A 72,089-nucleotide genomic window follows, 5' to 3' on the forward strand; every position below is an offset into this window, starting at 1 on the left:
GCCCAGTACTGAGCCTGAAAAGCGTTTCCAACCCCACTTACAAGTAAAATTAGCTAAAATGTGCCTGGCTTCTCTTCACTAAAAAGCTCATTCTGTGTACATTTTTGGCATACGTTTGCTCCTACCGGGTCAGCTGAGCAGCGAATTTCTATTTAACCACCTGCTTTCATGAGAGACCTCAGGGCTGCATGTTTTGAGCCCAGTACTGAGCCTGAAAAGCATTTCCAACCCCACTTACAAGTAAAACTAGCTAAAATGTGCCTGGCTGCTATTCACTGAAAAGCTCATTCTGTGTACATTTTTGGCATACGTTTGCTCCTACCGGGTCAGCTGAGCAGCAAATTTCTATTTAACCACCTGCTTTCATGAGAGACCTCAGGGCTGCATGTTTTGAGCCCAGTACTGAGCCTGAAAAGCATTTCCAACCCCACTTACAAGTAAAACTAGCTAAAATGTGCCCGGCTTCCCTTCACTGAAAAGCTCATTCTGAGTACATTTTTAGCATACGTTTGCTCCTGCCGGGTCAGCTGAGCAGCGAATTTCTATTTAACCACCTGCTATCATCAGAGACCTCAGGGCTGCATGTTTTGAGCCCAGTACTGAGCCTGAAAAGCATTTCCAACCCCACTTACAAGAAAACTAGCTAAAATGTGCGTGGCTTCTCTTTACTGAAAAGCTCATTCTGAGTACATTTTTAGCATACGTTTGCTCCTGCCGGGTCAGCTGAGCAGCAAATTTCTATGTAACCACCTGCTAGCATGAGAGACCTCAGGGCTGCATGTTTTGAGCTCAGTACTGATCCTGAAAAGCGTTTCCAACCCCACTTACAAGTAAAACTAGCTAAAATGTGCCTGGCTGCTATTCACTGAAAAGCTCATTCTGTGTACATTTTTGGCATACGTTTGCTCCTACCGGGCCAGCTGAGCAGCGAATTTCTATTTAACCACCTGCTTTCATGAGAGACCTCAGGGCTGCATGTTTTGAGCCCAGTACTGAGCCTAAAAAGCATTTCCAACCCCACTTACAAGTAAAACTAACTAAAATGTGCCTGGCTTCTCTTCACTGAAAAGCTCATTCTGAGTACATTTTTAGCATACGTTTGCTCCTGCCGGGTCAGCTGAGCAGCGAATTTCTATTTAACCACATGCTTTCATGAGAGACCTCAGGGCTGCATGTTTTGAGCCCAGTACTGAGCCTGAAAAGCGTTTCCAACCCCACTTACAAGTAAAATTAGCTAAAATGTGCCTGGCTTCTCTTCACTGAAACGCTCATTCTGAGTACATTTTTAGCATACGTTTGCTCCTGCTGGGTCAGCTGAGCAGCGAATTTCTATTTAACCACCTGCTATCATGAGAGACCTCAGGGCTGCATGTTTTGAGCCCAGTACTGATCCTGAAAAGCGTTTCCAACCCCACTTACAAGTAAAACTAGCTAAAATGTGCCTGGCTGCTATTCACTAAAAAGCTCATTCTGTGTACATTTTTGGCATACGTTTGCTCCTACCGGGTCAGCTGAGCAGCGAATTTCTATTTAACCACCTGCTTTCATGAATGACCTCGGGGCTGCATGTTTTGAGCCCAGTACTGAGCCTGAAAAGCATTTCCAACCCCACTTACAAGTAAAACTAGCTAAAATGTGCCTGGCTTCTCTTCACTGAAAAGCTCATTCTGAGTACATTTTTAGCATACGTTTGCTCCTGCCGGGTCAGCTGAGCGGCGAATTTCTATTTAACCACCTGCTATCATGAGAGACCTCAGGGCTGCATGTTTTGAGCCCAGTACTGATCCTGAAAAGCGTTTCCAACCCCACTTACAAGTAAAACTAGCTAAAATGTGCCTGGCTGCTATTCACTGAAAAGCTCATTCTCTGTACATTTTTGGCATACGTTTGCTCCTACCGGATCAGCTGAGCAGCGAATTTCTATTTAACCACCTGCTTTCATGAGAGACCTCAGGGCTGCATGTTTTGAGCCCAGTACTGAGCCTGAAAAGCATTTCCAACCCCACTTACAAGTAAAACTAGCTAAAATGTGCCTGGCTTCTCTTCACTGAAAAGCTCATTCTGAGTTTATTTTTAGCATACGTTTGCTCCTGCCGGGTCAGCTGAGCAGCGAATTTCTATTTAACCACCTGCTTTCATGAGAGACCTCAGGGCTGCATGTTTTGAGCCCAGTACTGAGCCTGAAAAGCATTTCCAACCCCACTTACAAGTAAAACTAGCTGAAATGCGCCTGGCTTCTCTTCACTGAAAAGCTCATTCTGAGTACATTTTTAGCATACGTTTGCTCCTGTCGGGTCAGCTGAGCAGCGAATTTCTATTTAACCACCTGCTATCATGAGAGACCTCAGGGCTGCATGTTTTGAGCCCAGTACTGATCCTGAAAAGCGTTTCCAACCCCACTTACAAGTAAAACTAGCTAAAATGTGCCTGGCTGCTATTCACTGAAAAGCTCATTCTGTGTACATTTTTGGAATACGTTAGCTCCTACCGGGTCAGCTGAGCAGCGAATTTCTATTTAACCACCTGCTTTCATGAGAGACCTCAGGGCTGCATGTTTTGAGCCCAGTACTGATCCTGAAAAGCGTTTCCAACCCTACTTACAAGTAAAACTAGCTAAAATGTGCCTTGCTGCTATTCACTGAAAAGCTCATTCTGTGTACATTTTTGGAATACGTTAGCTCCTACCGGGTCAGCTGAGCAGCGAATTTCTATTTAACCACCTGCTTTCATGAGAGACCTCAGGGCTGCATGTTTTGAGCCCAGTACTGAGCCTGAAAAGCATTTCCAACCCCACTTACAAGTAAAACTAGCTAAAATGTGCCTGGCTTCTCTTCACTGAAAAGCTCATTCTGAGTACATTTTTAGCATACGTTTGCTCCTGCCGGGTCAGCTGAGCAGTGAATTTCTATTTAACCACCTGCTATCATGAGAGACCTCAGGGCTGCATGTTTTGAGCCCAGTACTGAGCCTGAAAAGCATTTCCAACCCCAGTTACAAGTAAAACTAGCTAAAATGTGCCTGGCTTCTCTTCACTGAAAAGCTCATTCTGAGTACATTTTTAGCATACGTTTGCTCCTGCCGGGTCAGCTGAGCAGCGAATTTCTATTTAACCACCTGCTATCATGAGAGACCTCAGGGCTGCATGTTTTGAGCCCAGTACGGATCCTGAAAAGCGTTTCCAACCCCACTTACAAGTAAAACTAACTAAAATGTGCCTGGCTGCTATTCACTGAAAAGGTCATTCTGTGTACATTTTTGGAATACGTTTGCTCCTACCGGGTCAGCTGAGCAGTGAATTTCTATTTAACCACCTGCTTTCATGAGAGACCTCAGGGCTGCATGTTTTGAGCCCAGTACTGAGCCTGAAAAGCATTCCCAACCCCACTTACAAGTAAAACTAGCTAAAATGTGCCTGGCTTCTCTTCACTGAAAAGCTCATTCTGAGTACATTTTTAGCATATGTTTGCTCCTGCCGGGTCAGCTGAGCAGCGAATTTCTATTTAACCACCTGCTATCATGAGAGACCTCAGGGCTGCATGTTTTAAGCCCACTACTGATCCTGAAAAGCGTTTCCAACCCCACTTACAAGTAAAACTAGCTAAAATGTGCCTGGCTTCTCTTCACTGAAAAGCTCATTCTGAGTACATTTTTAGCATACGTTTGCTCCTGCCGGGTCAGCTGAGCAGCGAATTTCTATTTAACCACCTGCTATCATGAGAGACCTCAGGGCTGCATGTTTTGAGCCCAGTACTGATCCTGAAAAGCGTTTCCAACCCCACTTACAAGTAAAACTAACTAAAATGTGCCTGGCTGCTATTCACTGAAAAGGTCATTCTGTGTACATTTTTGGAATACGTTTGCTCCTACCGGGTCAGCTGAGCAGTGAATTTCTATTTAACCACCTGCTTTCATGAGAGACCTCAGGGCTGCATGTTTTGAGCCCAGTACTGAGCCTGAAAAGCATTTCCAACCCCACTTACAAGTAAAACTAGCTAAAATGTGCCTGGCTTCTCTTCACTAAAAAGCTCATTCTGAGTACATTTTTAGCATATGTTTGCTCCTGCCGGGTCAGCTGAGCAGCGAATTTCTATTTAACCACCTGCTATCATGAGAGACCTCAGGGCTGCATGTTTTGAGCCCAGTTCTGATCCTGAAAAGCGTTTCCAACCCCACTTACAAGTAAAACTAGCTAAAATGTGCCTGGCTGCTATTCACTAAAAAGCTCATTCTGTGTACATTTTTGGCATACGTTTGCTCCTACCGGGTCAGCTGAGCAGCGAATTTCTATTTAACCACCTGCTTTCATGAGAGACCTCGGGGCTGCATGTTTTGAGCCCAGTACTGAGCCTGAAAAGCATTTTCAACCCCACTTACAAGTAAAACTAGCTAAAATGTGCCTGGCTTCTCTTCACTGAAAAGCTCATTCTGAGTACATTTTTAGCATACGTTTGCTCCTGCCGGGTCAGCTGAGCAGCGAATTTCTATTTAACCACCTGCTATCATGAGAGACCTCAGGGCTGCATGTTTTAAGCCCAGTACTGATCCTGAAAAGCGTTTCCAACCCCACTTACAAGTAAAACTAGCTAAAATGTGCCTGGCTTCTCTTCACTGAAAAGCTCATTCTGAGTACATTTTTAGCATACGTTTGCTCCTACCGGGTCAGCTGAGCAGTGAATTTCTATTTAACCACCTGCTTTCATGAGAGACCTCAGGGCTGCATGTTTTGAGCCCAGTACTGAGCCTGAAAAGCATTTCCAACCCCACTTACAAGTAAAACTAGCTAAAATGTGCCTGGCTTCTCTTCACTGAAAAGCTCATTCTGAGTACATTTTTAGCATATGTTTGCTCCTGCCGGGTCAGCTGAGCAGCAAATTTCTATTTAACCACCTGCTATCATGAGAGACCTCAGGGCTGCATGTTTTGAGCCCAGTACTGAGCCTGAAAAGCATTTCCAACCCCACTTACAAGTAAAACTAGCTAAAATGTGCCTGGCTTCTCTTCACTGAAAAGCTCATTCTGAGTACATTTTTAGCATACGTTTGCTCCTGCCGGGTCAGCTGAGCAGCGAATTTCTATTTAACCACCTGCTATCATGAGAGACCTCAGGGCTGCATGTTTTGAGCCCAGTACTGAGCCTGAAAAGCATTTCCAACCCCAGTTACAAGTAAAACTAGCTAAAATGTGCCTGGCTTCTCTTCACTGAAAAGCTCATTCTGAGTACATTTTTAGCATACGTTTGCTCCTGCCGGGTCAGCTGAGCAGCGAATTTCTATTTAACCACCTGCTATCATGAGAGACCTCAGGGCTGCATGTTTTGAGCCCAGTACTGATCCTGAAAAGCGTTTCCAACCCCACTTACAAGTAAAACTAACTAAAATGTGCCTGGCTGCTATTCACTGAAAAGGTCATTCTGTGTACATTTTTGGAATACGTTTGCTCCTACCGGGTCAGCTGAGCAGCGAATTTCTATTTAACCACCTGCTTTCATGAGAGACCTCAGGGCTGCATGTTTTGAGCCCAGTACTGAGCCTGAAAAGCATTTCCAACCCCACTTACAAGTAAAACTAGCTAAAATGTGCCTGGCTTCTCTTCACTGAAAAGCTCATTCTGAGTACATTTTTAGCATATGTTTGCTCCTGCCGGGTCAGCTGAGCAGCGAATTTCTATTTAACCACCTGCTATCATGAGAGACCTCAGGGCTGCATGTTTTAAGCCCAGTACTGATCCTGAAAAGCGTTTCCAACCCCACTTACAAGTAAAACTAGCTAAAATGTGCCTGGCTTCTCTTCACTGAAAAGGTCATTCTGAGTACATTTTTAGCATACGTTTGCTCCTACCCGGTCAGCTGAGCAGCGAATTTCTATTTAACCACCTGCTTTCATGAGAGACCTCAGGACTGCATGTTTTGAGCCCAGTACTGAGCCTGAAAAGCATTTCCAACCCCACTTACAAGTAAAACTAACTAAAATGTGCCTGGCTTCTCTTCACTGAAAAGCTCATTCTGAGTACATTTTTAGCATATGTTTGCTCCTGCCGGGTCAGCTGAGCAGCGAATTTCTATTTAACCACCTGCTATCATGAGAGACCTCAGGGCTGCATGTTTTAAGCCCAGTACTGATCCTGAAAAGCGTTTCCAACCCCACTTACAAGTAAAACTAGCTAAAATGTGCCTGGCTGCTATTCACTGAAAAGCTCATTCTGTGTACATTTTTGGCATACGTTTGCTCCTACCGGGTCAGCTGAGCAGCGAATTTCTATTTAACCACCTGCTTTCATGAGAGACCTCAGGGCTGCATGTTTTGAGCCCAGTACTGAGCCTGAAAAGCATTTCCAACCCCACTTACAAGTAAAACTAGCTAAAATGTGCCTGGCTTCTCTTCACTGAAAAGCTCATTCTGAGTACATTTTTAGCATACGTTTGCTCCTGCCGGGTCAGCTGAGCAGCAAATTTCTATTTAACCACCTGCTATCATGAGAGACCTCAGGGCTGCATGTTTTGAGCCCAGTACTGAGCCTGAAAAGCATTTCCAACCCCAGTTACAAGTAAAACTAGCTAAAATGTGCCTGGCTTCTCTTCACTGAAAAGCTCATTCTGAGTACATTTTTAGCATACGTTTGCTCCTGCCGGGTCAGCTGAGCAGCGAATTTCTATTTAACCACCTGCTATCATGAGAGACCTCAGGGCTGCATGTTTTGAGCCCAGTACTGATCCTGAAAAGCGTTTCCAACCCCACTTACAAGTAAAACTAACTAAAATGTGCCTGGCTGCTATTCACTGAAAAGGTCATTCTGTGTACATTTTTGGAATACGTTTGCTCCTACCGGGTCAGCTGAGCAGTGAATTTCTATTTAACCACCTGCTTTCATGAGAGACCTCAGGGCTGCATGTTTTGAGCCCAGTACTGAGCCTGAAAAGCATTTCCAACCCCACTTACAAGTAAAACTAGCTAAAATGTGCCTGGCTTCTCTTCACTGAAAAGCTCATTCTGAGTACATTTTTAGCATATGTTTGCTCCTGCCGGGTCAGCTGAGCAGCGAATTTCTATTTAACCACCTGCTATCATGAGAGACCTCAGGGCTGCATGTTTTGAGCCCAGTTCTGATCCTGAAAAGCGTTTCCAACCCCACTTACAAGTAAAACTAGCTAAAATGTGCCTGGCTGCTATTCACTAAAAAGCTCATTCTGTGTACATTTTTGGCATACGTTTGCTCCTACCGGGTCAGCTGAGCAGCGAATTTCTATTTAACCACCTGCTTTCATGAGAGACCTCGGGGCTGCATGTTTTGAGCCCAGTACTGAGCCTGAAAAGCATTTTCAACCCCACTTACAAGTAAAACTAGCTAAAATGTGCCTGGCTTCTCTTCACTGAAAAGCTCATTCTGAGTACATTTTTAGCATACGTTTGCTCCTGCCGGGTCAGCTGAGCAGCGAATTTCTATTTAACCACCTGCTATCATGAGAGACCTCAGGGCTGCATGTTTTAAGCCCAGTACTGATCCTGAAAAGCGTTTCCAACCCCACTTACAAGTAAAACTAGCTAAAATGTGCCTGGCTTCTCTTCACTGAAAAGCTCATTCTGAGTACATTTTTAGCATACGTTTGCTCCTACCGGGTCAGCTGAGCAGTGAATTTCTATTTAACCACCTGCTTTCATGAGAGACCTCAGGGCTGCATGTTTTGAGCCCAGTACTGAGCCTGAAAAGCATTTCCAACCCCACTTACAAGTAAAACTAGCTAAAATGTGCCTGGCTTCTCTTCACTGAAAAGCTCATTCTGAGTACATTTTTAGCATATGTTTGCTCCTGCCGGGTCAGCTGAGCAGCAAATTTCTATTTAACTACCTGCTATCATGAGAGACCTCAGGGCTGCATGTTTTGAGCCCAGTACTGAGCCTGAAAAGCATTTCCAACCCCACTTACAAGTAAAACTAGCTAAAATGTGCCTGGCTTCTCTTCACTGAAAAGCTCATTCTGAGTACATTTTTAGCATACGTTTGCTCCTGCCGGGTCAGCTGAGCAGCGAATTTCTATTTAACCACCTGCTATCATGAGAGACCTCAGGGCTGCATGTTTTGAGCCCAGTACTGAGCCTGAAAAGCATTTCCAACCCCAGTTACAAGTAAAACTAGCTAAAATGTGCCTGGCTTCTCTTCACTGAAAAGCTCATTCTGAGTACATTTTTAGCATACGTTTGCTCCTGCCGGGTCAGCTGAGCAGCGAATTTCTATTTAACCACCTGCTATCATGAGAGACCTCAGGGCTGCATGTTTTGAGCCCAGTACTGATCCTGAAAAGCGTTTCCAACCCCACTTACAAGTAAAACTAACTAAAATGTGCCTGGCTGCTATTCACTGAAAAGGTCATTCTGTGTACATTTTTGGAATACGTTTGCTCCTACCGGGTCAGCTGAGCAGCGAATTTCTATTTAACCACCTGCTTTCATGAGAGACCTCAGGGCTGCATGTTTTGAGCCCAGTACTGAGCCTGAAAAGCATTTCCAACCCCACTTACAAGTAAAACTAGCTAAAATGTGCCTGGCTTCTCTTCACTGAAAAGCTCATTCTGAGTACATTTTTAGCATATGTTTGCTCCTGCCGGGTCAGCTGAGCAGCAAATTTCTATTTAACCACCTGCTATCATGAGAGACCTCAGGGCTGCATGTTTTAAGCCCAGTACTGATCCTGAAAAGCGTTTCCAACCCCACTTACAAGTAAAACTAGCTAAAATGTGCCTGGCTTCTCTTCACTGAAAAGGTCATTCTGAGTACATTTTTAGCATACGTTTGCTCCTACCGGGTCAGCTGAGCAGCGAATTTCTATTTAACCACCTGCTTTCATGAGAGACCTCAGGGCTGCATGTTTTGAGCCCAGTACTGAGCCTGAAAAGCATTTCCAACCCCACTTACAAGTAAAACTAACTAAAATGTGCCTGGCTTCTCTTCACTGAAAAGCTCATTCTGAGTACATTTTTAGCATATGTTTGCTCCTGCCGGGTCAGCTGAGCAGCGAATTTCTATTTAACCACCTGCTATCATGAGAGACCTCAGGGCTGCATGTTTTAAGCCCAGTACTGATCCTGAAAAGCGTTTCCAACCCCACTTACAAGTAAAACTAGCTAAAATGTGCCTGGCTGCTATTCACTGAAAAGCTCATTCTGTGTACATTTTTGGCATACGTTTGCTCCTACCGGGTCAGCTGAGCAGCGAATTTCTATTTAACCACCTGCTTTCATGAGAGACCTCAGGGCTGCATGTTTTGAGCCCAGTACTGAGCCTGAAAAGCATTTCCAACCCCACTTACAAGTAAAACTAGCTAAAATGTGCCTGGCTTCTCTTCACTGAAAAGCTCATTCTGAGTACATTTTTAGCATACGTTTGCTCCTGCCGGGTCAGCTGAGCAGCAAATTTCTATTTAACCACCTGCTATCATGAGAGACCTCGGGGCTGCATGTTTTGAGCCCAGTACTGATCCTGAAAAGCGTTTCCAACCCCACTTACAAGTAAAACTAGCTAAAATGTGCCTGGCTGCTATTCACTGAAAAACTCATTCTGTGTACATTTTTGGCATACGTTTGCTCCTACCGGGTCAGCTGAGCAGCGAATTTCTATTTAACCACCTGCTTTCATGAGAGACCTCAGGGCTGCATGTTTTGAGCCCAGTACTGAGCCTGAAAAGCATTTCCAACCCCACTTACAAGTAAAACTAGCTAAAATGTGCCTGGCTTCTCTTCACTGAAAAGCTCATTCTGAGTACATTTTTAGCCTACGTTTGCTCCTGCCGGGTCAGCTGAGCAGCGAATTTCTATTTAACCACCTGCTATCATGAGAGACCTCAGGGCTGCATGTTTTGAGCCCAGTACTGAGCCTGAAAAGCATTTCCAACCCCAGTTACAAGTAAAACTAGCTAAAATGTGCCTGGCTTCTCTTCACTGAAAAGCTCATTCTGAGTACATTTTTAGAATACGTTTGCTCCTGCCGGGTCAGCTGAGCAGCGAATTTCTATTTAACCACCTGCTATCATGAGAGACCTCAGGGCTGCATGTTTTGAGCCCAGTACTGATCCTGAAAAGCGTTTCCAACCCCACTTACAAGTAAAACTAGCTAAAATGTGCCTGGCTGCTATTCACTGAAAAGCTCATTCTGTGTACATTTTTGGCATACGTTTGCTCCTACCGGGTCAGCTGAGCAGCGAATTTCTATTTAACCACCTGCTTTCATGAGAGACCTCAGGGCTGCATGTTTTGAGCCCAGTACTGAGCCTGAAAAGCATTTCCAACCCCACTTACAAGTAAAACTAGCTAAAATGTGCCTGGCTTCTCTTCACTGAAAAGCTCATTCTGAGTACATTTTTAGCATATGTTTGCTCCTGCCGGGTCAGCTGAGCAGCGAATTTCTATTTAACCACCTGCTATCATGAGAGACCTCAGGGCTGCATGTTTTAAGCCCAGTACTGATCCTGAAAAGCGTTTCCAACCCCACTTACAAGTAAAACTAGCTAAAATGTGCCTGGCTTCTCTTCACTGAAAAGCTCATCCTGAGTACATTTTTAGCATACGTTTGCTCCTACCGGGTCAGCTGAGCAGCGAATTTCTATTTAACCACCTGCTTTCATGAGAGACCTCAGGGCTGCATGTTTTGAGCCCAGTACTGATCCTGAAAAGCGTTTCCAACCCCACTTACAAGTAAAACTAGCTAAAATGTGCCTGGCTGCTATTCACTGAAAAGCTCATTCTCTGTACATTTTTGGCATACGTTTGCTCCTACCGGATCAGCTGAGCAGCGAATTTCTATTTAACCACCTGCTTTCATGAGAGACCTCAGGGCTGCATGTTTTGAGCCCAGTACTGAGCCTGAAAAGCATTTCCAACCCCACTTACAAGTAAAACTAGCTAAAATGTGCCTGGCTTCTCTTCACTGAAAAGCTCATTCTGAGTTTATTTTTAGCATACGTTTGCTCCTGCCGGGTCAGCTGAGCAGCGAATTTCTATTTAACCACCTGCTTTCATGAGAGGTCTTAGGGCTGCATGTTTTGAGCCCAGTACTGAGCCTGAAAAGCATTTCCAACCCCACTTACAAGTAAAACTAGCTGAAATGCGCCTGGCTTCTCTTCACTGAAAAGCTCATTCTGAGTACATTTTTAGCATACGTTTGCTCCTGCCGGGTCAGCTGAGCAGCGAATTTCTATTTAACCACCTGCTATCATGAGAGACCTCAGGGCTGCATGTTTTGAGCCCAGTACTGATCCTGAAAAGCGTTTCCAACCCCACTTACAAGTAAAACTAGCTAAAATGTGCCTGGCTGCTATTCACTGAAAAGCTCATTCTGTGTACATTTTTGGAATACGTTAGCTCCTACCGGGTCAGCTGAGCAGCGAATTTCTATTTAACCACCTGCTTTCATGAGAGACCTCAGGGCTGCATGTTTTGAGCCCAGTACTGATCCTGAAAAGCGTTTCCAACCCTACTTACAAGTAAAACTAGCTAAAATGTGCCTTGCTGCTATTCACTGAAAAGCTCATTCTGTGTACATTTTTGGAATACGTTAGCTCCTACCGGGTCAGCTGAGCAGCGAATTTCTATTTAACCACCTGCTTTCATGAGAGACCTCAGGGCTGCATGTTTTGAGCCCAGTACTGAGCCTGAAAAGCATTTCCAACCCCACTTACAAGTAAAACTAGCTAAAATGTGCCTGGCTTCTCTTCACTGAAAAGCTCATTCTGAGTACATTTTTAGCATACGTTTGCTCCTGCCGGGTCAGCTGAGCAGTGAATTTCTATTTAACCACCTGCTATCATGAGAGACCTCAGGGCTGCATGTTTTGAGCCCAGTACTGAGCCTGAAAAGCATTTCCAACCCCAGTTACAAGTAAAACTATCTAAAATGTGCCTGGCTTCTCTTCACTGAAAAGCTCATTCTGAGTACATTTTTAGCATACGTTTGCTCCTGCCGGGTCAGCTGAGCAGCGAATTTCTATTTAACCACCTGCTATCATGAGAGACCTCAGGGCTGCATGTTTTGAGCCCAGTACGGATCCTGAAAAGCGTTTCCAACCCCACTTACAAGTAAAACTAACTAAAATGTGCCTGGCTGCTATTCACTGAAAAGGTCATTCTGTGTACATTTTTGGAATACGTTTGCTCCTACCGGGTCAGCTGAGCAGTGAATTTCTATTTAACCACCTGCTTTCATGAGAGACCTCAGGGCTGCATGTTTTGAGCCCAGTACTGAGCCTGAAAAGCATTCCCAACCCCACTTACAAGTAAAACTAGCTAAAATGTGCCTGGCTTCTCTTCACTGAAAAGCTCATTCTGAGTACATTTTTAGCATATGTTTGCTCCTGCCGGGTCAGCTGAGCAGCGAATTTCTATTTAACCACCTGCTATCATGAGAGACCTCAGGGCTGCATGTTTTAAACCCACTACTGATCCTGAAAAGCGTTTCCAACCCCACTTACAAGTAAAACTAGCTAAAATGTGCCTGGCTTCTCTTCACTGAAAAGCTCATTCTGAGTACATTTTTAGCATACGTTTGCTCCTGCCGGGTCAGCTGAGCAGCGAATTTCTATTTAACCACCTGCTATCATGAGAGACCTCAGGGCTGCATGTTTTGAGCCCAGTACTGAGCCTGAAAAGCATTTCCAACCCCAGTTACAAGTAAAACTAGCTAAAATGTGCCTGGCTTCTCTTCACTGAAAAGCTCATTCTGAGTACATTTTTAGCATATGTTTGCTCCTGCCGGGTCAGCTGAGCAGCGAATTTCTATTTAACCACCTGCTATCATGAGAGACCTCAGGGCTGCATGTTTTAAGCCCAGTACTGATCCTGAAAAGCGTTTCCAACCCCACTTACAAGTAAAACTAGCTAAAATGTGCCTGGCTTCTCTTCACTGAAAAGCTCATCCTGAGTACATTTTTAGCATACGTTTGCTCCTACCGGGTCAGCTGAGCAGCGAATTTCTATTTAACCACCTGCTTTCATGAGAGACCTCAGGGCTGCATGTTTTGAGCCCAGTACTGATCCTGAAAAGCGTTTCCAACCCCACTTACAAGTAAAACTAGCTAAAATGTGCCTGGCTGCTATTCACTGAAAAGCTCATTCTCTGTACATTTTTGGCATACGTTTGCTCCTACCGGATCAGCTGAGCAGCGAATTTCTATTTAACCACCTGCTTTCATGAGAGACCTCAGGGCTGCATGTTTTGAGCCCAGTACTGAGCCTGAAAAGCATTTCCAACCCCACTTACAAGTAAAACTAGCTAAAATGTGCCTGGCTTCTCTTCACTGAAAAGCTCATTCTGAGTTTATTTTTAGCATACGTTTGCTCCTGCCGGGTCAGCTGAGCAGCGAATTTCTATTTAACCACCTGCTTTCATGAGAGGTCTTAGGGCTGCATGTTTTGAGCCCAGTACTGAGCCTGAAAAGCATTTCCAACCCCACTTACAAGTAAAACTAGCTGAAATGCGCCTGGCTTCTCTTCACTGAAAAGCTCATTCTGAGTACATTTTTAGCATACGTTTGCTCCTGTCGGGTCAGCTGAGCAGCAAATTTCTATTTAACCACCTGCTATCATGAGAGACCTCAGGGCTGCATGTTTTGAGCCCAGTACTGATCCTGAAAAGCGTTTCCAACCCCACTTACAAGTAAAACTAGCTAAAATGTGCCTGGCTGCTATTCACTGAAAAGCTCATTCTGTGTACATTTTTGGAATACGTTAGCTCCTACCGGGTCAGCTGAGCAGCGAATTTCTATTTAACCACCTGCTTTCATGAGAGACCTCAGGGCTGCATGTTTTGAGCCCAGTACTGATCCTGAAAAGCGTTTCCAACCCTACTTACAAGTAAAACTAGCTAAAATGTGCCTTGCTGCTATTCACTGAAAAGCTCATTCTGTGTACATTTTTGGAATACGTTAGCTCCTACCGGGTCAGCTGAGCAGCGAATTTCTATTTAACCACCTGCTTTCATGAGAGACCTCAGGGCTGCATGTTTTGAGCCCAGTACTGAGCCTGAAAAGCATTTCCAACCCCACTTACAAGTAAAACTAGCTAAAATGTGCCTGGCTTCTCTTCACTGAAAAGCTCATTCTGAGTACATTTTTAGCATACGTTTGCTCCTGCCGGGTCAGCTGAGCAGTGAATTTCTATTTAACCACCTGCTATCATGAGAGACCTCAGGGCTGCATGTTTTGAGCCCAGTACTGAGCCTGAAAAGCATTTCCAACCCCAGTTACAAGTAAAACTAGCTAAAATGTGCCTGGCTTCTCTTCACTGAAAAGCTCATTCTGAGTACATTTTTAGCATACGTTTGCTCCTGCCGGGTCAGCTGAGCAGCGAATTTCTATTTAACCACCTGCTATCATGAGAGACCTCAGGGCTGCATGTTTTGAGCCCAGTACGGATCCTGAAAAGCGTTTCCAACCCCACTTACAAGTAAAACTAACTAAAATGTGCCTGGCTGCTATTCACTGAAAAGGTCATTCTGTGTACATTTTTGGAATACGTTTGCTCCTACCGGGTCAGCTGAGCAGTGAATTTCTATTTAACCACCTGCTTTCATGAGAGACCTCAGGGCTGCATGTTTTGAGCCCAGTACTGAGCCTGAAAAGCATTCCCAACCCCACTTACAAGTAAAACTAGCTAAAATGTGCCTGGCTTCTCTTCACTGAAAAGCTCATTCTGAGTACATTTTTAGCATATATTTGCTCCTGCCGGGTCAGCTGAGCAGCGAATTTCTATTTAACCACCTGCTATCATGAGAGACCTCAGGGCTGCCTGTTTTAAGCCCACTACTGATCCTGAAAAGCGTTTCCAACCCCACTTACAAGTAAAACTAGCTAAAATGTGCCTGGCTTCTCTTCACTGAAAAGCTCATTCTGAGTACATTTTTAGCATACGTTTGCTCCTGCCGGGTCAGCTGAGCAGCGAATTTCTATTTAACCACCTGCTATCATGAGAGACCTCAGGGCTGCATGTTTTGAGCCCAGTACTGAGCCTGAAAAGCATTTCCAACCCCAGTTACAAGTAAAACTAGCTAAAATGTGCCTGGCTTCTCTTCACTGAAAAGCTCATTCTGAGTACATTTTTAGCATACGTTTGCTCCTGCCGGGTCAGCTGAGCAGCGAATTTCTATTTAACCGCCTGCTATCATGAGAGACCTCAGGGCTGCATGTTTTGAGCCCAGTACTGATCCTGAAAAGCGTTTCCAACCCCACTTACAAGTAAAACTAACTAAAATGTGCCTGGCTGCTATTCACTGAAAAGGTCATTCTGTGTACATTTTTGGAATACGTTTGCTCCTACCGGGTCAGCTGAGCAGTGAATTTCTATTTAACCACCTGCTTTCATGAGAGACCTCAGGGCTGCATGTTTTGAGCCCAGTACTGAGCCTGAAAAGCATTTCCAACCCCACTTACAAGTAAAACTAGCTAAAATGTGCCTGGCTTCTCTTCACTGAAAAGCTCATTCTGAGTACATTTTTAGCATATGTTTGCTCCTGCCGGGTCAGCTGAGCAGCGAATTTCTATTTAACCACCTGCTATCATGAGAGACCTCAGGGCTGCATGTTTTGAGCCCAGTTCTGATCCTGAAAAGCGTTTCCAACCCCACTTACAAGTAAAACTAGCTAAAATGTGCCTGGCTGCTATTCACTAAAAAGCTCATTCTGTGTACATTTTTGGCATACGTTTGCTCCTACCGGGTCAGCTGAGCAGCGAATTTCTATTTAACCACCTGCTTTCATGAGAGACCTCGGGGCTGCATGTTTTGAGCCCAGTACTGAGCCTGAAAAGCATTTTCAACCCCACTTACAAGTAAAACTAGCTAAAATGTGCCTGGCTTCTCTTCACTGAAAAGCTCATTCTGAGTACATTTTTAGCATACGTTTGCTCCTGCCGGGTCAGCTGAGCAGCGAATTTCTATTTAACCACCTGCTATCATGAGAGACCTCAGGGCTGCATGTTTTAAGCCCAGTACTGATCCTGAAAAGCGTTTCCAACCCCACTTACAAGTAAAACTAGCTAAAATGTGCCTGGCTTCTCTTCACTGAAAAGCTCATTCTGAGTACATTTTTAGCATACGTTTGCTCCTACCGGGTCAGCTGAGCAGTGAATTTCTATTTAACCACCTGCTTTCATGAGAGACCTCAGGGCTGCATGTTTTGAGCCCAGTACTGAGCCTGAAAAGCATTTCCAACCCCACTTACAAGTAAAACTAGCTAAAATGTGCCTGGCTTCTCTTCACTGAAAAGCTCATTCTGAGTACATTTTTAGCATATGTTTGCTCCTGCCGGGTCAGCTGAGCAGCAAATTTCTATTTAACCACCTGCTATCATGAGAGACCTCAGGGCTGCATGTTTTGAGCCCAGTACTGAGCCTGAAAAGCATTTCCAACCCCACTTACAAGTAAAACTAGCTAAAATGTGCCTGGCTTCTCTTCACTGAAAAGCTCATTCTGAGTACATTTTTAGCATACGTTTGCTCCTGCCGGGTCAGCTGAGCAGCGAATTTCTATTTAACCACCTGCTATCATGAGAGACCTCAGGGCTGCATGTTTTGAGCCCAGTACTGAGCCTGAAAAGCATTTCCAACCCCAGTTACAAGTAAAACTAGCTAAAATGTGCCTGGCTTCTCTTCACTGAAAAGCTCATTCTGAGTACATTTTTAGCATACGTTTGCTCCTGCCGGGTCAGCTGAGCAGCGAATTTCTATTTAACCACCTGCTATCATGAGAGACCTCAGGGCTGCATGTTTTGAGCCCAGTACTGATCCTGAAAAGCGTTTCCAACCCCACTTACAAGTAAAACTAACTAAAATGTGCCTGGCTGCTATTCACTGAAAAGGTCATTCTGTGTACATTTTTGGAATACGTTTGCTCCTACCGGGTCAGCTGAGCAGCGAATTTCTATTTAACCACCTGCTTTCATGAGAGACCTCAGGGCTGCATGTTTTGAGCCCAGTACTGAGCCTGAAAAGCATTTCCAACCCCACTTACAAGTAAAACTAGCTAAAATGTGCCTGGCTTCTCTTCACTGAAAAGCTCATTCTGAGTACATTTTTAGCATATGTTTGCTCCTGCCGGGTCAGCTGAGCAGCGAATTTCTATTTAACCACCTGCTATCATGAGAGACCTCAGGGCTGCATGTTTTAAGCCCAGTACTGATCCTGAAAAGCGTTTCCAACCCCACTTACAAGTAAAACTAGCTAAAATGTGCCTGGCTTCTCTTCACTGAAAAGGTCATTCTGAGTACATTTTTAGCATACGTTTGCTCCTACCGGGTCAGCTGAGCAGCGAATTTCTATTTAACCACCTGCTTTCATGAGAGACCTCAGGGCTGCATGTTTTGAGCCCAGTACTGAGCCTGAAAAGCATTTCCAACCCCACTTACAAGTAAAACTAACTAAAATGTGCCTGGCTTCTCTTCACTGAAAAGCTCATTCTGAGTACATTTTTAGCATATGTTTGCTCCTGCCGGGTCAGCTGAGCAGCGAATTTCTATTTAACCACCTGCTATCATGAGAGACCTCAGGGCTGCATGTTTTAAGCCCAGTACTGATCCTGAAAAGCGTTTCCAACCCCACTTACAAGTAAAACTAGCTAAAATGTGCCTGGCTGCTATTCACTGAAAAGCTCATTCTGTGTACATTTTTGGCATACGTTTGCTCCTACCGGGTCAGCTGAGCAGCGAATTTCTATTTAACCACCTGCTTTCATGAGAGACCTCAGGGCTGCATGTTTTGAGCCCAGTACTGAGCCTGAAAAGCATTTCCAACCCCACTTACAAGTAAAACTAGCTAAAATGTGCCTGGCTTCTCTTCACTGAAAAGCTCATTCTGAGTACATTTTTAGCATACGTTTGCTCCTGCCGGGTCAGCTGAGCAGCAAATTTCTATTTAACCACCTGCTATCATGAGAGACCTCAGGGCTGCATGTTTTGAGCCCAGTACTGAGCCTGAAAAGCATTTCCAACCCCAGTTACAAGTAAAACTAGCTAAAATGTGCCTGGCTTCTCTTCACTGAAAAGCTCATTCTGAGTACATTTTTAGCATACGTTTGCTCCTGCCGGGTCAGCTGAGCAGCGAATTTCTATTTAACCACCTGCTATCATGAGAGACCTCAGGGCTGCATGTTTTGAGCCCAGTACTGATCCTGAAAAGCGTTTCCAACCCCACTTACAAGTAAAACTAACTAAAATGTGCCTGGCTGCTATTCACTGAAAAGGTCATTCTGTGTACATTTTTGGAATACGTTTGCTCCTACCGGGTCAGCTGAGCAGTGAATTTCTATTTAACCTACTGCTTTCATGAGAGACCTCAGGGCTGCATGTTTTGAGCCCAGTACTGAGCCTGAAAAGCATTTCCAACCCCACTTACAAGTAAAACTAGCTAAAATGTGCCTGGCTTCTCTTCACTGAAAAGCTCATTCTGAGTACATTTTTAGCATATGTTTGCTCCTGCCGGGTCAGCTGAGCAGCGAATTTCTATTTAACCACCTGCTATCATGAGAGACCTCAGGGCTGCATGTTTTGAGCCCAGTTCTGATCCTGAAAAGCGTTTCCAACCCCACTTACAAGTAAAACTAGCTAAAATGTGCCTGGCTGCTATTCACTAAAAAGCTCATTCTGTGTACATTTTTGGCATACTTTTGCTCCTACCGGGTCAGCTGAGCAGCGAATTTCTATTTAACCACCTGCTTTCATGAGAGACCTCGGGGCTGCATGTTTTGAGCCCAGTACTGAGCCTGAAAAGCATTTTCAACCCCACTTACAAGTAAAACTAGCTAAAATGTGCCTGGCTTCTCTTCACTGAAAAGCTCATTCTGAGTACATTTTTAGCATACGTTTGCTCCTGCCGGGTCAGCTGAGCAGCGAATTTCTATTTAACCACCTGCTATCATGAGAGACCTCAGGGCTGCATGTTTTAAGCCCAGTACTGATCCTGAAAAGCGTTTCCAACCCCACTTACAAGTAAAACTAGCTAAAATGTGCCTGGCTTCTCTTCACTGAAAAGCTCATTCTGAGTACATTTTTAGCATACGTTTGCTCCTGCCGGGTCAGCTGAGCAGCAAATTTCTATTTAACCACCTGCTATCATGAGAGACCTCAGGGCTGCATGTTTTGAGCCCAGTACTGATCCTGAAAAGCGTTTCCAACCCCACTTACAAGTAAAACTAACTAAAATGTGCCTGGCTGCTATTCACTGAAAAGGTCATTCTGTGTACATTTTTGGAATACGTTTGCTCCTACCGGGTCAGCTGAGCAGTGAATTTCTATTTAACCACCTGCTTTCATGAGAGACCTCAGGGCTGCATGTTTTGAGCCCAGTACTGAGCCTGAAAAGCATTTCCAACCCCACTTACAAGTAAAACTAGCTAAAATGTGCCTGGCTTCTCTTCACTGAAAAGCTCATTCTGAGTACATTTTTAGCATATGTTTGCTCCTGCCGGGTCAGCTGAGCAGCGAATTTCTATTTAACCACCTGCTATCATGAGAGACCTCAGGGCTGCATGTTTTGAGCCCAGTTCTGATCCTGAAAAGCGTTTCCAACCCCACTTACAAGTAAAACTAGCTAAAATGTGCCTGGCTGCTATTCACTAAAAAGCTCATTCTGTGTACATTTTTGGCATACGTTTGCTCCTACCGGGTCAGCTGAGCAGCGAATTTCTATTTAACCACCTGCTTTCATGAGAGACCTCGGGGCTGCATGTTTTGAGCCCAGTACTGAGCCTGAAAAGCATTTTCAACCCCACTTACAAGTAAAACTAGCTAAAATGTGCCTGGCTTCTCTTCACTGAAAAGCTCATTCTGAGTACATTTTTAGCATACGTTTGCTCCTGCCGGGTCAGCTGAGCAGCGAATTTCTATTTAACCACCTGCTATCATGAGAGACCTCAGGGCTGCATGTTTTAAGCCCAGTACTGATCCTGAAAAGCGTTTCCAACCCCACTTACAAGTAAAACTAGCTAAAATGTGCCTGGCTTCTCTTCACTGAAAAGCTCATTCTGAGTACATTTTTAGCATACGTTTGCTCCTACCGGGTCAGCTGAGCAGTAAATTTCTATTTAACCACCTGCTTTCATGAGAGACCTCAGGGCTGCATGTTTTGAGCCCAGTACTGAGCCTGAAAAGCATTTCCAACCCCACTTACAAGTAAAACTAGCTAAAATGTGCCTGGCTTCTCTTCACTGAAAAGCTCATTCTGAGTACATTTTTAGCATATGTTTGCTCCTGCCGGGTCAGCTGAGCAGCAAATTTCTATTTAACCACCTGCTATCATGAGAGACCTCAGGGCTGCATGTTTTGAGCCCAGTACTGAGCCTGAAAAGCATTTCCAACCCCACTTACAAGTAAAACTAGCTAAAATGTGCCTGGCTTCTCTTCACTGAAAAGCTCATTCTGAGTACATTTTTAGCATACGTTTGCTCCTGCCGGGTCAGCTGAGCAGCGAATTTCTATTTAACCACCTGCTATCATGAGAGACCTCAGGGCTGCATGTTTTGAGCCCAGTACTGAGCCTGAAAAGCATTTCCAACCCCAGTTACAAGTAAAACTAGCTAAAATGTGCCTGGCTTCTCTTCACTGAAAAGCTCATTCTGAGTACATTTTTAGCATACGTTTGCTCCTGCCGGGTCAGCTGAGCAGCGAATTTCTATTTAACCACCTGCTATCATGAGAGACCTCAGGGCTGCATGTTTTGAGCCCAGTACTGATCCTGAAAAGCGTTTCCAACCCCACTTACAAGTAAAACTAACTAAAATGTGCCTGGCTGCTATTCACTGAAAAGGTCATTCTGTGTACATTTTTGGAATACGTTTGCTCCTACCGGGTCAGCTGAGCAGCGAATTTCTATTTAACCACCTGCTTTCATGAGAGACCTCAGGGCTGCATGTTTTGAGCCCAGTACTGAGCCTGAAAAGCATTTCCAACCCCACTTACAAGTAAAACTAGCTAAAATGTGCCTGGCTTCTCTTCACTGAAAAGCTCATTCTGAGTACATTTTTAGCATATGTTTGCTCCTGCCGGGTCAGCTGAGCAGCAAATTTCTATTTAACCACCTGCTATCATGAGAGACCTCAGGGCTGCATGTTTTAAGCCCAGTACTGATCCTGAAAAGCGTTTCCAACCCCACTTACAAGTAAAACTAGCTAAAATGTGCCTGGCTTCTCTTCACTGAAAAGGTCATTCTGAGTACATTTTTAGCATACGTTTGCTCCTACCGGGTCAGCTGAGCAGCGAATTTCTATTTAACCACCTGCTTTCATGAGAGACCTCAGGGCTGCATGTTTTGAGCCCAGTACTGAGCCTGAAAAGCATTTCCAACCCCACTTACAAGTAAAACTAACTAAAATGTGCCTGGCTTCTCTTCACTGAAAAGCTCATTCTGAGTACATTTTTAGCATATGTTTGCTCCTGCCGGGTCAGCTGAGCAGCGAATTTCTATTTAACCACCTGCTATCATGAGAGACCTCAGGGCTGCATGTTTTAAGCCCAGTACTGATCCTGAAAAGCGTTTCCAACCCCACTTACAAGTAAAACTAGCTAAAATGTGCCTGGCTGCTATTCACTGAAAAGCTCATTCTGTGTACATTTTTGGCATACGTTTGCTCCTACCGGGTCAGCTGAGCAGCGAATTTCTATTTAACCACCTGCTTTCATGAGAGACCTCAGGGCTGCATGTTTTGAGCCCAGTACTGAGCCTGAAAAGCATTTCCAACCCCACTTACAAGTAAAACTAGCTAAAATGTGCCTGGCTTCTCTTCACTGAAAAGCTCATTCTGAGTACATTTTTAGCATACGTTTGCTCCTGCCGGGTCAGCTGAGCAGCAAATTTCTATTTAACCACCTGCTATCATGAGAGACCTCGGGGCTGCATGTTTTGAGCCCAGTACTGATCCTGAAAAGCGTTTCCAACCCCACTTACAAGTAAAACTAGCTAAAATGTGCCTGGCTGCTATTCACTGAAAAGCTCATTCTGTGTACATTTTTGGCATACGTTTGCTCCTACCGGGTCAGCTGAGCAGCGAATTTCTATTTAACCACCTGCTTTCATGAGAGACCTCAGGGCTGCATGTTTTGAGCCCAGTACTGAGCCTGAAAAGCATTTCCAACCCCACTTACAAGTAAAACTAGCTAAAATGTGCCTGGCTTCTCTTCACTGAAAAGCTCATTCTGAGTACATTTTTAGCCTACGTTTGCTCCTGCCGGGTCAGCTGAGCAGCGAATTACTATTTAACCACCTGCTATCATGAGAGACCTCAGGGCTGCATGTTTTGAGCCCAGTACTGAGCCTGAAAAGCATTTCCAACCCCAGTTACAAGTAAAACTAGCTAAAATGTGCCTGGCTTCTCTTCACTGAAAAGCTCATTCTGAGTACATTTTTAGAATACGTTTGCTCCTGCCGGGTCAGCTGAGCAGCGAATTTCTATTTAACCACCTGCTATCATGAGAGACCTCAGGGCTGCATGTTTTGAGCCCAGTACTGATCCTGAAAAGCGTTTCCAACCCCACTTACAAGTAAAACTAGCTAAAATGTGCCTGGCTGCTATTCACTGAAAAGCTCATTCTGTGTACATTTTTGGCATACGTTTGCTCCTACCGGGTCAGCTGAGCAGCGAATTTCTATTTAACCACCTGCTTTCATGAGAGACCTCAGGGCTGCATGTTTTGAGCCCAGTACTGAGCCTGAAAAGCATTTCCAACCCCACTTACAAGTAAAACTAGCTAAAATGTGCCTGGCTTCTCTTCACTGAAAAGCTCATTCTGAGTACATTTTTAGCATATGTTTGCTCCTGCCGGGTCAGCTGAGCAGCGAATTTCTATTTAACCACCTGCTATCATGAGAGACCTCAGGGCTGCATGTTTTAAGCCCAGTACTGATCCTGAAAAGCGTTTCCAACCCCACTTACAAGTAAAACTAGCTAAAATGTGCCTGGCTTCTCTTCACTGAAAAGCTCATCCTGAGTACATTTTTAGCATACGTTTGCTCCTACCGGGTCAGCTGAGCAGCGAATTTCTATTTAACCACCTGCTTTCATGAGAGACCTCAGGGCTGCATGTTTTGAGCCCAGTACTGAGCCTAAAAAGCATTTCCAACCCCACTTACAAGTAAAACTAACTAAAATGTGCCTGGCTTCTCTTCACTGAAAAGCTCATTCTGAGTACATTTTTAGCATACGTTTGCTCCTGCCGGGTCAGCTGAGCAGCGAATTTCTATTTAACCACATGCTTTCATGAGAGACCTCAGGGCTGCATGTTTTGAGCCCAGTACTGAGCCTGAAAAGCGTTTCCAACCCCACTTACAAGTAAAATTAGCTAAAATGTGCCTGGCTTCTCTTCACTGAAACGCTCATTCTGAGTACATTTTTAGCATACGTTTGCTCCTGCTGGGTCAGCTGAGCAGCGAATTTCTATTTAACCACCTGCTATCATGAGAGACCTCAGGGCTGCATGTTTTGAGCCCAGTACTGATCCTGAAAAGCGTTTCCAACCCCACTTACAAGTAAAACTAGCTAAAATGTGCCTGGCTGCTATTCACTAAAAAGCTCATTCTGTGTACATTTTTGGCATACGTTTGCTCCTACCGGGTCAGCTGAGCAGCGAATTTCTATTTAACCACCTGCTTTCATGAATGACCTCGGGGCTGCATGTTTTGAGCCCAGTACTGAGCCTGAAAAGCATTTCCAACCCCACTTACAAGTAAAACTAGCTAAAATGTGCCTGGCTTCTCTTCACTGAAAAGCTCATTCTGAGTACATTTTTAGCATACGTTTGCTCCTGCCGGGTCAGCTGAGCGGCGAATTTCTATTTAACCACCTGCTATCATGAGAGACCTCAGGGCTGCATGTTTTGAGCCCAGTACTGATCCTGAAAAGCGTTTCCAACCCCACTTACAAGTAAAACTAGCTAAAATGTGCCTGGCTGCTATTCACTGAAAAGCTCATTCTCTGTACATTTTTGGCATACGTTTGCTCCTACCGGATCAGCTGAGCAGCGAATTTCTATTTAACCACCTGCTTTCATGAGAGACCTCAGGGCTGCATGTTTTGAGCCCAGTACTGAGCCTGAAAAGCATTTCCAACCCCACTTACAAGTAAAACTAGCTAAAATGTGCCTGGCTTCTCTTCACTGAAAAGCTCATTCTGAGTTTATTTTTAGCATACGTTTGCTCCTGCCGGGTCAGCTGAGCAGCGAATTTCTATTTAACCACCTGCTTTCATGAGAGACCTCAGGGCTGCATGTTTTGAGCCCAGTACTGAGCCTGAAAAGCATTTCCAACCCCACTTACAAGTAAAACTAGCTGAAATGCGCCTGGCTTCTCTTCACTGAAAAGCTCATTCTGAGTACATTTTTAGCATACGTTTGCTCCTGTCGGGTCAGCTGAGCAGCGAATTTCTATTTAACCACCTGCTATCATGAGAGACCTCAGGGCTGCATGTTTTGAGCCCAGTACTGATCCTGAAAAGCGTTTCCAACCCCACTTACAAGTAAAACTAGCTAAAATGTGCCTGGCTGCTATTCACTGAAAAGCTCATTCTGTGTACATTTTTGGAATACGTTAGCTCCTACCGGGTCAGCTGAGCAGCGAATTTCTATTTAACCACCTGCTTTCATGAGAGACCTCAGGGCTGCATGTTTTGAGCCCAGTACTGATCCTGAAAAGCGTTTCCAACCCTACTTACAAGTAAAACTAGCTAAAATGTGCCTTGCTGCTATTCACTGAAAAGCTCATTCTGTGTACATTTTTGGAATACGTTAGCTCCTACCGGGTCAGCTGAGCAGCGAATTTCTATTTAACCACCTGCTTTCATGAGAGACCTCAGGGCTGCATGTTTTGAGCCCAGTACTGAGCCTGAAAAGCATTTCCAACCCCACTTACAAGTAAAACTAGCTAAAATGTGCCTGGCTTCTCTTCACTGAAAAGCTCATTCTGAGTACATTTTTAGCATACGTTTGCTCCTGCCGGGTCAGCTGAGCAGTGAATTTCTATTTAACCACCTGCTATCATGAGAGACCTCAGGGCTGCATGTTTTGAGCCCAGTACTGAGCCTGAAAAGCATTTCCAACCCCAGTTACAAGTAAAACTAGCTAAAATGTGCCTGGCTTCTCTTCACTGAAAAGCTCATTCTGAGTACATTTTTAGCATACGTTTGCTCCTGCCGGGTCAGCTGAGCAGCGAATTTCTATTTAACCACCTGCTATCATGAGAGACCTCAGGGCTGCATGTTTTGAGCCCAGTACGGATCCTGAAAAGCGTTTCCAACCCCACTTACAAGTAAAACTAACTAAAATGTGCCTGGCTGCTATTCACTGAAAAGGTCATTCTGTGTACATTTTTGGAATACGTTTGCTCCTACCGGGTCAGCTGAGCAGTGAATTTCTATTTAACCACCTGCTTTCATGAGAGACCTCAGGGCTGCATGTTTTGAGCCCAGTACTGAGCCTGAAAAGCATTCCCAACCCCACTTACAAGTAAAACTAGCTAAAATGTGCCTGGCTTCTCTTCACTGAAAAGCTCATTCTGAGTACATTTTTAGCATATGTTTGCTCCTGCCGGGTCAGCTGAGCAGCGAATTTCTATTTAACCACCTGCTATCATGAGAGACCTCAGGGCTGCATGTTTTAAGCCCACTACTGATCCTGAAAAGCGTTTCCAACCCCACTTACAAGTAAAACTAGCTAAAATGTGCCTGGCTTCTCTTCACTGAAAAGCTCATTCTGAGTACATTTTTAGCATACGTTTGCTCCTGCCGGGTCAGCTGAGCAGCGAATTTCTATTTAACCACCTGCTATCATGAGAGACCTCAGGGCTGCATGTTTTGAGCCCAGTACTGATCCTGAAAAGCGTTTCCAACCCCACTTACAAGTAAAACTAACTAAAATGTGCCTGGCTGCTATTCACTGAAAAGGTCATTCTGTGTACATTTTTGGAATACGTTTGCTCCTACCGGGTCAGCTGAGCAGTGAATTTCTATTTAACCACCTGCTTTCATGAGAGACCTCAGGGCTGCATGTTTTGAGCCCAGTACTGAGCCTGAAAAGCATTTCCAACCCCACTTACAAGTAAAACTAGCTAAAATGTGCCTGGCTTCTCTTCACTAAAAAGCTCATTCTGAGTACATTTTTAGCATATGTTTGCTCCTGCCGGGTCAGCTGAGCAGCGAATTTCTATTTAACCACCTGCTATCATGAGAGACCTCAGGGCTGCATGTTTTGAGCCCAGTTCTGATCCTGAAAAGCGTTTCCAACCCCACTTACAAGTAAAACTAGCTAAAATGTGCCTGGCTGCTATTCACTAAAAAGCTCATTCTGTGTACATTTTTGGCATACGTTTGCTCCTACCGGGTCAGCTGAGCAGCGAATTTCTATTTAACCACCTGCTTTCATGAGAGACCTCGGGGCTGCATGTTTTGAGCCCAGTACTGAGCCTGAAAAGCATTTTCAACCCCACTTACAAGTAAAACTAGCTAAAATGTGCCTGGCTTCTCTTCACTGAAAAGCTCATTCTGAGTACATTTTTAGCATACGTTTGCTCCTGCCGGGTCAGCTGAGCAGCGAATTTCTATTTAACCACCTGCTATCATGAGAGACCTCAGGGCTGCATGTTTTAAGCCCAGTACTGATCCTGAAAAGCGTTTCCAACCCCACTTACAAGTAAAACTAGCTAAAATGTGCCTGGCTTCTCTTCACTGAAAAGCTCATTCTGAGTACATTTTTAGCATACGTTTGCTCCTACCGGGTCAGCTGAGCAGTGAATTTCTATTTAACCACCTGCTTTCATGAGAGACCTCAGGGCTGCATGTTTTGAGCCCAGTACTGAGCCTGAAAAGCATTTCCAACCCCACTTACAAGTAAAACTAGCTAAAATGTGCCTGGCTTCTCTTCACTGAAAAGCTCATTCTGAGTACATTTTTAGCATATGTTTGCTCCTGCCGGGTCAGCTGAGCAGCAAATTTCTATTTAACCACCTGCTATCATGAGAGACCTCAGGGCTGCATGTTTTGAGCCCAGTACTGAGCCTGAAAAGCATTTCCAACCCCACTTACAAGTAAAACTAGCTAAAATGTGCCTGGCTTCTCTTCACTGAAAAGCTCATTCTGAGTACATTTTTAGCATACGTTTGCTCCTGCCGGGTCAGCTGAGCAGCGAATTTCTATTTAACCACCTGCTATCATGAGAGACCTCAGGGCTGCATGTTTTGAGCCCAGTACTGAGCCTGAAAAGCATTTCCAACCCCAGTTACAAGTAAAACTAGCTAAAATGTGCCTGGCTTCTCTTCACTGAAAAGCTCATTCTGAGTACATTTTTAGCATACGTTTGCTCCTGCCGGGTCAGCTGAGCAGCGAATTTCTATTTAACCACCTGCTATCATGAGAGACCTCAGGGCTGCATGTTTTGAGCCCAGTACTGATCCTGAAAAGCGTTTCCAACCCCACTTACAAGTAAAACTAACTAAAATGTGCCTGGCTGCTATTCACTGAAAAGGTCATTCTGTGTACATTTTTGGAATACGTTTGCTCCTACCGGGTCAGCTGAGCAGCGAATTTCTATTTAACCACCTGCTTTCATGAGAGACCTCAGGGCTGCATGTTTTGAGCCCAGTACTGAGCCTGAAAAGCATTTCCAACCCCACTTACAAGTAAAACTAGCTAAAATGTGCCTGGCTTCTCTTCACTGAAAAGCTCATTCTGAGTACATTTTTAGCATATGTTTGCTCCTGCCGGGTCAGCTGAGCAGCGAATTTCTATTTAACCACCTGCTATCATGAGAGACCTCAGGGCTGCATGTTTTAAGCCCAGTACTGATCCTGAAAAGCGTTTCCAACCCCACTTACAAGTAAAACTAGCTAAAATGTGCCTGGCTTCTCTTCACTGAAAAGGTCATTCTGAGTACATTTTTAGCATACGTTTGCTCCTACCCGGTCAGCTGAGCAGCGAATTTCTATTTAACCACCTGCTTTCATGAGAGACCTCAGGGCTGCATGTTTTGAGCCCAGTACTGAGCCTGAAAAGCATTTCCAACCCCACTTACAAGTAAAACTAACTAAAATGTGCCTGGCTTCTCTTCACTGAAAAGCTCATTCTGAGTACATTTTTAGCATATGTTTGCTCCTGCCGGGTCAGCTGAGCAGCGAATTTCTATTTAACCACCTGCTATCATGAGAGACCTCAGGGCTGCATGTTTTAAGCCCAGTACTGATCCTGAAAAGCGTTTCCAACCCCACTTACAAGTAAAACTAGCTAAAATGTGCCTGGCTGCTATTCACTGAAAAGCTCATTCTGTGTACATTTTTGGCATACGTTTGCTCCTACCGGGTCAGCTGAGCAGCGAATTTCTATTTAACCACCTGCTTTCATGAGAGACCTCAGGGCTGCATGTTTTGAGCCCAGTACTGAGCCTGAAAAGCATTTCCAACCCCACTTACAAGTAAAACTAGCTAAAATGTGCCTGGCTTCTCTTCACTGAAAAGCTCATTCTGAGTACATTTTTAGCATACGTTTGCTCCTGCCGGGTCAGCTGAGCAGCAAATTTCTATTTAACCACCTGCTATCATGAGAGACCTCAGGGCTGCATGTTTTGAGCCCAGTACTGAGCCTGAAAAGCATTTCCAACCCCAGTTACAAGTAAAACTAGCTAAAATGTGCCTGGCTTCTCTTCACTGAAAAGCTCATTCTGAGTACATTTTTAGCATACGTTTGCTCCTGCCGGGTCAGCTGAGCAGCGAATTTCTATTTAACCACCTGCTATCATGAGAGACCTCAGGGCTGCATGTTTTGAGCCCAGTACTGATCCTGAAAAGCGTTTCCAACCCCACTTACAAGTAAAACTAACTAAAATGTGCCTGGCTGCTATTCACTGAAAAGGTCATTCTGTGTACATTTTTGGAATACGTTTGCTCCTACCGGGTCAGCTGAGCAGTGAATTTCTATTTAACCACCTGCTTTCATGAGAGACCTCAGGGCTGCATGTTTTGAGCCCAGTACTGAGCCTGAAAAGCATTTCCAACCCCACTTACAAGTAAAACTAGCTAAAATGTGCCTGGCTTCTCTTCACTGAAAAGCTCATTCTGAGTACATTTTTAGCATATGTTTGCTCCTGCCGGGTCAGCTGAGCAGCGAATTTCTATTTAACCACCTGCTATCATGAGAGACCTCAGGGCTGCATGTTTTGAGCCCAGTTCTGATCCTGAAAAGCGTTTCCAACCCCACTTACAAGTAAAACTAGCTAAAATGTGCCTGGCTGCTATTCACTAAAAAGCTCATTCTGTGTACATTTTTGGCATACGTTTGCTCCTACCGGGTCAGCTGAGCAGCGAATTTCTATTTAACCACCTGCTTTCATGAGAGACCTCGGGGCTGCATGTTTTGAGCCCAGTACTGAGCCTGAAAAGCATTTTCAACCCCACTTACAAGTAAAACTAGCTAAAATGTGCCTGGCTTCTCTTCACTGAAAAGCTCATTCTGAGTACATTTTTAGCATACGTTTGCTCCTGCCGGGTCAGCTGAGCAGCGAATTTCTATTTAACCACCTGCTATCATGAGAGACCTCAGGGCTGCATGTTTTAAGCCCAGTACTGATCCTGAAAAGCGTTTCCAACCCCACTTACAAGTAAAACTAGCTAAAATGTGCCTGGCTTCTCTTCACTGAAAAGCTCATTCTGAGTACATTTTTAGCATACGTTTGCTCCTACCGGGTCAGCTGAGCAGTGAATTTCTATTTAACCACCTGCTTTCATGAGAGACCTCAGGGCTGCATGTTTTGAGCCCAGTACTGAGCCTGAAAAGCATTTCCAACCCCACTTACAAGTAAAACTAGCTAAAATGTGCCTGGCTTCTCTTCACTGAAAAGCTCATTCTGAGTACATTTTTAGCATATGTTTGCTCCTGCCGGGTCAGCTGAGCAGCAAATTTCTATTTAACTACCTGCTATCATGAGAGACCTCAGGGCTGCATGTTTTGAGCCCAGTACTGAGCCTGAAAAGCATTTCCAACCCCACTTACAAGTAAAACTAGCTAAAATGTGCCTGGCTTCTCTTCACTGAAAAGCTCATTCTGAGTACATTTTTAGCATACGTTTGCTCCTGCCGGGTCAGCTGAGCAGCGAATTTCTATTTAACCACCTGCTATCATGAGAGACCTCAGGGCTGCATGTTTTGAGCCCAGTACTGAGCCTGAAAAGCATTTCCAACCCCAGTTACAAGTAAAACTAGCTAAAATGTGCCTGGCTTCTCTTCACTGAAAAGCTCATTCTGAGTACATTTTTAGCATACGTTTGCTCCTGCCGGGTCAGCTGAGCAGCGAATTTCTATTTAACCACCTGCTATCATGAGAGACCTCAGGGCTGCATGTTTTGAGCCCAGTACTGATCCTGAAAAGCGTTTCCAACCCCACTTACAAGTAAAACTAACTAAAATGTGCCTGGCTGCTATTCACTGAAAAGGTCATTCTGTGTACATTTTTGGAATACGTTTGCTCCTACCGGGTCAGCTGAGCAGCGAATTTCTATTTAACCACCTGCTTTCATGAGAGACCTCAGGGCTGCATGTTTTGAGCCCAGTACTGAGCCTGAAAAGCATTTCCAACCCCACTTACAAGTAAAACTAGCTAAAATGTGCCTGGCTTCTCTTCACTGAAAAGCTCATTCTGAGTACATTTTTAGCATATGTTTGCTCCTGCCGGGTCAGCTGAGCAGCAAATTTCTATTTAACCACCTGCTATCATGAGAGACCTCAGGGCTGCATGTTTTAAGCCCAGTACTGATCCTGAAAAGCGTTTCCAACCCCACTTACAAGTAAAACTAGCTAAAATGTGCCTGGCTTCTCTTCACTGAAAAGGTCATTCTGAGTACATTTTTAGCATACGTTTGCTCCTACCGGGTCAGCTGAGCAGCGAATTTCTATTTAACCACCTGCTTTCATGAGAGACCTCAGGGCTGCATGTTTTGAGCCCAGTACTGAGCCTGAAAAGCATTTCCAACCCCACTTACAAGTAAAACTAACTAAAATGTGCCTGGCTTCTCTTCACTGAAAAGCTCATTCTGAGTACATTTTTAGCATATGTTTGCTCCTGCCGGGTCAGCTGAGCAGCGAATTTCTATTTAACCACCTGCTATCATGAGAGACCTCAGGGCTGCATGTTTTAAGCCCAGTACTGATCCTGAAAAGCGTTTCCAACCCCACTTACAAGTAAAACTAGCTAAAATGTGCCTGGCTGCTATTCACTGAAAAGCTCATTCTGTGTACATTTTTGGCATACGTTTGCTCCTACCGGGTCAGCTGAGCAGCGAATTTCTATTTAACCACCTGCTTTCATGAGAGACCTCAGGGCTGCATGTTTTGAGCCCAGTACTGAGCCTGAAAAGCATTTCCAACCCCACTTACAAGTAAAACTAGCTAAAATGTGCCTGGCTTCTCTTCACTGAAAAGCTCATTCTGAGTACATTTTTAGCATACGTTTGCTCCTGCCGGGTCAGCTGAGCAGCAAATTTCTATTTAACCACCTGCTATCATGAGAGACCTCGGGGCTGCATGTTTTGAGCCCAGTACTGATCCTGAAAAGCGTTTCCAACCCCACTTACAAGTAAAACTAGCTAAAATGTGCCTGGCTGCTATTCACTGAAAAACTCATTCTGTGTACATTTTTGGCATACGTTTGCTCCTACCGGGTCAGCTGAGCAGCGAATTTCTATTTAACCACCTGCTTTCATGAGAGACCTCAGGGCTGCATGTTTTGAGCCCAGTACTGAGCCTGAAAAGCATTTCCAACCCCACTTACAAGTAAAACTAGCTAAAATGTGCCTGGCTTCTCTTCACTGAAAAGCTCATTCTGAGTACATTTTTAGCCTACGTTTGCTCCTGCCGGGTCAGCTGAGCAGCGAATTTCTATTTAACCACCTGCTATCATGAGAGACCTCAGGGCTGCATGTTTTGAGCCCAGTACTGAGCCTGAAAAGCATTTCCAACCCCAGTTACAAGTAAAACTAGCTAAAATGTGCCTGGCTTCTCTTCACTGAAAAGCTCATTCTGAGTACATTTTTAGAATACGTTTGCTCCTGCCGGGTCAGCTGAGCAGCGAATTTCTATTTAACCACCTGCTATCATGAGAGACCTCAGGGCTGCATGTTTTGAGCCCAGTACTGATCCTGAAAAGCGTTTCCAACCCCACTTACAAGTAAAACTAGCTAAAATGTGCCTGGCTGCTATTCACTGAAAAGCTCATTCTGTGTACATTTTTGGCATACGTTTGCTCCTACCGGGTCAGCTGAGCAGCGAATTTCTATTTAACCACCTGCTTTCATGAGAGACCTCAGGGCTGCATGTTTTGAGCCCAGTACTGAGCCTGAAAAGCATTTCCAACCCCACTTACAAGTAAAACTAGCTAAAATGTGCCTGGCTTCTCTTCACTGAAAAGCTCATTCTGAGTACATTTTTAGCATATGTTTGCTCCTGCCGGGTCAGCTGAGCAGCGAATTTCTATTTAACCACCTGCTATCATGAGAGACCTCAGGGCTGCATGTTTTAAGCCCAGTACTGATCCTGAAAAGCGTTTCCAACCCCTCTTACAAGTAAAACTAGCTAAAATGTGCCTGGCTTCTCTTCACTGAAAAGCTCATCCTGAGTACATTTTTAGCATACGTTTGCTCCTACCGGGTCAGCTGAGCAGCGAATTTCTATTTAACCACCTGCTTTCATGAGAGACCTCAGGGCTGCATGTTTTGAGCCCAGTACTGATCCTGAAAAGCGTTTCCAACCCCACTTACAAGTAAAACTAGCTAAAATGTGCCTGGCTGCTATTCACTGAAAAGCTCATTCTCTGTACATTTTTGGCATACGTTTGCTCCTACCGGATCAGCTGAGCAGCGAATTTCTATTTAACCACCTGCTTTCATGAGAGACCTCAGGGCTGCATGTTTTGAGCCCAGTACTGAGCCTGAAAAGCATTTCCAACCCCACTTACAAGTAAAACTAGCTAAAATGTGCCTGGCTTCTCTTCACTGAAAAGCTCATTCTGAGTTTATTTTTAGCATACGTTTGCTCCTGCCGGGTCAGCTGAGCAGCGAATTTCTATTTAACCACCTGCTTTCATGAGAGGTCTTAGGGCTGCATGTTTTGAGCCCAGTACTGAGCCTGAAAAGCATTTCCAACCCCACTTACAAGTAAAACTAGCTGAAATGCGCCTGGCTTCTCTTCACTGAAAAGCTCATTCTGAGTACATTTTTAGCATACGTTTGCTCCTGCCGGGTCAGCTGAGCAGCGAATTTCTATTTAACCACCTGCTATCATGAGAGACCTCAGGGCTGCATGTTTTGAGCCCAGTACTGATCCTGAAAAGCGTTTCCAACCCCACTTACAAGTAAAACTAGCTAAAATGTGCCTGGCTGCTATTCACTGAAAAGCTCATTCTGTGTACATTTTTGGAATACGTTAGCTCCTACCGGGTCAGCTGAGCAGCGAATTTCTATTTAACCACCTGCTTTCATGAGAGACCTCAGGGCTGCATGTTTTGAGCCCAGTACTGATCCTGAAAAGCGTTTCCAACCCTACTTACAAGTAAAACTAGCTAAAATGTGCCTTGCTGCTATTCACTGAAAAGCTCATTCTGTGTACATTTTTGGAATACGTTAGCTCCTACCGGGTCAGCTGAGCAGCGAATTTCTATTTAACCACCTGCTTTCATGAGAGACCTCAGGGCTGCATGTTTTGAGCCCAGTACTGAGCCTGAAAAGCATTTCCAACCCCACTTACAAGTAAAACTAGCTAAAATGTGCCTGGCTTCTCTTCACTGAAAAGCTCATTCTGAGTACATTTTTAGCATACGTTTGCTCCTGCCGGGTCAGCTGAGCAGTGAATTTCTATTTAACCACCTGCTATCATGAGAGACCTCAGGGCTGCATGTTTTGAGCCCAGTACTGAGCCTGAAAAGCATTTCCAACCCCAGTTACAAGTAAAACTATCTAAAATGTGCCTGGCTTCTCTTCACTGAAAAGCTCATTCTGAGTACATTTTTAGCATACGTTTGCTCCTGCCGGGTCAGCTGAGCAGCGAATTTCTATTTAACCACCTGCTATCATGAGAGACCTCAGGGCTGCATGTTTTGAGCCCAGTACGGATCCTGAAAAGCGTTTCCAACCCCACTTACAAGTAAAACTAACTAAAATGTGCCTGGCTGCTATTCACTGAAAAGGTCATTCTGTGTACATTTTTGGAATACGTTTGCTCCTACCGGGTCAGCTGAGCAGTGAATTTCTATTTAACCACCTGCTTTCATGAGAGACCTCAGGGCTGCATGTTTTGAGCCCAGTACTGAGCCTGAAAAGCATTCCCAACCCCACTTACAAGTAAAACTAGCTAAAATGTGCCTGGCTTCTCTTCACTGAAAAGCTCATTCTGAGTACATTTTTAGCATATGTTTGCTCCTGCCGGGTCAGCTGAGCAGCGAATTTCTATTTAACCACCTGCTATCATGAGAGACCTCAGGGCTGCATGTTTTAAGCCCACTACTGATCCTGAAAAGCGTTTCCAACCCCACTTACAAGTAAAACTAGCTAAAATGTGCCTGGCTTCTCTTCACTGAAAAGCTCATTCTGAGTACATTTTTAGCATACGTTTGCTCCTGCCGGGTCAGCTGAGCAGCGAATTTCTATTTAACCACCTGCTATCATGAGAGACCTCAGGGCTGCATGTTTTGAGCCCAGTACTGAGCCTGAAAAGCATTTCCAACCCCAGTTACAAGTAAAACTAGCTAAAATGTGCCTGGCTTCTCTTCACTGAAAAGCTCATTCTGAGTACATTTTTAGCATATGTTTGCTCCTGCCGGGTCAGCTGAGCAGCGAATTTCTATTTAACCACCTGCTATCATGAGAGACCTCAGGGCTGCATGTTTTAAGCCCAGTACTGATCCTGAAAAGCGTTTCCAACCCCACTTACAAGTAAAACTAGCTAAAATGTGCCTGGCTTCTCTTCACTGAAAAGCTCATCCTGAGTACATTTTTAGCATACGTTTGCTCCTACCGGGTCAGCTGAGCAGCGAATTTCTATTTAACCACCTGCTTTCATGAGAGACCTCAGGGCTGCATGTTTTGAGCCCAGTACTGATCCTGAAAAGCGTTTCCAACCCCACTTACAAGTAAAACTAGCTAAAATGTGCCTGGCTGCTATTCACTGAAAAGCTCATTCTCTGTACATTTTTGGCATACGTTTGCTCCTACCGGATCAGCTGAGCAGCGAATTTCTATTTAACCACCTGCTTTCATGAGAGACCTCAGGGCTGCATGTTTTGAGCCCAGTACTGAGCCTGAAAAGCATTTCCAACCCCACTTACAAGTAAAACTAGCTAAAATGTGCCTGGCTTCTCTTCACTGAAAAGCTCATTCTGAGTTTATTTTTAGCATACGTTTGCTCCTGCCGGGTCAGCTGAGCAGCGAATTTCTATTTAACCACCTGCTTTCATGAGAGGTCTTAGGGCTGCATGTTTTGAGCCCAGTACTGAGCCTGAAAAGCATTTCCAACCCCACTTACAAGTAAAACTAGCTGAAATGCGCCTGGCTTCTCTTCACTGAAAAGCTCATTCTGAGTACATTTTTAGCATACGTTTGCTCCTGTCGGGTCAGCTGAGCAGCAAATTTCTATTTAACCACCTGCTATCATGAGAGACCTCAGGGCTGCATGTTTTGAGCCCAGTACTGATCCTGAAAAGCGTTTCCAACCCCACTTACAAGTAAAACTAGCTAAAATGTGCCTGGCTGCTATTCACTGAAAAGCTCATTCTGTGTACATTTTTGGAATACGTTAGCTCCTACCGGGTCAGCTGAGCAGCGAATTTCTATTTAACCACCTGCTTTCATGAGAGACCTCAGGGCTGCATGTTTTGAGCCCAGTACTGATCCTGAAAAGCGTTTCCAACCCTACTTACAAGTAAAACTAGCTAAAATGTGCCTTGCTGCTATTCACTGAAAAGCTCATTCTGTGTACATTTTTGGAATACGTTAGCTCCTACCGGGTCAGCTGAGCAGCGAATTTCTATTTAACCACCTGCTTTCATGAGAGACCTCAGGGCTGCATGTTTTGAGCCCAGTACTGAGCCTGAAAAGCATTTCCAACCCCACTTACAAGTAAAACTAGCTAAAATGTGCCTGGCTTCTCTTCACTGAAAAGCTCATTCTGAGTACATTTTTAGCATACGTTTGCTCCTGCCGGGTCAGCTGAGCAGTGAATTTCTATTTAACCACCTGCTATCATGAGAGACCTCAGGGCTGCATGTTTTGAGCCCAGTACTGAGCCTGAAAAGCATTTCCAACCCCAGTTACAAGTAAAACTAGCTAAAATGTGCCTGGCTTCTCTTCACTGAAAAGCTCATTCTGAGTACATTTTTAGCATACGTTTGCTCCTGCCGGGTCAGCTGAGCAGCGAATTTCTATTTAACCACCTGCTATCATGAGAGACCTCAGGGCTGCATGTTTTGAGCCCAGTACGGATCCTGAAAAGCGTTTCCAACCCCACTTACAAGTAAAACTAACTAAAATGTGCCTGGCTGCTATTCACTGAAAAGGTCATTCTGTGTACATTTTTGGAATACGTTTGCTCCTACCGGGTCAGCTGAGCAGTGAATTTCTATTTAACCACCTGCTTTCATGAGAGACCTCAGGGCTGCATGTTTTGAGCCCAGTACTGAGCCTGAAAAGCATTCCCAACCCCACTTACAAGTAAAACTAGCTAAAATGTGCCTGGCTTCTCTTCACTGAAAAGCTCATTCTGAGTACATTTTTAGCATATATTTGCTCCTGCCGGGTCAGCTGAGCAGCGAATTTCTATTTAACCACCTGCTATCATGAGAGACCTCAGGGCTGCATGTTTTAAGCCCACTACTGATCCTGAAAAGCGTTTCCAACCCCACTTACAAGTAAAACTAGCTAAAATGTGCCTGGCTTCTCTTCACTGAAAAGCTCATTCTGAGTACATTTTTAGCATACGTTTGCTCCTGCCGGGTCAGCTGAGCAGCGAATTTCTATTTAACCACCTGCTATCATGAGAGACCTCAGGGCTGCATGTTTTGAGCCCAGTACTGAGCCTGAAAAGCATTTCCAACCCCAGTTACAAGTAAAACTAGCTAAAATGTGCCTGGCTTCTCTTCACTGAAAAGCTCATTCTGAGTACATTTTTAGCATACGTTTGCTCCTGCCGGGTCAGCTGAGCAGCGAATTTCTATTTAACCGCCTGCTATCATGAGAGACCTCAGGGCTGCATGTTTTGAGCCCAGTACTGATCCTGAAAAGCGTTTCCAACCCCACTTACAAGTAAAACTAACTAAAATGTGCCTGGCTGCTATTCACTGAAAAGGTCATTCTGTGTACATTTTTGGAATACGTTTGCTCCTACCGGGTCAGCTGAGCAGTGAATTTCTATTTAACCACCTGCTTTCATGAGAGACCTCAGGGCTGCATGTTTTGAGCCCAGTACTGAGCCTGAAAAGCATTTCCAACCCCACTTACAAGTAAAACTAGCTAAAATGTGCCTGGCTTCTCTTCACTGAAAAGCTCATTCTGAGTACATTTTTAGCATATGTTTGCTCCTGCCGGGTCAGCTGAGCAGCGAATTTCTATTTAACCACCTGCTATCATGAGAGACCTCAGGGCTGCATGTTTTGAGCCCAGTTCTGATCCTGAAAAGCGTTTCCAACCCCACTTACAAGTAAAACTAGCTAAAATGTGCCTGGCTGCTATTCACTAAAAAGCTCATTCTGTGTACATTTTTGGCATACGTTTGCTCCTACCGGGTCAGCTGAGCAGCGAATTTCTATTTAACCACCTGCTTTCATGAGAGACCTCGGGGCTGCATGTTTTGAGCCCAGTACTGAGCCTGAAAAGCATTTTCAACCCCACTTACAAGTAAAACTAGCTAAAATGTGCCTGGCTTCTCTTCACTGAAAAGCTCATTCTGAGTACATTTTTAGCATACGTTTGCTCCTGCCGGGTCAGCTGAGCAGCGAATTTCTATTTAACCACCTGCTATCATGAGAGACCTCAGGGCTGCATGTTTTAAGCCCAGTACTGATCCTGAAAAGCGTTTCCAACCCCACTTACAAGTAAAACTAGCTAAAATGTGCCTGGCTTCTCTTCACTGAAAAGCTCATTCTGAGTACATTTTTAGCATACGTTTGCTCCTACCGGGTCAGCTGAGCAGTGAATTTCTATTTAACCACCTGCTTTCATGAGAGACCTCAGGGCTGCATGTTTTGAGCCCAGTACTGAGCCTGAAAAGCATTTCCAACCCCACTTACAAGTAAAACTAGCTAAAATGTGCCTGGCTTCTCTTCACTGAAAAGCTCATTCTGAGTACATTTTTAGCATATGTTTGCTCCTGCCGGGTCAGCTGAGCAGCAAATTTCTATTTAACCACCTGCTATCATGAGAGACCTCAGGGCTGCATGTTTTGAGCCCAGTACTGAGCCTGAAAAGCATTTCCAACCCCACTTACAAGTAAAACTAGCTAAAATGTGCCTGGCTTCTCTTCACTGAAAAGCTCATTCTGAGTACATTTTTAGCATACGTTTGCTCCTGCCGGGTCAGCTGAGCAGCGAATTTCTATTTAACCACCTGCTATCATGAGAGACCTCAGGGCTGCATGTTTTGAGCCCAGTACTGAGCCTGAAAAGCATTTCCAACCCCAGTTACAAGTAAAACTAGCTAAAATGTGCCTGGCTTCTCTTCACTGAAAAGCTCATTCTGAGTACATTTTTAGCATACGTTTGCTCCTGCCGGGTCAGCTGAGCAGCGAATTTCTATTTAACCACCTGCTATCATGAGAGACCTCAGGGCTGCATGTTTTGAGCCCAGTACTGATCCTGAAAAGCGTTTCCAACCCCACTTACAAGTAAAACTAACTAAAATGTGCCTGGCTGCTATTCACTGAAAAGGTCATTCTGTGTACATTTTTGGAATACGTTTGCTCCTACCGGGTCAGCTGAGCAGCGAATTTCTATTTAACCACCTGCTTTCATGAGAGACCTCAGGGCTGCATGTTTTGAGCCCAGTACTGAGCCTGAAAAGCATTTCCAACCCCACTTACAAGTAAAACTAGCTAAAATGTGCCTGGCTTCTCTTCACTGAAAAGCTCATTCTGAGTACATTTTTAGCATATGTTTGCTCCTGCCGGGTCAGCTGAGCAGCGAATTTCTATTTAACCACCTGCTATCATGAGAGACCTCAGGGCTGCATGTTTTAAGCCCAGTACTGATCCTGAAAAGCGTTTCCAACCCCACTTACAAGTAAAACTAGCTAAAATGTGCCTGGCTTCTCTTCACTGAAAAGGTCATTCTGAGTACATTTTTAGCATACGTTTGCTCCTACCGGGTCAGCTGAGCAGCGAATTTCTATTTAACCACCTGCTTTCATGAGAGACCTCAGGGCTGCATGTTTTGAGCCCAGTACTGAGCCTGAAAAGCATTTCCAACCCCACTTACAAGTAAAACTAACTAAAATGTGCCTGGCTTCTCTTCACTGAAAAGCTCATTCTGAGTACATTTTTAGCATATGTTTGCTCCTGCCGGGTCAGCTGAGCAGCGAATTTCTATTTAACCACCTGCTATCATGAGAGACCTCAGGGCTGCATGTTTTAAGCCCAGTACTGATCCTGAAAAGCGTTTCCAACCCCACTTACAAGTAAAACTAGCTAAAATGTGCCTGGCTGCTATTCACTGAAAAGCTCATTCTGTGTACATTTTTGGCATACGTTTGCTCCTACCGGGTCAGCTGAGCAGCGAATTTCTATTTAACCACCTGCTTTCATGAGAGACCTCAGGGCTGCATGTTTTGAGCCCAGTACTGAGCCTGAAAAGCATTTCCAACCCCACTTACAAGTAAAACTAGCTAAAATGTGCCTGGCTTCTCTTCACTGAAAAGCTCATTCTGAGTACATTTTTAGCATACGTTTGCTCCTGCCGGGTCAGCTGAGCAGCAAATTTCTATTTAACCACCTGCTATCATGAGAGACCTCAGGGCTGCATGTTTTGAGCCCAGTACTGAGCCTGAAAAGCATTTCCAACCCCAGTTACAAGTAAAACTAGCTAAAATGTGCCTGGCTTCTCTTCACTGAAAAGCTCATTCTGAGTACATTTTTAGCATACGTTTGCTCCTGCCGGGTCAGCTGAGCAGCGAATTTCTATTTAACCACCTGCTATCATGAGAGACCTCAGGGCTGCATGTTTTGAGCCCAGTACTGATCCTGAAAAGCGTTTCCAACCCCACTTACAAGTAAAACTAACTAAAATGTGCCTGGCTGCTATTCACTGAAAAGGTCATTCTGTGTACATTTTTGGAATACGTTTGCTCCTACCGGGTCAGCTGAGCAGTGAATTTCTATTTAACCTACTGCTTTCATGAGAGACCTCAGGGCTGCATGTTTTGAGCCCAGTACTGAGCCTGAAAAGCATTTCCAACCCCACTTACAAGTAAAACTAGCTAAAATGTGCCTGGCTTCTCTTCACTGAAAAGCTCATTCTGAGTACATTTTTAGCATATGTTTGCTCCTGCCGGGTCAGCTGAGCAGCGAATTTCTATTTAACCACCTGCTATCATGAGAGACCTCAGGGCTGCATGTTTTGAGCCCAGTTCTGATCCTGAAAAGCGTTTCCAACCCCACTTACAAGTAAAACTAGCTAAAATGTGCCTGGCTGCTATTCACTAAAAAGCTCATTCTGTGTACATTTTTGGCATACTTTTGCTCCTACCGGGTCAGCTGAGCAGCGAATTTCTATTTAACCACCTGCTTTCATGAGAGACCTCGGGGCTGCATGTTTTGAGCCCAGTACTGAGCCTGAAAAGCATTTTCAACCCCACTTACAAGTAAAACTAGCTAAAATGTGCCTGGCTTCTCTTCACTGAAAAGCTCATTCTGAGTACATTTTTAGCATACGTTTGCTCCTGCCGGGTCAGCTGAGCAGCGAATTTCTATTTAACCACCTGCTATCATGAGAGACCTCAGGGCTGCATGTTTTAAGCCCAGTACTGATCCTGAAAAGCGTTTCCAACCCCACTTACAAGTAAAACTAGCTAAAATGTGCCTGGCTTCTCTTCACTGAAAAGCTCATTCTGAGTACATTTTTAGCATACGTTTGCTCCTGCCGGGTCAGCTGAGCAGCAAATTTCTATTTAACCACCTGCTATCATGAGAGACCTCAGGGCTGCATGTTTTGAGCCCAGTACTGATCCTGAAAAGCGTTTCCAACCCCACTTACAAGTAAAACTAACTAAAATGTGCCTGGCTGCTATTCACTGAAAAGGTCATTCTGTGTACATTTTTGGAATACGTTTGCTCCTACCGGGTCAGCTGAGCAGTGAATTTCTATTTAACCACCTGCTTTCATGAGAGACCTCAGGGCTGCATGTTTTGAGCCCAGTACTGAGCCTGAAAAGCATTTCCAACCCCACTTACAAGTAAAACTAGCTAAAATGTGCCTGGCTTCTCTTCACTGAAAAGCTCATTCTGAGTACATTTTTAGCATATGTTTGCTCCTGCCGGGTCAGCTGAGCAGCGAATTTCTATTTAACCACCTGCTATCATGAGAGACCTCAGGGCTGCATGTTTTGAGCCCAGTTCTGATCCTGAAAAGCGTTTCCAACCCCACTTACAAGTAAAACTAGCTAAAATGTGCCTGGCTGCTATTCACTAAAAAGCTCATTCTGTGTACATTTTTGGCATACGTTTGCTCCTACCGGGTCAGCTGAGCAGCGAATTTCTATTTAACCACCTGCTTTCATGAGAGACCTCGGGGCTGCATGTTTTGAGCCCAGTACTGAGCCTGAAAAGCATTTTCAACCCCACTTACAAGTAAAACTAGCTAAAATGTGCCTGGCTTCTCTTCACTGAAAAGCTCATTCTGAGTACATTTTTAGCATACGTTTGCTCCTGCCGGGTCAGCTGAGCAGCGAATTTCTATTTAACCACCTGCTATCATGAGAGACCTCAGGGCTGCATGTTTTAAGCCCAGTACTGATCCTGAAAAGCGTTTCCAACCCCACTTACAAGTAAAACTAGCTAAAATGTGCCTGGCTTCTCTTCACTGAAAAGCTCATTCTGAGTACATTTTTAGCATACGTTTGCTCCTACCGGGTCAGCTGAGCAGTAAATTTCTATTTAACCACCTGCTTTCATGAGAGACCTCAGGGCTGCATGTTTTGAGCCCAGTACTGAGCCTGAAAAGCATTTCCAACCCCACTTACAAGTAAAACTAGCTAAAATGTGCCTGGCTTCTCTTCACTGAAAAGCTCATTCTGAGTACATTTTTAGCATATGTTTGCTCCTGCCGGGTCAGCTGAGCAGCAAATTTCTATTTAACCACCTGCTATCATGAGAGACCTCAGGGCTGCATGTTTTGAGCCCAGTACTGAGCCTGAAAAGCATTTCCAACCCCACTTACAAGTAAAACTAGCTAAAATGTGCCTGGCTTCTCTTCACTGAAAAGCTCATTCTGAGTACATTTTTAGCATACGTTTGCTCCTGCCGGGTCAGCTGAGCAGCGAATTTCTATTTAACCACCTGCTATCATGAGAGACCTCAGGGCTGCATGTTTTGAGCCCAGTACTGAGCCTGAAAAGCATTTCCAACCCCAGTTACAAGTAAAACTAGCTAAAATGTGCCTGGCTTCTCTTCACTGAAAAGCTCATTCTGAGTACATTTTTTAGCATACGTTTGCTCCTGCCGGGTCAGCTGAGCAGCGAATTTCTATTTAACCACCTGCTATCATGAGAGACCTCAGGGCTGCATGTTTTGAGCCCAGTACTGATCCTGAAAAGCGTTTCCAACCCCACTTACAAGTAAAACTAACTAAAATGTGCCTGGCTGCTATTCACTGAAAAGGTCATTCTGTGTACATTTTTGGAATACGTTTGCTCCTACCGGGTCAGCTGAGCAGCGAATTTCTATTTAACCACCTGCTTTCATGAGAGACCTCAGGGCTGCATGTTTTGAGCCCAGTACTGAGCCTGAAAAGCATTTCCAACCCCACTTACAAGTAAAACTAGCTAAAATGTGCCTGGCTTCTCTTCACTGAAAAGCTCATTCTGAGTACATTTTTAGCATATGTTTGCTCCTGCCGGGTCAGCTGAGCAGCAAATTTCTATTTAACCACCTGCTATCATGAGAGACCTCAGGGCTGCATGTTTTAAGCCCAGTACTGATCCTGAAAAGCGTTTCCAACCCCACTTACAAGTAAAACTAGCTAAAATGTGCCTGGCTTCTCTTCACTGAAAAGGTCATTCTGAGTACATTTTTAGCATACGTTTGCTCCTACCGGGTCAGCTGAGCAGCGAATTTCTATTTAACCACCTGCTTTCATGAGAGACCTCAGGGCTGCATGTTTTGAGCCCAGTACTGAGCCTGAAAAGCATTTCCAACCCCACTTACAAGTAAAACTAACTAAAATGTGCCTGGCTTCTCTTCACTGAAAAGCTCATTCTGAGTACATTTTTAGCATATGTTTGCTCCTGCCGGGTCAGCTGAGCAGCGAATTTCTATTTAACCACCTGCTATCATGAGAGACCTCAGGGCTGCATGTTTTAAGCCCAGTACTGATCCTGAAAAGCGTTTCCAACCCCACTTACAAGTAAAACTAGCTAAAATGTGCCTGGCTGCTATTCACTGAAAAGCTCATTCTGTGTACATTTTTGGCATACGTTTGCTCCTACCGGGTCAGCTGAGCAGCGAATTTCTATTTAACCACCTGCTTTCATGAGAGACCTCAGGGCTGCATGTTTTGAGCCCAGTACTGAGCCTGAAAAGCATTTCCAACCCCACTTACAAGTAAAACTAGCTAAAATGTGCCTGGCTTCTCTTCACTGAAAAGCTCATTCTGAGTACATTTTTAGCATACGTTTGCTCCTGCCGGGTCAGCTGAGCAGCAAATTTCTATTTAACCACCTGCTATCATGAGAGACCTCGGGGCTGCATGTTTTGAGCCCAGTACTGATCCTGAAAAGCGTTTCCAACCCCACTTACAAGTAAAACTAGCTAAAATGTGCCTGGCTGCTATTCACTGAAAAGCTCATTCTGTGTACATTTTTGGCATACGTTTGCTCCTACCGGGTCAGCTGAGCAGCGAATTTCTATTTAACCACCTGCTTTCATGAGAGACCTCAGGGCTGCATGTTTTGAGCCCAGTACTGAGCCTGAAAAGCATTTCCAACCCCACTTACAAGTAAAACTAGCTAAAATGTGCCTGGCTTCTCTTCACTGAAAAGCTCATTCTGAGTACATTTTTAGCCTACGTTTGCTCCTGCCGGGTCAGCTGAGCAGCGAATTACTATTTAACCACCTGCTATCATGAGAGACCTCAGGGCTGCATGTTTTGAGCCCAGTACTGAGCCTGAAAAGCATTTCCAACCCCAGTTACAAGTAAAACTAGCTAAAATGTGCCTGGCTTCTCTTCACTGAAAAGCTCATTCTGAGTACATTTTTAGAATACGTTTGCTCCTGCCGGGTCAGCTGAGCAGCGAATTTCTATTTAACCACCTGCTATCATGAGAGACCTCAGGGCTGCATGTTTTGAGCCCAGTACTGATCCTGAAAAGCGTTTCCAACCCCACTTACAAGTAAAACTAGCTAAAATGTGCCTGGCTGCTATTCACTGAAAAGCTCATTCTGTGTACATTTTTGGCATACGTTTGCTCCTACCGGGTCAGCTGAGCAGCGAATTTCTATTTAACCACCTGCTTTCATGAGAGACCTCAGGGCTGCATGTTTTGAGCCCAGTACTGAGCCTGAAAAGCATTTCCAACCCCACTTACAAGTAAAACTAGCTAAAATGTGCCTGGCTTCTCTTCACTGAAAAGCTCATTCTGAGTACATTTTTAGCATATGTTTGCTCCTGCCGGGTCAGCTGAGCAGCGAATTTCTATTTAACCACCTGCTATCATGAGAGACCTCAGGGCTGCATGTTTTAAGCCCAGTACTGATCCTGAAAAGCGTTTCCAACCCCACTTACAAGTAAAACTAGCTAAAATGTGCCTGGCTTCTCTTCACTGAAAAGCTCATCCTGAGTACATTTTTAGCATACGTTTGCTCCTACCGGGTCAGCTGAGCAGCGAATTTCTATTTAACCACCTGCTTTCATGAGAGACCTCAGGGCTGCATGTTTTGAGCCCAGTACTGAGCCTGAAAAGCATTTCCAACCCCATTTACAACTAAAACTAGCTAAAATGTGCCTGGCTTCTCTTCACTGAAAAGCTCATTCTGAGTACATTTTTAGCATATGTTTGCTCCTGCCGGGTCAGCTGAGCAGCGAATTTCTATTTAACCACCTGCTATCATGAGAGACCTCAGGGCTGCATGTTTTAAGCCCAGTACTGATCCTGAAAAGCGTTTCCAACCCCACTTACAAGTAAAACTAGCTAAAATGTGCCTGGCTGCTATTCACTGAAAAGCTCATTCTGTGTACATTTTTGGCATACATTTGCTCCTACCGGGTCAGCTGAGCAGCGAATTTCTATTTAACCACCTACTTTCATGAGAGACCTCAGGGCTGCATGTTTTGAGCCCAGTACTGAGCCTGAAAAGCATTTCCAACCCCACTTACAAGTAAAACTAGCTAAAATGTGCCTGGCTTCTCTTCACTGAAAAGCTCATTCTGAGTACATTTTTAGCATACGTTTGCTCCTGCCGGGTCAGCTGAGCAGCGAATTTCAATTTAACCACCTGCTATCATGAGAGACCTCAGGGCTGCATGTTTTGAGCCCAGTACTGATCCTGAAAAGTGTTTCCAACCCCACTTACAAGTAAAACTAGCTAAAATGTGCCTGGCTGCTATTCACTGAAAAGCTCACTCTGTGTACATTTTTGGCATACGTTTGCTCCTACCGGGTCAGCTGAGCAGCGAATTTCTATTTAACCACCTGCTTTCATGAGAGACCTCAGGGCTGCATGTTTTGAGCCCAGTACTGAGCCTGAAAAGCATTTCCACCCCCACTTACAAGTAAAACTAGCTAAAATGTGCCTGGCTTCTCTTCACTGAAAAGCTCATTCTGAGTACATTTTTAGCATACGTTTGCTCCTGCCGGGTCCGCTGAGCAGCGAATTTCTATTTAACCACCTGCTTTCATGAGAGACCTCAGGGCTGCATGTTTTGAGCCCAGTACTGAGCCCGAAAAGCGTTTCCAACCCCACTTACAAGTAAAATTAGCTAAAATGTGCCTGGCTTCTCTTCACTGAAAAGCTCATTCTGAGTACATTTTTACCATACGTTTGCTCCTGCTGGGTCAGCTGAGCAGCGAATTTCTATTTAACCACCTGCTATCATGAGAGACCTCAGGGCTGCATGTTTTGAGCCCAGTACTGATCCTGAAAAGCGTTTCCAACCCCACATACAAATAAAACTAGCTAAAATGTGCCTGGCTGCTATTCACTAAAAAGCTCATTCTGTGTACATTTTTGGCAAACGTTTGCTCCTACCGGGTCAGCTGAGCAGCGAATTTCTATTTAACCACCTGCTTTCATGAGAGACCTCAGGGCTGCATGTTTTGAGCCCAGTACTGAGCCTGAAAAGCATTTCCAACCCCACTTACAAGTAAAACTAGCTAAAATGTGCCTGACTGCTATTCACTGAAAAGCTCATTCTGTGTATATTTTTGGCATATGTTTGCTCCTACCGGGTCAGCTGAGCAGCGAATTTCTATTTAACCACCTGCTTTCATGAGAGACCTCAGAGCTGCATGTTTTGAGCCCAGTACTGAGCCTGAAAAACATTTCCAACCCCACTTACAAGTAAAACTAGCTAAAATGTGCCCGGCTTCCCTTCACTGAAAAGCTCATTCTAAGTACATTTTTAGCATACGTTTGCTCCTGCCGGGTCAGCTGAGCAGCGAATTTCTATTTAACCACCTGCTATCATGAGAGACCTCAGGGCTGCATGTTTTGAGCCCAGTACTGAGCCTGAAAAGCATTTCCAACCCCACTTACAAGAAAACTAGCTAAAATGTGCCTGGCTTCTCTTCACTGAAAAGCTCATTCTGAGTACATTTTTAGCATACGTTTGCTCCTGCCGGGTCAGCTGAGCAGCGAATTTCTATGTAACCACCTGCTATCATGAGAGACCTCAGGGCTGCATGTTTTGAGCCCAGTACTGATCCTGAAAAGCATTTCCAAACCCACTTACAAGTAAAACTAGCTAAAATGTGCCTGGCTGCTATTCACTGAAAAGCTCATTCTGTGTACATTTTTGGCATACGTTTGCTCCTACCGGGCCAGCTGAGCAGCAAATTTCTATTTAACCACCTGCTTTCATGAGAGACCTCAGGGCTGCATGTTTTGAGCCCAGTACTGAGCCTGAAAAGCATTTCCAACCCCACTTACAAGTAAAACTAGCTAAAATGTGCCTGGCTTCTCTTCACTGAAAAGCTCATTCTGAGTACATTTTAGCATACGTTTGCTCCTGCCGGGTCAGCTGAGCAGCAAATTTTTATTTAACCACCTGCTTTCATGAGAGACCTCAGGGCTGCATGTTTTGAGCCCAGTACTGAGCCTAAAAAGCATTTCCAACCTCACTTACAAGTAAAACTAACTAAAATGTGCCTGGCTTCTCTTCACTGAAAAGCTCATTCTGAGTACATTTTTAGCATACGTTTGCTCCTGCCGGGTCAGCTGAGCAGCGAATTTCTATTTAACCACATGCTTTCATGAGAGACCTCAGGGCTGCATGTTTTGAGCCCAGTACTGAGCCTGAAAAGCGTTTCCAACCCCACTTACAAGTAAAATTAGCTAAAATGTGCCTGGCTTCTCTTCACTGAAACGCTCATTCTGAGTACATTTTTAGCATACGTTTGCTCCTGCTGGGTCAGCTGAGCAGCGAATTTCTATTTAACCACCTGCTATCATGAGAGACCTCAGGGCTGCATGTTTTGAGCCCAGTACTGAGCCTGAAAAGCATTTCCAACCCCACTTACAAGTAAAACTAGCTAAAATGTGCCTGGCTTCTCTTCACTGAAAAGCTCATTCTGAGTACATTTTTAGCCTACGTTTGCTCCTGCCGGGTCAGCTGAGCAGCGAATTTCTATTTAACCACCTGCTATCATGAGAGACCTCAGGGCTGCATGTTTTGAGCCCAGTACTGAGCCTGAAAAGCATTTCCAACCCCAGTTACAAGTAAAACTAGCTAAAATGTGCCTGGCTTCTCTTCACTGAAAAGCTCATTCTGAGTACATTTTTAGAATACGTTTGCTCCTGCCGGGTCAGCTGAGCAGCGAATTTCTATTTAACCACCTGCTATCATGAGAGACCTCAGGGCTGCATGTTTTGAGCCCAGTACTGATCCTGAAAAGCGTTTCCAACCCCACTTACAAGTAAAACTAGCTAAAATGTGCCTGGCTGCTATTCACTGAAAAGCTCATTCTGTGTACATTTTTGGCATACGTTTGCTCCTACCGGGTCAGCTGAGCAGCGAATTTCTATTTAACCACCTGCTTTCATGAGAGACCTCAGGGCTGCATGTTTTGAGCCCAGTACTGAGCCTGAAAAGCATTTCCAACCCCACTTACAAGTAAAACTAGCTAAAATGTGCCTGGCTTCTCTTCACTGAAAAGCTCATTCTGAGTACATTTTTAGCATATGTTTGCTCCTGCCGGGTCAGCTGAGCAGCGAATTTCTATTTAACCACCTGCTATCATGAGAGACCTCAGGGCTGCATGTTTTAAGCCCAGTACTGATCCTGAAAAGCGTTTCCAACCCCACTTACAAGTAAAACTAGCTAAAATGTGCCTGGCTTCTCTTCACTGAAAAGCTCATCCTGAGTACATTTTTAGCATACGTTTGCTCCTACCGGGTCAGCTGAGCAGCGAATTTCTATTTAACCACCTGCTTTCATGAGAGACCTCAGGGCTGCATGTTTTGAGCCCAGTACTGAGCCTGAAAAGCATTTCCAACCCCATTTACAACTAAAACTAGCTAAAATGTGCCTGGCTTCTCTTCACTGAAAAGCTCATTCTGAGTACATTTTTAGCATATGTTTGCTCCTGCCGGGTCAGCTGAGCAGCGAATTTCTATTTAACCACCTGCTATCATGAGAGACCTCAGGGCTGCATGTTTTAAGCCCAGTACTGATCCTGAAAAGCGTTTCCAACCCCACTTACAAGTAAAACTAGCTAAAATGTGCCTGGCTGCTATTCACTGAAAAGCTCATTCTGTGTACATTTTTGGCATACATTTGCTCCTACCGGGTCAGCTGAGCAGCGAATTTCTATTTAACCACCTACTTTCATGAGAGACCTCAGGGCTGCATGTTTTGAGCCCAGTACTGAGCCTGAAAAGCATTTCCAACCCCACTTACAAGTAAAACTAGCTAAAATGTGCCTGGCTTCTCTTCACTGAAAAGCTCATTCTGAGTACATTTTTAGCATACGTTTGCTCCTGCCGGGTCAGCTGAGCAGCGAATTTCAATTTAACCACCTGCTATCATGAGAGACCTCAGGGCTGCATGTTTTGAGCCCAGTACTGATCCTGAAAAGTGTTTCCAACCCCACTTACAAGTAAAACTAGCTAAAATGTGCCTGGCTGCTATTCACTGAAAAGCTCACTCTGTGTACATTTTTGGCATACGTTTGCTCCTACCGGGTCAGCTGAGCAGCGAATTTCTATTTAACCACCTGCTTTCATGAGAGACCTCAGGGCTGCATGTTTTGAGCCCAGTACTGAGCCTGAAAAGCATTTCCACCCCCACTTACAAGTAAAACTAGCTAAAATGTGCCTGGCTTCTCTTCACTGAAAAGCTCATTCTGAGTACATTTTTAGCATACGTTTGCTCCTGCCGGGTCCGCTGAGCAGCGAATTTCTATTTAACCACCTGCTTTCATGAGAGACCTCAGGGCTGCATGTTTTGAGCCCAGTACTGAGCCTGAAAAGCGTTTCCAACCCCACTTACAAGTAAAATTAGCTAAAATGTGCCTGGCTTCTCTTCACTGAAAAGCTCATTCTGAGTACATTTTTACCATGCGTTTGCTCCTGCTGGGTCAGCTGAGCAGCGAATTTCTATTTAACCACCTGCTATCATGAGAGACCTCAGGGCTGCATGTTTTGAGCCCAGTACTGATCCTGAAAAGCGTTTCCAACCCCACATACAAATAAAACTAGCTAAAATGTGCCTGGCTGCTATTCACTAAAAAGCTCATTCTGTGTACATTTTTGGCAAACGTTTGCTCCTACCGGGTCAGCTGAGCAGCGAATTTCTATTTAACCACCTGCTTTCATGAGAGACCTCAGGGCTGCATGTTTTGAGCCCAGTACTGAGCCTGAAAAGCATTTCCAACCCCACTTACAAGTAAAACTAGCTAAAATGTGCCTGACTGCTATTCACTGAAAAGCTCATTCTGTGTATATTTTTGGCATATGTTTGCTCCTACCGGGTCAGCTGAGCAGCGAATTTCTATTTAACCACCTGCTTTCATGAGAGACCTCAGAGCTGCATGTTTTGAGCCCAGTACTGAGCCTGAAAAACATTTCCAACCCCACTTACAAGTAAAACTAGCTAAAATGTGCCCGGCTTCCCTTCACTGAAAAGCTCATTCTAAGTACATTTTTAGCATACGTTTGCTCCTGCCGGGTCAGCTGAGCAGCGAATTTCTATTTAACCACCTGCTATCATGAGAGACCTCAGGGCTGCATGTTTTGAGCCCAGTACTGAGCCTGAAAAGCATTTCCAACCCCACTTACAAGAAAACTAGCTAAAATGTGCCTGGCTTCTCTTCACTGAAAAGCTCATTCTGAGTACATTTTTAGCATACGTTTGCTCCTGCCGGGTCAGCTGAGCAGCGAATTTCTATGTAACCACCTGCTATCATGAGAGACCTCAGGGCTGCAAGTTTTGAGCCCAGTACTGATCCTGAAAAGCATTTCCAAACCCACTTACAAGTAAAACTAGCTAAAATGTGCCTGGCTGCTATTCACTGAAAAGCTCATTCTGTGTACATTTTTGGCATACGTTTGCTCCTACCGGGCCAGCTGAGCAGCAAATTTCTATTTAACCACCTGCTTTCATGAGAGACCTCAGGGCTGCATGTTTTGAGCCCAGTACTGAGCCTGAAAAGCATTTCCAACCCCACTTACAAGTAAAACTAGCTAAAATGTGCCTGGCTTCTCTTCACTGAAAAGCTCATTCTGAGTACATTTTAGCATACGTTTGCTCCTGCCGGGTCAGCTGAGCAGCAAATTTTTATTTAACCACCTGCTTTCATGAGAGACCTCAGGGCTGCATGTTTTGAGCCCAGTACTGAGCCTAAAAAGCATTTCCAACCTCACTTACAAGTAAAACTAACTAAAATGTGCCTGGCTTCTCTTCACTGAAAAGCTCATTCTGAGTACATTTTTAGCATACGTTTGCTCCTGCCGGGTCAGCTGAGCAGCGAATTTCTATTTAACCACATGCTTTCATGAGAGACCTCAGGGCTGCATGTTTTGAGCCCAGTACTGAGCCTGAAAAGCGTTTCCAACCCCACTTACAAGTAAAATTAGCTAAAATGTGCCTGGCTTCTCTTCACTGAAACGCTCATTCTGAGTACATTTTTAGCATACGTTTGCTCCTGCTGGGTCAGCTGAGCAGCGAATTTCTATTTAACCACCTGCTATCATGAGAGACCTCAGGGCTGCATGTTTTGAGCCCAGTACTGATCCTGAAAAGCGTTTCCAACCCCACTTACAAGTAAAACTAGCTAAAATGTGCCTGGCTGCTATTCACTAAAAAGCTCATTCTGTGTACATTTTTGGCATACGTTTGCTCCTACCGGGTCAGCTGAGCAGCGAATTTCTATTTAACCACCTGCTTTCATGAGAGACCTCGGGGCTGCATGTTTTGAGCCCAGTGCTGAGCCTGAAAAGCATTTCCAACCCCACTTACAAATAAAACTAGCTAAAATGTGCCTGGCTTCTCTTCACTGAAACGCTCATTCTGAGTACACTTTTAGCATACGTTTGCTCCTGCCGGGTCAGCTGAGCATCGAATTTCTATTTACCCACCTGCTATCATGAGAGACCTCAGGGCTGCATGTTTTGAGCCCAGTACTGATCCTGAAAAGCGTTTCCAACCCCACTTACAAGTAAAACTAGCGAAAATGTGACTGGCTGCTATTCACTGAAAAGCTCATTCTGTGTACATTTTTGGCATACGTTTGCTCCTACCGGGTCAGCTGAGCAGCAAATTTCTATTTAACCACCTGCTATCATGAGAGACCTCAGGGCTGCATGTTTTGAGCCCAGTACTGAGCCTGAAAAGCATTTCCAACCCCACTTACAAGTAAAACTAGCTAAAATGTGCCTGGCTGCTATTCACTGAAAAGCTCATTCTGTGTACATTTTTGGCATACGTTTGCTCCTACCGGGTCAGCTGAGCAGCGAATTTCTATTTAACCACCTGCTTTCATGAGAGACCTCAGGGCTGCATGTTTTGAGCCCAGTACTGAGCCTGAAAAGCATTTCCAACCCCACTTACAAGTAAAACTAGCTAAAATGTGCCTGGCTTCTCTTCACTGAAAAGCTCATTCTGAGTACATTTTTAGCATATGTTTGCTCCTGCCGGGTCAGCTGAGCAGCGAATTTCTATTTAACCACCTGCTATCATGAGAGACCTCAGGGCTGCATGTTTTAAGCCCAGTACTGAACCTGAAAAGCGTTTCCAACCCCACTTACAACTAAAACTAGCTAAAATGTGCCTGGCTTCTCTTCACTGAAAAGCTCATTCTGAGTACATTTTTAGCATATGTTTGCTCCTGCCGGGTCAGCTGAGCAGCGAATTTCTATTTAACCACCTGGTATCATAAGAGACCTCAGGGCTGCATGTTTTAAGCCCAGTACTGATCCTGAAAAGCGTTTCCAACCCCACTTACAAGTAAAACTAGCTAAAATGTGCCTGGCTGCTATTCACTGAAAAGCTCATTCTGTGTACATTTTTGGCATACATTTGCTCCTACCGGGTCAGCTGAGCAGCGAATTTCTATTTAACCACCTACTTTCATGAGAGACCTCAGGGCTGCATGTTTTGAGCCCAGTACTGAGCCTGAAAAGCATTTCCAACCCCACTTACAAGTAAAACTAGCTAAAATGTGCATGGCTTCTCTTCACTGAAAAGCTCATTCTGAGTACATTTTTAGCATACGTTTGCTCCTGCCGGGTCAGCTGAGCAGCGAATTTCAATTTAACCACCTGCTATCATGAGAGACCTCAGGGCTGCATGTTTTGAGCCCAGTACTGATCCTGAAAAGTGTTTCCAACCCCACTTACAAGTAAAACTAGCTAAAATGTGCCTGGCTGCTATTCACTGAAAAGCTCACTCTGTGTACATTTTTGGCATACGTTTGCTCCTACCGGGTCAGCTGAGCAGCGAATTTCTATTTAACCACCTGCTTTCATGAGAGACCTCAGGGCTGCATGTTTTGAGCCCAGTACTGAGCCTGAAAAGCATTTCCACCCCCACTTACAAGTAAAACTAGCTAAAATGTGCCTGGCTTCTCTTCACTGAAAAGCTCATTCTGAGTACATTTTTAGCATACGTTTGCTCCTGCCGGGTCCGCTGAGCAGCGAATTTCTATTTAACCACCTGCTTTCATGAGAGACCTCAGGGCTGCATGTTTTGAGCCCAGTACTGAGCCTGAAAAGCGTTTCCAACCCCACTTACAAGTAAAATTAGCTAAAATGTGCCTGGCTTCTCTTCACTGAAAAGCTCATTCTGAGTACATTTTTACCATACGTTTGCTCCTGCTGGGTCAGCTGAGCAGCGAATTTCTATTTAACCACCTGCTTTCATGAGAGACCTCAGGGCTGCATGTTTTGAGCCCAGTACTGATCCTGAAAAGCGTTTCCAACCCCACATACAAATAAAACTAGCTAAAATGTGCCTGGCTGCTATTCACTAAAAAGCTCATTCTGTGTACATTTTTGGCAAATGTTTGCTCCTACCGGGTCAGCTGAGCAGCGAATTTCTATTTAACCACCTGCTTTCATGAGAGACCTCAGGGCTGCATGTTTTGAGCCCAGTACTGAGCCTGAAAAGCATTTCCAACCCCACTTACAAGTAAAACTAGCTAAAATGTGCCTGACTGCTATTCACTGAAAAGCTCATTCTGTGTATATTTTTGGCATATGTTTGCTCCTACCGGGTCAGCTGAGCAGCAAATTTCTATTTAACCACCTGCTTTCATGAGAGACCTCAGGGCTGCATGTTTTGAGCCCAGTACTGAGCCTGAAAAACATTTCCAACCCCACTTACAAGTAAAACTAGCTAAAATGTGCCCGGCTTCCCTTCACTGAAAAGCTCATTCTGAGTACATTTTTAGCATACGTTTGCTCCTGCCGGGTCAGCTGAGCAGCGAATTTCTATTTAACCACCTGCTATCATGAGAGACCTCAGGGCTGCATGTTTTGAGCCCAGTACTGAGCCTGAAAAGCATTTCCAACCCCACTTACAAGAAAACTAGCTAAAATGTGCCTGGCTTCTCTTCACTGAAAAGCTCATTCTGAGTACATTTTTAGCATACGTTTGCTCCTGCCGGGTCAGCTGAGCAGCGAATTTCTATGTAACCACCTGCTATCATGAGAGACCTCAGGGCTGCATGTTTTGAGCCCAGTACTGATCCTGAAAAGCATTTCCAAACCCACTTACAAGTAAAACTAGCTAAAATGTGCCTGGCTGCTATTCACTGAAAAGCTCATTCTGTGTACATTTTTGGCATACGTTTGCTCCTACCGGGCCAGCTGAGCAGCAAATTTCTATTTAACCACCTGCTTTCATGAGAGACCTCAGGGCTGCATGTTTTGAGCCCAGTACTGAGCCTGAAAAGCATTTCCAACCCCACTTACAAGTAAAACTAGCTAAAATGTGCCTGGCTTCTCTTCACTGAAAAGCTCATTCTGAGTACATTTTAGTATACGTTTGCTCCTGCCGGGTCAGCTGAGCAGCGAATTTTTATTTAACCACCTGCTTTCATGAGAGACCTCAGGGCTGCATGTTTTGAGCCCAGTACTGAGCCTAAAAAGCATTTCCAACCTCACTTACAAGTAAAACTAACTAAAATGTGCCTGGCTTCTCTTCACTGAAAAGCTCATTCTGAGTACATTTTTAGCATACGTTTGCTCCTGCCGGGTCAGCTGAGCAGCGAATTTCTATTTAACCACATGCTTTCATGAGAGACCTCAGGGCTGCATGTTTTGAGCCCAGTACTGAGCCTGAAAAGCGTTTCCAACCCCACTTACAAGTAAAATTAGCTAAAATGTGCCTGGCTTCTCTTCACTGAAACGCTCATTCTGAGTACATTTTTAGCATACGTTTGCTCCTGCCGGGTCAGCTGAGCAGCGAATTTCTATTTAACCACCTGCTATCATGAGAGACCTCAGGGCTGCATGTTTTGAGCCCAGTACTGATCCTGAAAAGCGCTTCCAACCCCACTTACAAGTAAAACTAGCTAAAATGTGCCTGGCTGCTATTCACTAAAAAGCTCTTTCTGTGTACATTTTTGGCATACGTTTGCTCCTACCGGGTCAGCTGAGCAGCGAATTTCTATTTAACCACCTGCTTTCATGAGAGACCTCGGGGCTGCATGTTTTGAGCCCAGTGCTGAGCCTGAAAAGCATTTCCAACCCCACTTACAAGTAAAACTAGCTAAAATGTGCCTGGCTTCTCTTCACTGAAACGCTCATTCTGAGTACACTTTTAGCATACGTTTGCTCCTGCCGGGTCAGCTGAGCAGCGAATTTCTATTTACCCACCTGCTATCATGAGAGACCTCAGGGCTGCATGTTTTGAGCCCATTACTGATCCTGAAAAGCGTTTCCAACCCCACTTACAAGTAAAACTAGCGAAAATGTGACTGGCTGCTATTCACTGAAAAGCTCATTCTGTGTACATTTTTGGCATACGTTTGCTCCTACCGGGTCAGCTGAGCAGCGAATTTCTATTTAACCACCTGCTATCATGAGAGACCTCAGGGCTGCATGTTTTGAGCCCAGTACTGAGCCTGAAAAGCATTTCCAACCCCACTTACAAGTAAAACTAGCTAAAATGTGCCTGGCTGCTATTCACTGAAAAGCTCATTCTGTGTACATTTTTGGCATACGTTTGCTCCTACCGGGTCAGCTGAGCAGCGAATTTCTATTTAACCACCTGCTTTCATGAGAGACCTCAGGGCTGCATAATTTGAGCCCAGTACTGAGCCTGAAAAGCATTTCCAACCCCACTTACAAGTAAAACTAGCTAAAATGTGCCTGGCTTCTCTTCACTGAAAAGCTCATTCTGTGTAAATTTTTAGCATACGTTTGCTCCTGCCGGGTCAGCTGAGCAGCGAATTTCTATTTAACCACCTGCTATCATGAGAGACCTCAGGGCTGCATGTTTTGAGCCCAGTACTGATCCTGAAAAGCGTTTTCAACCCCACTTACAAGTAAAACTAGCTAAAATGTGCCTGGCTGCTATTCACTGAAAAGCTCATTCTGTGTACATATTTGGCATACGTTTGCTCCTACCAGGTCAGCTGAGCAGCGAATTTCTATTTAACCACCTGCTTTCATGAGAGACCTCAGGGCTGCATGTTTTGAGCCCAGTACTGAGCCTGAAAAGCATTTCCAACCCCACTTACAAGTAAAACTAGATAAAATGTGCCTGGCTGCTATTCACTGAAAAGCTCATTCTGTGTACATTTTTGGCATACGTTTGCTCCTACCGGGTGAGCTGAGCAGCGAATTTCTATTTAACCACCTGCTTTCATGAGAGACCTCAGGGCTGCATGTTTTGAGCCCAGTACTGAGCCTGAAAAGCATTTCCAACCCCACTTACAAGTAAAACTAGCTAAAATGTGCCCGGCTTCCCTTCACTGAAAAGCTCATTCTGAGTACATTTTTAGCATGCGTTTGCTCCTGCCGGGTCAGCTGAGCAGCGAATTTCTATTTAACCACCTGCTTTCATGAGAGACCTCAGGGCTGCATGTTTTGAGCCCAGTACTGAGCCTAAAAAGCATTTCCAACCCCACTTACAAGTAAAACTAACTAAAATATACCTGGCTTCTCTTCACTGAAAAGCTCATTCTGAGTACATTTTTAGCATATGTTTGCTCCTGCCGGGTCAGCGGAGCAGCGAATTTCTATTTAACCACATGCTTTCATGAGAGACCTCAGGGCTGCATGTTTTGAGCCCAGTAATGAGCCTGAAAAGCGTTTCCAACCCCACTTACAAGTAAAATTAGCTAAAATGTGCCTGGCTTCTCTTCACTGAAACGCTCATTCTGAGTACATTTTTAGCATACGTTTGCTCCTGCTGGGTCAGCTGAGCAGCGAATTTCTATTTAACCACCTGCTATCATGAGAGACCTCAGGGCTGCATGTTTTGAGCCCAGTACTGATCCTGAAAAGCGTTTCCAACCCCACTTACAAGTAAAACTAGCTAAAATGTGCCTGGCTGCTATTCACTAAAAAGCTCATTCTGTGTACATTTTTGGCATACGTTTGCTCCTACCGGGTCAGCTGAGCAGCGAATTTCTATTTAACCACCTGCTTTCATGAGAGACCTCGGGGCTGCATGTTTTGAGCCCAGTGCTGAGCCTGAAAAGCATTTCCAACCCCACTTACAAGTAAAACTAGCTAAAATGTGCCTGGCTTCTCTTCACTGAAAAGCTCATTCTGAGTACATTTTTAGCATACGTTTGCTCCTGCCGGGTCAGCTGAGCAGCGAATTTCTATTTAACCACCTGCTATCATGAGAGACCTCAGGGCTGCATGTTTTGAGCCCAGTACTGAGCCTGAAAAGCATTTCCAACCCCAGTTACAAGTAAAACTAGCTAAAATGTGCCTGGCTTCTCTTCACTGAAAAGCTCATTCTGAGTACATTTTTAGAATACGTTTGCTCCTGCCGGGTCAGCTGAGCAGCGAATTTCTATTTAACCAACTGCTATCATGAGAGACCTCAGGGCTGCATGTTTTGAGCCCAGTACTGATCCTGAAAAGCGTTTCCAACCCCACTTACAAGTAAAACTAACTAAAATGTGCCTGGCTGCTATTCACTGAAAAGCTCATTCTGTGTACATTTTTGGAATACGTTTGCTCCTACCGGGTCAGCTGAGCAGCGAATTTCTATTTAACCACCTGCTTTCATGAGAGACCTCAGGGCTGCATGTTTTGAGCCCAGTACTGAGCCTGAAAAGCATTTCCAACCCCACTTACAAGTAAAACTAGCTAAAATGTGCCTGGCTTCTCTTCACTGAAAAGCTCATTCTGAGTACATTTTTAGCATATGTTTGCTCCTACCGGGTCAGCTGAGCAGCGAATTTCTATTTAACCACCTGCTATCATGAGAGACCTCAGGGCTGCATGTTTTGAGCCCAGTACTGATCCTGAAAAGCGTTTCCAACCCCACTTACAAGTAAAACTAGCTAAAATGTGCCTGGCTGCTATTCACTGAAAAGCTCATTCTGTGTACATTTTTAGCATACGTTTGCTCCTACCGGGTCAGCTGAGCAGCGAATTTCTATTTAACCACCTGCTTTCATGAGAGACCTCAGGGCTGCATGTTTTGAGCCCAGTACTGAGCCTGAAAAGCATTTCCAACCCCACTTACAAGTAAAACTAGCTAAAATGTGCCTGGCTTCTCTTCACTGAAAAGCTCATTCTGAGTACATTTTTAGCATATGTTTGCTCCTGCCGGGTCAGCTGAGCAGCGAATTTCTATTTAACCACCTGCTATCATGAGAGACCTCAGGGCTGCATGTTTTGAGCCCAGTACTGATCCTGAAAAGCGTTTCCAACCCCACTTACAAGTAAAACTAGCTAAAATGTGCCTGGCTGCTATTCACTGAAAAGCTCATTCTGTGTACATTTTTGGCATACATTTGCTCCTACCGGGTCAGCTGAGCAGCGAATTTCTATTTAACCACCTACTTTCATGAGAGACCTCAGGGCTGCATGTTTTGAGCCCAGTACTGAGCCTGAAAAGCATTTCCAACCCCACTTACAAGTAAAACTAGCTAAAATGTGCCTGGCTTCTCTTCACTGAAAAGCTCATTCTGAGTACATTTTTAGCATACGTTTGCTCCTGCCGGGTCAGCTGAGCAGCGAATTTCAATTTAACCACCTGCTATCATGAGAGACCTCAGGGCTGCATGTTTTGAGCCCAGTACTGATCCTGAAAAGTGTTTCCAACCCCACTTACAAGTAAAACTAGCTAAAATGTGCCTGGCTGCTATTCACTGAAAAGCTCACTCTGTGTACATTTTTGGCATACGTTTGCTCCTACCGGGTCAGCTGAGCAGCGAATTTCTATTTAACCACCTGCTTTCATGAGAGACCTCAGGGCTGCATGTTTTGAGCCCAGTACTGAGCCTGAAAAGCATTTCCACCCCCACTTACAAGTAAAACTAGCTAAAATGTGCCTGGCTTCTCTTCACTGAAAAGCTCATTCTGAGTACATTTTTAGCATACGTTTGCTCCTGCCGGGTCCGCTGAGCAGCGAATTTCTATTTAACCACCTGCTTTCATGAGAGACCTCAGGGCTGCATGTTTTGAGCCCAGTACTGAGCCTGAAAAGCGTTTCCAACCCCACTTACAAGTAAAATGAGCTAAAATGTGCCTGGCTTCTCTTCACTGAAAAGCTCATTCTGAGTACATTTTTACCATACGTTTGCTCCTGCTGGGTCAGCTGAGCAGCGAATTTCTATTTAACCACCTGCTATCATGAGAGACCTCAGGGCTGCATGTTTTGAGCCCAGTACTGATCCTGAAAAGCGTTTCCAACCCCAAATACGAATAAAACTAGCTAAAATGTGCCTGGCTGCTATTCACTAAAAAGCTCATTCTGTGTACATTTTTGGCAAACGTTTGCTCCTACCGGGTCAGCTGAGCAGCGAATTTCTATTTAACCACCTGCTTTCATGAGAGACCTCAGGGCTGCATGTTTTGAGCCCAGTACTGAGCCTGAAAAGCATTTCCAACCCCACTTACAAGTAAAACTAGCTAAAATGTGCCTGACTGCTATTCACTGAAAAGCTCATTCTGTGTACATTTTTGGCATATGTTTGCTCCTACCGGGTCAGCTGAGCAGCGAATTTCTATTTAACCACCTGCTTTCATGAGAGACCTCAGGGCTGCATGTTTTGAGCCCAGTACTGAGCCTGAAAAACATTTCCAACCCCACTTACAAGTAAAACTAGCTAAAATGTGCCCGGCTTCCCTTCACTGAAAAGCTCATTCTGAGTACATTTTTAGCATACGTTTGCTCCTGCCGGGTCAGCTGAGCAGCGAATTTCTATTTAACCACCTGCTATCATGAGAGACCTCAGGGCTGCATGTTTTGAGCCCAGTACTGAGCCTGAAAAGCATTTCCAACCCCACTTACAAGAAAACTAGCTAAAATGTGCCTGGCTTCTCTTCACTGAAAAGCTCATTCTGAGTACATTTTTAGCATACGTTTGCTCCTGCCGGGTCAGCTGAGCAGCGAATTTCTATGTAACCACCTGCTATCATGAGAGACCTCAGGGCTGCATGTTTTGAGCCCAGTACTGATCCTGAAAAGCATTTCCAAACCCACTTACAAGTAAAACTAGCTAAAATGTGCCTGGCTGCTATTCACTGAAAAGCTCATTCTGTGTACATTTTTGGCATACGTTTGCTCCTACCGGGCCAGCTGAGCAGCAAATTTCTATTTAACCACCTGCTTTCATGAGAGACCTCAGGGCTGCATGTTTTGAGCCCAGTACTGAGCCTGAAAAGCATTTCCAACCCCACTTACAAGTAAAACTAGCTAAAATGTGCCTGGCTTCTCTTCACTGAAAAGCTCATTCTGAGTACATTTTAGCATACGTTTGCTCCTGCCGGGTCAGCTGAGCAGCGAATTTTTATTTAACCACCTGCTTTCATGAGAGACCTCAGGGCTGCATGTTTTGAGCCCAGTACTGAGCCTAAAAAGCATTTCCAACCTCACTTACAAGTAAAACTAACTAAAATGTGCCTGGCTTCTCTTCACTGAAAAGCTCATTCTGAGTACATTTTTAGCATACGTTTGCTCCTGCCGGGTCAGCTGAGCAGCGAATTTCTATTTAACCACATGATTTCATGAGAGACCTCAGGGCTGCATGTTTTGAGCCCAGTACTGAGCCTGAAAAGCGTTTCCAACCCCACTTACAAGTAAAATTAGCTAAAATGTGCCTGGCTTCTCTTCACTGAAACGCTCATTCTGAGTACATTTTTAGCATACGTTTGCTCCTGCTGGGTCAGCTGAGCAGCGAATTTCTATTTAACCACCTGCTATCATGAGAGACCTCAGGGCTGCATGTTTTGAGCCCAGTACTGATCCTGAAAAGCGTTTCCAACCCCACTTACAAGTAAAACTAGCTAAAATGTGCCTGGCTGCTATTCACTAAAAAGCTCATTCTGTGTACATTTTTGGCATACGTTTGCTCCTACCGGGTCAGCTGAGCAGCGAATTTCTATTTAACCACCTGCTTTCATGAGAGACCTCGGGGCTGCATGTTTTGAGCCCAGTGCTGAGCCTGAAAAGCATTTCCAACCCCACTTACAAGTAAAACTAGCTAAAATGTGCCTGGCTTCTCTTCACTGAAACGCTCATTCTGAGTACACTTTTAGCATACGTTTGCTCCTGCCGGGTCAGCTGAGCAGCGAATTTCTATTTACCCACCTGCTATCATGAGAGACCTCAGGGCTGCATGTTTTGAGCCCAGTACTGATCCTGAAAAGCGTTTCCAACCCCACTTACAAGTAAAACTAGCGAAAATGTGACTGGCTGCTATTCACTGAAAAGCTCATTCTGTGTACATTTTTGGCATACGTTTGCTCCTACCGGGTCAGCTGAGCAGCGAATTTCTATTTAACCACCTGCTTTCATGAGAGACCTCAGGGCTGCATAATTTGAGCCCAGTACTGAGCCTGAAAAGCATTTCCAACCCCACTTACAAGTAAAACTAGCTAAAATGTGCCTGGCTTCTCTTCACTGAAAAGCTCATTCTGTGTAAATTTTTAGCATACGTTTGCTCCTGCCGGGTCAGCTGAGCAGCGAATTTCTATTTAACCACCTGCTATCATGAGAGACCTCAGGGCTGCATGTTTTGAGCCCAGTACTGATCCTGAAAAGCGTTTTCAACCCCACTTACAAGTAAAACTAGCTAAAATGTGCCTGGCTGCTATTCACTGAAAAGCTCATTCTGTGTACATATTTGGCATACGTTTGCTCCTACCGGGTCAGCTGAGCAGCGAATTTCTATTTAACCACCTGCTTTCATGAGAGACCTCAGGGCTGCATGTTTTGAGCCCAGTACTGAGCCTGAAAAGCATTTCCAACCCCACTTACAAGTAAAACTAGCTAAAATGTGCCTGGCTTCTCTTCACTGAAAAGCTCATTCTGAGTACATTTTTAGCATATGTTTGCTCCTGCCGGGTCAGCTGAGCAGCGAATTTCTATTTAACCACCTGCTATCATGAGAGACCTCAGGGCTGCATGTTTTGAGCCCAGTACTGATCCTGAAAAGCGTTTCCAACCCCACTTACAAGTAAAACTAGCTAAAATGTGCCTGGCTGCTATTCACTGAAAAGCTCATTCTGTGTACATTTTTGGCATACATTTGCTCCTACCGGGTCAGCTGAGCAGCGAATTTCTATTTAACCACCTACTTTCATGAGAGACCTCAGGGCTGCATGTTTTGAGCCCAGTACTGAGCCTGAAAAGCATTTCCAACCCCACTTACAAGTAAAACTAGCTAAAATGTGCCTGGCTTCTCTTCACTGAAAAGCTCATTCTGAGTACATTTTTAGCATACGTTTGCTCCTGCCGGGTCAGCTGAGCAGCGAATTTCAATTTAACCACCTGCTATCATGAGAGACCTCAGGGCTGCATGTTTTGAGCCCAGTACTGATCCTGAAAAGTGTTTCCAACCCCACTTACAAGTAAAACTAGCTAAAATGTGCCTGGCTGCTATTCACTGAAAAGCTCACTCTGTGTACATTTTTGGCATACGTTTGCTCCTACCGGGTCAGCTGAGCAGCGAATTTCTATTTAACCACCTGCTTTCATGAGAGACCTCAGGGCTGCATGTTTTGAGCCCAGTACTGAGCCTGAAAAGCATTTCCACCCCCACTTACAAGTAAAACTAGCTAAAATGTGCCTGGCTTCTCTTCACTGAAAAGCTCATTCTGAGTACATTTTTAGCATACGTTTGCTCCTGCCGGGTCCGCTGAGCAGCGAATTTCTATTTAACCACCTGCTTTCATGAGAGACCTCAGGGCTGCATGTTTTGAGCCCAGTACTGAGCCTGAAAAGCGTTTCCAACCCCACTTACAAGTAAAATGAGCTAAAATGTGCCTGGCTTCTCTTCACTGAAAAGCTCATTCTGAGTACATTTTTACCATACGTTTGCTCCTGCTGGGTCAGCTGAGCAGCGAATTTCTATTTAACCACCTGCTATCATGAGAGACCTCAGGGCTGCATGTTTTGAGCCCAGTACTGATCCTGAAAAGCGTTTCCAACCCCAAATACGAATAAAACTAGCTAAAATGTGCCTGGCTGCTATTCACTAAAAAGCTCATTCTGTGTACATTTTTGGCAAACGTTTGCTCCTACCGGGTCAGCTGAGCAGCGAATTTCTATTTAACCACCTGCTTTCATGAGAGACCTCAGGGCTGCATGTTTTGAGCCCAGTACTGAGCCTGAAAAGCATTTCCAACCCCACTTACAAGTAAAACTAGCTAAAATGTGCCTGACTGCTATTCACTGAAAAGCTCATTCTGTGTACATTTTTGGCATATGTTTGCTCCTACCGGGTCAGCTGAGCAGCGAATTTCTATTTAACCACCTGCTTTCATGAGAGACCTGAGGGCTGCATGTTTTGAGCCCAGTACTGAGCCTGAAAAACATTTCCAACCCCACTTACAAGTAAAACTAGCTAAAATGTGCCCGGCTTCCCTTCACTGAAAAGCTCATTCTGAGTACATTTTTAGCATACGTTTGCTCCTGCCGGGTCAGCTGAGCAGCGAATTTCTATTTAACCACCTGCTATCATGAGAGACCTCAGGGCTGCATGTTTTGAGCCCAGTACTGAGCCTGAAAAGCATTTCCAACCCCACTTACAAGAAAACTAGCTAAAATGTGCCTGGCTTCTCTTCACTGAAAAGCTCATTCTGAGTACATTTTTAGCATACGTTTGCTCCTGCCGGGTCAGCTGAGCAGCGAATTTCTATGTAACCACCTGCTATCATGAGAGACCTCAGGGCTGCATGTTTTGAGCCCAGTACTGATCCTGAAAAGCATTTCCAAACCCACTTACAAGTAAAACTAGCTAAAATGTGCCTGGCTGCTATTCACTGAAAAGCTCATTCTGTGTACATTTTTGGCATACGTTTGCTCCTACCGGGCCAGCTGAGCAGCAAATTTCTATTTAACCACCTGCTTTCATGAGAGACCTCAGGGCTGCATGTTTTGAGCCCAGTACTGAGCCTGAAAAGCATTTCCAACCCCACTTACAAGTAAAACTAGCTAAAATGTGCCTGGCTTCTCTTCACTGAAAAGCTCATTCTGAGTACATTTTAGCATACGTTTGCTCCTGCCGGGTCAGCTGAGCAGCGAATTTTTATTTAACCACCTGCTTTCATGAGAGACCTCAGGGCTGCATGTTTTGAGCCCAGTACTGAGCCTAAAAAGCATTTCCAACCTCACTTACAAGTAAAACTAACTAAAATGTGCCTGGCTTCTCTTCACTGAAAAGCTCATTCTGAGTACATTTTTAGCATACGTTTGCTCCTGCCGGGTCAGCTGAGCAGCGAATTTCTATTTAACCACATGATTTCATGAGAGACCTCAGGGCTGCATGTTTTGAGCCCAGTACTGAGCCTGAAAAGCGTTTCCAACCCCACTTACAAGTAAAATTAGCTAAAATGTGCCTGGCTTCTCTTCACTGAAACGCTCATTCTGAGTACATTTTTAGCATACGTTTGCTCCTGCTGGGTCAGCTGAGCAGCGAATTTCTATTTAACCACCTGCTATCATGAGAGACCTCAGGGCTGCATGTTTTGAGCCCAGTACTGATCCTGAAAAGCGTTTCCAACCCCACTTACAAGTAAAACTAGCTAAAATGTGCCTGGCTGCTATTCACTAAAAAGCTCATTCTGTGTACATTTTTGGCATACGTTTGCTCCTACCGGGTCAGCTGAGCAGCGAATTTCTATTTAACCACCTGCTTTCATGAGAGACCTCGGGGCTGCATGTTTTGAGCCCAGTGCTGAGCCTGAAAAGCATTTCCAACCCCACTTACAAGTAAAACTAGCTAAAATGTGCCTGGCTTCTCTTCACTGAAACGCTCATTCTGAGTACACTTTTAGCATACGTTTGCTCCTGCCGGGTCAGCTGAGCAGCGAATTTCTATTTACCCACCTGCTATCATGAGAGACCTCAGGGCTGCATGTTTTGAGCCCAGTACTGATCCTGAAAAGCGTTTCCAACCCCACTTACAAGTAAAACTAGCGAAAATGTGACTGGCTGCTATTCACTGAAAAGCTCATTCTGTGTACATTTTTGGCATACGTTTGCTCCTACCGGGTCAGCTGAGCAGCGAATTTCTATTTAACCACCTGCTTTCATGAGAGACCTCAGGGCTGCATAATTTGAGCCCAGTACTGAGCCTGAAAAGCATTTCCAACCCCACTTACAAGTAAAACTAGCTAAAATGTGCCTGGCTTCTCTTCACTGAAAAGCTCATTCTGTGTAAATTTTTAGCATACGTTTGCTCCTGCCGGGTCAGCTGAGCAGCGAATTTCTATTTAACCACCTGCTATCATGAGAGACCTCAGGGCTGCATGTTTTGAGCCCAGTACTGATCCTGAAAAGCGTTTTCAACCCCACTTACAAGTAAAACTAGCTAAAATGTGCCTGGCTGCTATTCACTGAAAAGCTCATTCTGTGTACATATTTGGCATACGTTTGCTCCTACCGGGTCAGCTGAGCAGCGAATTTCTATTTAACCACCTGCTTTCATGAGAGACCTCAGGGCTGCATGTTTTGAGCCCAGTACTGAGCCTGAAAAGCATTTCCAACCCCACTTACAAGTAAAACTAGATAAAATGTGCCTGGCTGCTATTCACTGAAAAGCTCATTCTGTGTACATTTTTGGCATACGTTTGCTCCTACCGGGTGAGCTGAGCAGCGAATTTCTATTTAACCACCTGCTTTCATGAGAGACCTCAGGGCTGCATGTTTTGAGCCCAGTACTGAGCCTGAAAAGCATTTCCAACCCCACTTACAAGTAAAACTAGCTAAAATGTGCCTGGCTTCTCTTCACTGAAAAGCTCATTCTGTGTAAATTTTTAGCATACCTTTGCTCCTGCCGGGTCAGCTGAGCAGCGAATTTCTATTTAACCACCTGCTATCATGAGAGACCTCAGGGCTGCATGTTTTGAGCCCAGTACTGATCCTGAAAAGCGTTTTCAACCCCACTTACAAGTAAAACTAGCTAAAATGTGCCTGGCTGCTATTCACTGAAAAGCTCATTCTGTGTACATATTTGGCATACGTTTGCTCCTACCAGGTCAGCTGAGCAGCGAATTTCTATTTAACCACCTGCTTTCATGAGAGACCTCAGGGCTGCATGTTTTGAGCCCAGTACTGAGCCTGAAAAGCATTTCCAACCCCACTTACAAGTAAAACTAGATAAAATGTGCCTGGCTGCTATTCACTGAAAAGCTCATTCTGTGTACATTTTTGGCATATGTTTGCTCCTACCGGGTGAGCTGAGCAGCGAATTTCTATTTAACCACCTGCTTTCATGAGAGACCTCAGGGCTGCATGTTTTGAGCCCAGTACTGAGCCTGAAAAGCATTTCCAACCCCACTTACAAGTAAAACTAGCTAAAATGTGCCCGGCTTCCCTTCACTGAAAAGCTCATTCTGAGTACATTTTTAGCATGCGTTTGCTCCTGCTGGGTCAGCTGAGCAGCGAATTTCTATTTAACCACCTGCTTTCATGAGAGACCTCAGGGCTGCATGTTTTGAGCCCAGTACTGAGCCTAAAAAGCATTTCCAACCCCACTTACAAGTAAAACTAACTAAAATATACCTGGCTTCTCTTCACTGAAAAGCTCATTCTGAGTACATTTTTAGCATACGTTTGCTCCTGCCGGGTCAGCTGAGCAGCGAATTTCTATTTAACCACATGCTTTCATGAGAGACCTCAGGGCTGCATGTTTTGAGCCCAGTAATGAGCCTGAAAAGCGTTTCCAACCCCACTTACAAGTAAAATTAGCTAAAATGTGCCTGGCTTCTCTTCACTGAAACGCTCATTCTGAGTACATTTTTAGCATACGTTTGCTCCTGCTGGGTCAGCTGAGCAGCGAATTTCTATTTAACCACCTGCTATCATGAGAGACCTCAGGGCTGCATGTTTTGAGCCCAGTACTGATCCTGAAAAGCGTTTCCAACCCCACTTACAAGTAAAACTAGCTAAAATGTGCCTGGCTGCTATTCACTAAAAAGCTCATTCTGTGTACATTTTTGGCATACGTTTGCTCCTACCGGGTCAGCTGAGCAGCGAATTTCTATTTAACCACCTGCTTTCATGAGAGACCTCGGGGCTGCATGTTTTGAGCCCAGTGCTGAGCCTGAAAAGCATTTCCAACCCCACTTACAAATAAAACTAGCTAAAATGTGCCTGGCTTCTCTTCACTGAAAAGCTCATTCTGAGTACATTTTTAGCATACGTTTGCTCCTGCCGGGTCAGCTGAGCAGCGAATTTCTATTTAACCACCTGCTATCATGAGAGACCTCAGGGCTGCATGTTTTGAGCCCAGTACTGAGCCTGAAAAGCATTTCCAACCCCAGTTACAAGTAAAACTAGCTAAAATGTGCCTGGCTTCTCTTCACTGAAAAGCTCATTCTGAGTACATTTTTAGAATACGTTTGCTCCTGCCGGGTCAGCTGAGCAGCGAATTTCTATTTAACCACCTGCTATCATGAGAGACCTCAGGGCTGCATGTTTTGAGCCCAGTACTGATCCTGAAAAGCGTTTCCAACCCCACTTACAAGTAAAACTAACTAAAATGTGCCTGGCTGCTATTCACTGAAAAGCTCATTCTGTGTACATTTTTGGAATACGTTTGCTCCTACCGGGTCAGCTGAGCAGCGAATTTCTATTTAACCACCTGCTTTCATGAGAGACCTCAGGGCTGCATGTTTTGAGCCCAGTACTGAGCCTGAAAAGCATTTCCAACCCCACTTACAAGTAAAACTAGCTAAAATGTGCCTGGCTTCTCTTCACTGAAAAGCTCATTCTGAGTACATTTTTAGCATATGTTTGCTGCTACCGGGTCAGCTGAGCAGCGAATTTCTATTTAACCACCTGCTATCATGAGAGACCTCAGGGCTGCATGTTTTGAGCCCAGTACTGATCCTGAAAAGCGTTTCCAACCCCACTTACAAGTAAAACTAGCTAAAATGTGCCTGGCTGCTATTCACTGAAAAGCTCATTCTGTGTACATTTTTAGCATACGTTTGCTCCTACCGGGTCAGCTGAGCAGCGAATTTCTATTTAACCACCTGCTTTCATGAGAGACCTCAGGGCTGCATGTTTTGAGCCCAGTACTGAGCCTGAAAAGCATTTCCAACCCCACTTACAAGTAAAACTAGCTAAAATGTGCCTGGCTTCTCTTCACTGAAAAGCTCATTCTGAGTACATTTTTAGCATATGTTTGCTCCTGCCGGGTCAGCTGAGCAGCGAATTTCTATTTAACCACCTGCTATCATGAGAGACCTCAGGGCTGCATGTTTTGAGCCCAGTACTGATCCTGAAAAGCGTTTCCAACCCCACTTACAAGTAAAACTAGCTAAAATGTGCCTGGCTGCTATTCACTGAAAAGCTCATTCTGTGTACATTTTTGGCATACGTTTGCTCCTACCGGGTCGGCTGAGCAGCGAATTTCTATTTAACCACCTGCTTTCATGAGAGACCTCAGGGCTGCATGTTTTGAGCCCAGTACTGAGCCTGAAAAGCATTTCCACCCCCACTTACAAGTAAAACTAGCTAAAATGTGCCTGGCTTCTCTTCACTGAAAAGCTCATTCTGAGTACATTTTTAGCATACGTTTGCTCCTGCCGGGTCAGCTGAGCAGCGAATTTCTATTTAACCACCTGCTATCATGAGAGACCTCAGGGCTGCATGTTTTGAGCCCAGTACTGAGCCTGAAAAGCATTTCCAACCCCAGTTACAAGTAAAACTAGCTAAAATGTGCCTGGCTTCTCTTCACTGAAAAGCTCATTCTGAGTACATTTTTAGAATACGTTTGCTCCTGCCGGGTCAGCTGAGCAGCGAATTTCTATTTAACCACCTGCTATCATGAGAGACCTCAGGGCTGCATGTTTTGAGCCCAGTACTGATCCTGAAAAGCGTTTCCAACCCCACTTACAAGTAAAACTAACTAAAATGTGCCTGGCTGCTATTCACTGAAAAGCTCATTCTGTGTACATTTTTGGAATACGTTTGCTCCTACCGGGTCAGCTGAGCAGCGAATTTCTATTTAACCACCTGCTTTCATGAGAGACCTCAGGGCTGCATGTTTTGAGCCCAGTACTGAGCCTGAAAAGCATTTCCAACCCCACTTACAAGTAAAACTAGCTAAAATGTGCCTGGCTTCTCTTCACTGAAAAGCTCATTCTGAGTACATTTTTAGCATATGTTTGCTCCTACCGGGTCAGCTGAGCAGCGAATTTCTATTTAACCACCTGCTATCATGAGAGACCTCAGGGCTGCATGTTTTGAGCCCAGTACTGATCCTGAAAAGCGTTTCCAACCCCACTTACAAGTAAAACTAGCTAAAATGTGCCTGGCTGCTATTCACTGAAAAGCTCATTCTGTGTACATTTTTAGCATACGTTTGCTCCTACCGGGTCAGCTGAGCAGCGAATTTCTATTTAACCACCTGCTTTCATGAGAGACCTCAGGGCTGCATGTTTTGAGCCCAGTACTGAGCCTGAAAAGCATTTCCAACCCCACTTACAAGTAAAACTAGCTAAAATGTGCCTGGCTTCTCTTCACTGAAAAGCTCATTCTGAGTACATTTTTAGCATATGTTTGCTCCTGCCGGGTCAGCTGAGCAGCGAATTTCTATTTAACCACCTGCTATCATGAGAGACCTCAGGGCTGCATGTTTTGAGCCCAGTACTGATCCTGAAAAGCGTTTCCAACCCCACTTACAAGTAAAACTAGCTAAAATGTGCCTGGCTGCTATTCACTGAAAAGCTCATTCTGTGTACATTTTTGGCATACGTTTGCTCCTACCGGGTCAGCTGAGCAGCGAATTTCTATTTAACCACCTGCTTTCATGAGAGACCTCAGGGCTGCATGTTTTGAGCCCAGTACTGAGCCTGAAAAGCATTTCCACCCCCACTTACAAGTAAAACTAGCTAAAATGTGCCTGGCTTCTCTTCACTGAAAAGCTCATTCTGAGTACATTTTTAGCATACGTTTGCTCCTGCCGGGTCCGCTGAGCAGCGAATTTCTATTTAACCACCTGCTTTCATGAGAGACCTCAGGGCTGCATGTTTTGAGCCCAGTACTGAGCCTGAAAAGCGTTTCCAACCCCACTTACAAGTAAAATGAGCTAAAATGTGCCTGGCTTCTCTTCACTGAAAAGCTCATTCTGAGTACATTTTTACCATACGTTTGCTCCTGCTGGGTCAGCTGAGCAGCGAATTTCTATTTAACCACCTGCTATCATGAGAGACCTCAGGGCTGCATGTTTTGAGCCCAGTACTGATCCTGAAAAGCGTTTCCAACCCCAAATACGAATAAAACTAGCTAAAATGTGCCTGGCTGCTATTCACTAAAAAGCTCATTCTGTGTACATTTTTGGCAAACGTTTGCTCCTACCGGGTCAGCTGAGCAGCGAATTTCTATTTAACCACCTGCTTTCATGAGAGACCTCAGGGCTGCATGTTTTGAGCCCAGTACTGAGCCTGAAAAGCATTTCCAACCCCACTTACAAGTAAAACTAGCTAAAATGTGCCTGACTGCTATTCACTGAAAAGCTCATTCTGTGTACATTTTTGGCATATGTTTGCTCCTACCGGGTCAGCTGAGCAGCGAATTTCTATTTAACCACCTGCTTTCATGAGAGACCTCAGGGCTGCATGTTTTGAGCCCAGTACTGAGCCTGAAAAACATTTCCAACCCCACTTACAAGTAAAACTAGCTAAAATGTGCCCGGCTTCCCTTCACTGAAAAGCTCATTCTGAGTACATTTTTAGCATACGTTTGCTCCTGCGGGGTCAGCTGAGCAGCGAATTTCTATTTAACCACCTGCTATCATGAGAGACCTCAGGGCTGCATGTTTTGAGCCCAGTACTGAGCCTGAAAAGCATTTCCAACCCCACTTACAAGAAAACTAGCTAAAATGTGCCTGGCTTCTCTTCACTGAAAAGCTCATTCTGAGTACATTTTTAGCATACGTTTGCTCCTGCCGGGTCAGCTGAGCAGCGAATTTCTATGTAACCACCTGCTATCATGAGAGACCTCAGGGCTGCATGTTTTGAGCCCAGTACTGATCCTGAAAAGCATTTCCAAACCCACTTACAAGTAAAACTAGCTAAAATGTGCCTGGCTGCTATTCACTGAAAAGCTCATTCTGTGTACATTTTTGGCATACGTTTGCTCCTACCGGGCCAGCTGAGCAGCAAATTTCTATTTAACCACCTGCTTTCATGAGAGACCTCAGGGCTGCATGTTTTGAGCCCAGTACTGAGCCTGAAAAGCATTTCCAACCCCACTTACAAGTAAAACTAGCTAAAATGTGCCTGGCTTCTCTTCACTGAAAAGCTCATTCTGAGTACATTTTAGCATACGTTTGCTCCTGCCGGGTCAGCTGAGCAGCGAATTTTTATTTAACCACCTGCTTTCATGAGAGACCTCAGGGCTGCATGTTTTGAGCCCAGTACTGAGCCTAAAAAGCATTTCCAACCTCACTTACAAGTAAAACTAACTAAAATGTGCCTGGCTTCTCTTCACTGAAAAGCTCATTCTGAGTACATTTTTAGCATACGTTTGCTCCTGCCGGGTCAGCTGAGCAGCGAATTTCTATTTAACCACATGCTTTCATGAGAGACCTCAGGGCTGCATGTTTTG

Source organism: Lissotriton vulgaris, chromosome 2_1 (genome assembly GCF_964263255.1).
Source record: "Lissotriton vulgaris chromosome 2_1, aLisVul1.2, whole genome shotgun sequence".
Lineage (NCBI taxonomy): Eukaryota > Metazoa > Chordata > Amphibia > Caudata > Salamandridae > Lissotriton > Lissotriton vulgaris.